The 72,089-nt window shown below is 35.8% G+C and overlaps 1 long non-coding RNA gene across 1 annotated transcript; it reads left to right on the forward strand.

Moving 5' to 3' along the window:
* Positions 1–15,717: 15,717 nt before the first annotated feature.
* Positions 15,718–22,629, forward strand: LOC125124339 (uncharacterized). Its single transcript, XR_007134272.1, has 4 exons — positions 15,718–15,761; positions 17,237–17,322; positions 21,019–21,158; positions 22,090–22,629. It is a non-coding gene; the product is annotated as an uncharacterized LOC125124339 (long non-coding RNA).
* The last annotated feature ends 49,460 nt before the right edge of the window (positions 22,630–72,089 follow it).

Here is a 72,089-nt window from a genome sequence, read left to right on the forward strand (position 1 = left end):
AATCTGATGTCAAGTGGTATAAAATCAAGCCAACAATCCATTACCAGGCTAGGTGCTGATCTCATGCAAATTGACTTTACATAGAACTTATTAAATCATTTCTGTGTTCTAGCTATGAAACATTTTTCTACAGTGACTGAACTTCAATGAATTTCACTTCACATCTTTAATGAAAGTTTATCAAAAAGATGAACATTTGTCATTTCAAAACAAAAGACTTTTTACAATTTTTGTATGCTTCAGGTTATTAGCTAATTATATAAAATACATATTATTTTAGGTTTTTATGAAAACAAACCAAAGAGTTTGGTTATGATACTGGACCTGAATTATTTTCCTTTCATTTTCTCTTATTTCACTATTGCAAATGTCATTGTACAAGTTAGTCTATTTTTATATTTCTGAGGCAAATTGCAATGCCTATCTGAATTTGTATAAAATTTAGATTTCCCTATAATTTAGGAGAAATAATTCATGTTTTATCAGTGCTATGCATGTTCCTAGTTTTGAGCTTATTTTCTGTAAAACAAGTCTATATTTTATATTGTAGACAGGAGATCAGAATATTTTTAATAATATGTCTCATAAAGTAGATTTATATGAGTTCCACCATTTGGGAATTAATTATTATTGAAATTATAAGTATCTTAAATATAGGTAACCTAAGTGATGAATGGTTTTTGTGGGGATTTTTTGATGAATGTCTTAATCTAGTGTATCTACTCTTTGCTTGGGTGATAAAGATTTAGAGTGATTACTGCACCTCCCCCCAACAAAAAAATGTGGCGATCTTTTGAAGTATTAGAAGAAGTTAGTGATCTTTCATTAAACATAATAAAAAATAGCTAGCAAACCTGTCAAAGATAGCATTTTTTCAAAGGCAACTGTGCTTATTGTTAGAATTGGGGCCACTTTTAAGTGTGAGGAAAATCATTACCACATGTTTGAAAATATTGGTGATATTTTGCAGATTGTATTACTCTGCAGCCTGGTGCTACTTCAAAACATTTCAGAATTTTGGTAGTACCAAGGGAAATTGAATTTGACACTATTTTTATTATAAAAGCTAAGTTTAGTTTACCACCCTTGCTTTGATGGAAACTTTTAACTTTTTATTTGTTTGGAAGCAGAAGTCTGCCCATTCTGTATACAAGACATACACTTAAGGCTTATTATTTAAACTCTTATTTACAAAGTTAAATCAATACCTTGTTAAATTAGTCATATATTTGGATTTTTACAAATACTGAGTTGTGAATTTTATCGCAATGGCTCCCATTATTATCTTTCTCAAATACTGTGATTTTAACTGAAAAGCTAATACAATATGTTAGGTAGAGTTATTCACATTCAGACTGTGAGTTCTAAACCTGGATTTTCTCCAGTATGTGGATTTTATCAGGATTTTTCATGAGCCCTACTTTATTGTCTCATTTGTATTAATAAAATAAGGCACAAACACTTGCTCATTTCTCCTGTGCATAAACTGTATTTGCAATTCTGCTTCTCACTTTAGAGCCAACAAACAAACAAACAAAAAACCTTTAAAGCTTTAAATAAGTAAAAAGCAATTAAATACCAAAAAAAAGTAAGTGAGCCTCTGGAAAACAAAAAACAAAGCAAAAATAAATAAAACTCTTTTCTTTTCATTTTTACTCATGAAAGCTTAGCTTGCGTTAGGGGATCTAGATAACACGAAATCATTTCACAACCAGAAATGATGAAGATGTGAAATCTAGGCTAACAGTAATGGCAAAAATAATTTCAAACTGAAGGCAAAACCACTTCATTTTGTGCACAATGTCTGAATGCCTTCCACTGGACTTTAAATAAAAAATGGAAAACATTTTAGCAAATATAGGGAAGCACTGAGTATATGGCACTGAGAGGCATTTTTGATGTTTTTGCATTTTTGTGCAAGGAGAGCCATAAAAGGTTGCCAATGGGGTATTGTAAAACCACAGTTAACAGTGAATTTTAGATAGATATAACCAGTTAAAGGTGATTGAATATCAAGGGTTGAGTAGTGCTTATTATACCTGCTGTTGGGAGACTTCAATTCATTATTGTAACAGAATGAAAACAGCATTACTGCTGTCCAGGACATGCTTGTAGTATTGATTGAGTTTCTCCAAAGTCTTCTCTTAGGATGCAGAGTGCAGTCAAACATGCACAAACATCACTCAGTTCCCCTGATTCTGTCATGTGCTTCTTGTACCTCAAACGAAAGCAGCCTTGAGACACAGCAAAAGGCTTTTTTATTTGAAGGCAGACAGGGCTCTAAGCCTGACTCCAGGGGCTATGCAGATATGGTGACCTTTCTTCCAGAGACCAGATTTTACACTCAAATTGTCATTAAAGCTCAATTTTCCCTAGAGGTTCCCAGTCAACTTGTGTACTCTCTCCATTAGGGTTAAAAGTCAGAGTGGCACCATGCCCACCATGCATACTAAATGAAAGGGAACACAAATAAAAGGGGGGATGACCTGCCCTCCTAGAGAAATGGCATCCTCCACAGTCTAAGCAGATGGACTCAGGGCCGGTCAAAATCGCACAAATCCAGGATTAACACTGCGGCCTCGGTTTCATAGGGTCCCATCTCTAGAAATGTATCTCTGAACTACGATATTATTTCCTCTTTTTAATTTCAGAACCAGTAATCACTACCAACTCAGTCTGTGTAGGTCTAGAAACCCTACATCTTTCTCACACCCTCTGAGTGTATATATGAGCTTAATTGATCAGATAGTTTAGAAACAAAAAATCAACAAGAAAAGGAAGAAAAGAAAAAAAAGACATTAGTTTATAACAAAAAAATGAACTGCTTTGGGGGTCTTTATCAAAATGCCAGAGTAAGTGTATCCATCAATAGAATTAAATAGAAAAATAGATTTTTTTTCTTGCCTGTGTATGTTGCCTGAAGACAGCATGACCTTAAAAAAAAAAAAAAAAAAAAGCCATAATCTCTCATTCTCATAAGGCAGCTCATTTTAAGGTTGTCTCATAAATGAAATTTTCAAAGAAGAAATTTCTCTAATGTCCCAAATGAATCAGCCTAACATTTCAGGGATGGGAGATATCCTTGATCTATTGATATGTTGTGTTGGCCCCCACAGACCTACACCAAGAATATGCTTCTCCTAAGTGGAAGCCTTTCTACTTAATTAAGTACCTTATGATTTGAACTGCCAATGCAAACAGCTCCATTTTCTCCTTAAAATAGGGAGAGGTGACAAGAATTGAAATTGTTCACAAAGACATTTCTTAGGACTTGAAAAATTCCGTTATAGGGAACCTAATATTGGGTAAACCCCATTGATATCATACCTATAGATTAAAGTAGGAAACTGTAAATCTGAAACTATGATATATACCACACTATCTAAATATGAGATCTAGTATCTGCATTTGGCCTACTGGGTTTTTTTTTTTTTTTAATCTATAGGTTTGGGGCAATTCTTTCATTTAAAATGGTGTTTTGATTATGCCACAGTGTATATTGTAGCAAGACTTTGATTGTTTATCCAAAAGATATGAGTTCTAGCCCTGATTCTATTATTTATAGTGAAGTCTTAAACAAGTCACTTGCTCTCTTTGGACCTATTTTTAATCGCAGGCAAAGGCTAATGACATATGCTTTGACTACTTCTGATATTAAATGGTCTAATTCAAATAAAAGTTATGGCAAATTGTGAAGATGATAGATTGATAAATCCTACTGTTATCAATCTGCTTCCCAAAGCTTAAACTACCTAAGAGGAACAAAATTCCTCCTGCTAAACTTTGAGGCCCATTGCTTTATAGATTTGCTTTGCCTTTTCCTCTACTCCAAGTTTCCCCGAAAACAGATTTTTTTTAACAAGATGCCAAAGTCATGTTAATTAGATGAATCCCAAAGTCAAAGTCATCCCTTTGGTCTTTTGTTTCAAGTCTCACCTCCATAGAGGCTTTATCCTAAACCAGCAGGGAGATACCACATTCTTCCCTTGAAGTAATGACTCTGATTAAAATACATACAGCTTTTAGTGACGTCATGATCTCTAATTTGTCCCAAACTACATATTAACTTGTTTTCAGTCTGATCCATGCCTTTTACTTCATAGCAATGAAACCATTTTTTTTTCCTAATAATGTTCAGAATCACTTAAGCATTTTGGCCTGCCTCACTAAATTGTAAGTAAAAGGGGAGCAGTGTGGGTCCTGTTCAGGTCCTGAGCTTGATACCAAAGATACCACAATGAACTAGTCCTTGTCTTATCATGAAACACATGTGTCTTTGTATTTATAGTCAATTAAAGATAGCTCCAAACTTCCCACATGCTTTTCCAGGGTCCATGGAGGGAAGCTAATTCAATCTCCTTCTTCCCCGTAATGATTCTTGTGACTTTTCCTGTCCTCTGGAGGAAACTGCATAGATTGTACACAGTGTCCAATCAATGAACATGACAATCTTGTATATGACTTTGTTCTCATTCCTAATGTCTCCTACATTCTCATCCACCCCCACTGCCCTGCAATGTCTTGGTAAAGGATACTAGTTCATACCATTTGAGAGCAAATTAAAATAACTATTATTTGTTGGTGAAGGCCTGCTGTGTCCAAGGCCCTTGCATCACATGACTTACATCCCTCACCACAAACTAATTTTTCAGATGAAAAAGTTTGGATTCAAAAATGTAAAATTAACTTTATTCATGCCACAAAGATAGTAAATATCTGCTCTAAGAATTCGTGAATTCCTTATCAGGTCATTCTGACTTGGAGGACTGTAATATATTCCCTCCCAACTCAGTATATTGACTTCCTTCACTATATATTGATGTTCATAACCCCATTTGGGGGCACTTATTTTGGTATAAATCTGCATTGCATGATGCTTCTCAAATTCATCATTGCTCATGTTCTAAGTCAAAAAAATTCCCTGTGATCACATTACACTTTATAGATTCTCAGAGCACTTTTACATAAATAATCCCATTTGATGCTCATGGAAAACCTGAGGAATGCTGGACAGGTGTTATAACCCATGTTTTGTCATGAAAACAAAAATGTCTTTAGGTTATGAGATTGCTCAAGTTACCACCATTATAAGCCACAAAATTGTTACTTGGCTTCTTGCCTCCCGATCACACTCCAGAGCTCCAAAGTTTACAGTGTCATGTATCATTATGTGCACCTATACAGTTTCAAAGTTATTGGTACAAATCTAACAGTCAGGAAATTCAGAGGTTCAAAACTCCCAACTTTCATTTTTCATAACTGGACTTAATTGCATCCTTGTAACTATTTCTGCCTGAGATTAGAAACAACATAGGCACATCCAGGAAGATGCAGTCCAATTCCTAATGATCCAAGAAACACTTCAGGAATAAAGATGTTCTGATTGTTTTGTGCTTTTTTTTTTCCTGGACTTTTCCTCTTTGGCCTGTTGGCCTGCCTGTTCTCACAAAATGAAGTGAAGGTGACTGGCCCAGGGTCACTGGTGCCTGGTCACATTGACATTGGAGAGAGGCGGCTTAGCCAGCCTAGGCTTTAGACTCTGCCCTTGGCCTTCACTGCACCCACTGCTTACTCCTGAGGCTCTTCCACAACCCCAAAGTCCATACTGAAGTTATTATCTTCCTTTGGTCTCAAACCAGTTTTTAGTCACTTGTGTGGATTTCTTTGGAGCAAAATATTTGTAGGATATTCTCTAGGGCTGCTGGGCTGCAGGAGATTGCAGAGCCATCTCTGACCCTCTTAACATCCTGGCCCCTCTGCTCTAGGACACACCCCACTTGTGTCCTACATTGATTTCAAGGACCTCCTTGACCTTAGGCTTGTTGCCACCCCAGACTTCCTCTTAGAAGAAAAATATGAGTTCCCTCTGCTACTGAATGCCAGAAAATCCACCAAGTGTTATCATTATCAGATGCTCCTCTTCCACCAAGCCTCTTCCAGTATCAGTTGCATTTATTAATTATTTCTTTAATAAAAGTTTTATACAGCACTTATTATTTGTCAGGCACTATTCTAAGTACTACTAATATTAATTCTATTCTACAAATGAGGATATGAGCCAAAGAGAGGCCAGAGTGTGCCCAGAATTATGCACGTAGGAAGCAGCAGAGCTAGAATATGAGCCTTGGCAGTTAAAAATGATGGATTGTGAGAGTGATTCTGATGAAGTATATTAACCACACCAGAGTAATGAGGACCTTAACAAGATGCCATTTATAAAATTTATCCAAATGGTCTCAGAGACATAAAGTGCCTCATATAGACTAGTGCATTATGCTTGTCTGGACTAGTTGACGATCCTAAGGAACTATTCTTACAGGCATGGTTCTATTTATGTGTCAAGAGATACAGATGGCTCTTTCAGAGCGGGAAATAATGAATCTGTTATATCATATTCTATCCAGGCCAGGTGTGCATTCCAATAATAAATGTTTTATATTTAAATTCAACATGGTCACATAGGTGATTATAGTATAGATAGTTTTTACTTAAATATATTTTACTCATAGTCCTGGCAGAGCTTTTGAAAAGAATAAATAGTCTATATCAGAGAATATATCTGAAATTTTCATTAAAGTAGTGATCTCCAATATCTTAGAAAAATAAATGTTTTATCACATCTAACATTTTGTGAAATTAGGCTTACAGTCATAGACACTCCTTACAATTGAATTCTTTTTTCCTGATGCATAAAATATTTTTTCCAAAAACTAAAATGTTTGCTATACACTTAAATAGGGAAAATCATCCATTATAATAGATAGTTTCGTCTTCCGGGCAAGATAAAAATCACAGGGCCAGATTTACCCCCTCCCCCCAATGAAATAACCAAAAAAATGAACAATAGTTTTGAAGATATTGGACATCAGGCAAACAAAGGACAGGAAACAAATGATGCAAGCCCTTTGATTTTTTCCAGTCCCAGTTGTGAGAGGGTTTCTGGTCTGTGGTACAGGAATGAGGAGCCCAGGAGAAGAACTTGGCAGAATTTGTGAGTTGAGGAGATGAAGCAGAGAGTCCAGGGAGATGATAGCAGCTGAAGTTCACAGGACAGAGCTCCAGAAAAGAGAGAACTGGACAGAGACAGAACCCTGGAGATCTGCAAGGAGGTCTGCTTTGACTACCGGGTGTTTGGGTGCCAAGCATTTCATGCTCTGAGGAAACTATGAGGCCACGGAAAGAGGCATCCTAGAAGAGAAGAGGTAAAGGGACTCCCATGGGACCAGACTGGCACTCCCATGGGACCAGACTGGGAAAAATTAATTAGAAAGATCTTGCCTGCACAGGTGGGGTTCTATAGACTGAGCATTATTTGGGCTAATAAATCTTATAAACCTTAAAAGAGAGATCACCAAGGGAAAAAAAAAAAAACGAAACAGTTGCTAACTCAGCTGCATCTCAAAACAAGGCACAAGAATACTTATAGGAACATGAAAATATCCAATAACCTACAAGGTAAATTTAATAATGTTTGGCATCTGGGAGTTCCCATCATGGCACAGCGGAAATGAATCTGACTAGGAACCAAGGGGTTGTGGTTTCGATCCTGCCTTGCTCAGTGGGTTGAGGATATGGCGTTGCCATGAGCTGTGGTGTAGGTCGAAGACTCAGCTTGGATCTGGCATTTCTGTGCTGTGGCGTAGGCTGGCGGCTATAGCTCCAATTACACCCCGAGCCTGAGAACCTCCATATGTCACAGATGCGGCCCTAAAAAAGACAAAAAGACAAAAAAAAATTTTTTAAATGTTTGGCATCTAATTAAAAAAATACCAATCATGCAAAAAAGGAAGACTCATAAAGAAGAAAATAATCAATTGAAATCAACCCAGAGCTGACACAGATGTTAAAATTAGCAGGCAAGGACATTAAGACAGTTTATTATATGTTCAAAAGGTTAAGTGAAGATGTGAAGGAGATGTGAAGATATAAAAACACCTGAATCAAATTTATAGAGATGAAAAAAAGCTGAAAAATAATGAGCAGAGCCTCAGTAGGCCAAGGGACAACTTCAACTCATCTCGAAGTTCCCAGAGAAGAGGAAGGGGATTGATTACTTCAGTTGCTGATGATAATGTGTAGAAACTGAAGTATTCATACACAGTTGGTACAAACTTCAATAATATGATCATTTTGGAAAACAAATTGATTAACAGAAAGTTTAAAAAAAATATTGACCATATGACCCAGGCATTCCACTCCTGGGGGTTCATCTGTGAGAAATGAAAGCATATGTCCAAAGACTTGTACACAAATATTCATAGAAGTTTCATCTGTAATGGCTCCAAAATGGAGACGATCCACATTTCCATCAACATGTGAAAGTATAAGGAAAACTTAGTACAATCAATACGAAATACTACTCACTTATAAAAAGGAATGAAATAGTCCTTCACACTGTAACATGGGTGAATCTCAATTATACTACGTAAAGAAGCTAGACCAAAAAAACCCTATATGATTCTGTTTATATTAAATTCTAGGAAATGTACACTCATCTATGGTGACAGAACATCATCAGTGGTTTCCTGGGGGCAATATGTCAGTCCGAGAAGGTTGAGAGAAAGGGATTACCAGGAGGCAAGAGGAATAGGGCGATAGATATGTTCATCGTCTTGATTATAATGGTAGTTTCATGAGTGTATGCATGTTGAAAACCGTTCAAGTTAACTTAAAATTATTAAATTTATTGTATATCAATTATATGTTAATAAAGCTGCTTTGTGAAACCACATACACAAAGAATGAAAGAAATAGTTTCACATGAGAAAAGAGGTTTATAATGTAATTTTATAGTACATGATGGGACCAATTAAATTTTGTTTCACCTTTCACTTCTTTCTCTAATGTGCATTTGAGTCATTAATCATATGTCAGATCCTTTTAAGGAAATTTTTTGACAGTAAATATGATATTTTCCATTATATTGAAAATAAATTTATAGGAAATCCTCACATTTATTTTATGTATTTTTATTGAAGTATAGTTGATTTACAATATTGTTGTTAGTTTCAGGTGTACAGAAAAGTGATTCAGTTATATTTTTTTAGATTATATTCCATCATAGGTTTCATAAGCTATTGAATATAATTTTCTGTGCTATACAGTAAATCTTTGCTGCTTATCTATTTTATATATAGCAGTTTGTATATGTTAATCCTATATTCCTAAATTGTCCCTCCTCCCTCCCTCTCTCTTTTGACTATTATTAATTTGTTTTCTACATCTGTGAGTCTATTTCTGTTTTGTATAGATTCACTTGTATTATTTTCGTGTTTCACATTTAAGTGACATTGTATAGTATTTGTCTGTCTTTGTCTGACTTAATTCACAAAGTATAATATTCCCTAGGTCCATCTGTGTTGCTTCAAATGACAATATTTCATCCTTTATGGCTGAGTAATACTCCATTGTGTATATATCACACCTTCTGAAGCTAATCATATGTTGATGGGTATCAGGGTTGTTTTCATGTCCTGAATATTGCAAATGGTGTTCCTATGAACACTGGGGAGTATGTGTATTTTCAAATTAGAGTTTTTGTTTTTTCTGGATATATACCCAAGAGTGAGACTCCTGGATCATATGGTGTTCGAGTTTTAGTTTTTTGAGGGACCTCCATACTGTTTTCCATAGTGACCACACAAATTTACATCCACACCAAGTGTCAGGGTTAACTTTTCTGCATACCTTCTCTAATATTTATTATTTGCACACTTTTTTGATGATAGCCAATTATTTTTAGGTAAATAATTAAATGTGCTCAGGAATAACTCATGCTTAATATTTAAATTCAAGAGTTTTCAGAATATAATGATCTAAATTCATATAATGTGTGTTTAATATCTATGCCAAAATTATTGGGAAAATAAGTAGCTTGATTTAATAATATATGTTTCAGAAAAAAATTAAGAAAAAAAATTAAAATTGGATTAAATGTATCATTAGTGGATTGCCAAGAAAATTTTGAGATTTGAGTATTATTTTATGACATTTTTCTCAGTAATGGAACATTAAAGGAATTTAGAGTTTAAATTAATCTCAGGCAAATATACCTAGACAATCATAAAATCTTAGGTGAGAATTATCACTAGGGATTTTCAGACTCTTTACCAGAAGATAATATTGCAGAAAATGATCCCTTTCAGAGAATATTTCCAATGGATAACAGAATTACTTCTACAAGATCAGAGAGAATCCTATCATGTGAGAAGTTTCTAATAAGTTTTTTCTTCTTTTTGTCTCTTCTTTTCAGAGTTCATCTTTCATATTCCTTCCAGGATTTCTGAAATAAAGATTGGATTATGACAATCCTCTATTCTAAAGCCTTCCCTAATTTTGCAGTGTTGAAGTAAATATTTAGAGTGCATGCATCATTGTTCTCACTGCTATCACCACCACCTCCTATACTTTCTAAGTTTAAGATAAATAGAATTTTTAAAAAATTTGTAAACACGTATATATTGACATTCTCTTATGTCTTACAAAGATCACTTTTCAGCTGTGTGGGGACTGGATTGGAAAAGAAGAAAGAATGCTCTGTAGACTGTTCCTCCCCTGCTTTTCCACCTAAAGATTCCTAAATAATATGTGGGACCCTAAGGCAGTATCAACTCACTTACAAATTTTGCCCACTTGCCAAGACAGATGCCTTGTTTCCCTCCGCTAAGCTTTTTTATCATTGTGTACATACTTCTATCATAATACCGATCTCAATTCAGCATAATTATTTTTTATCTTGCTTTATTTTCCAAGAGTTCCTTAGAAGTTGACATAATACTTCTTACTCTGTCATCAGGGTCCCTCAGGGAAAGCATGTCACACTCAAGAGGAGGAACCGAACAGATCATAACCTCACAATGTTTACAAGATATAGGTAGAGTTGCATGAAATCATCAGGAGATAGTGAAGCACCCTGGGTTGGACAGTCTAAAGAAGCTGTTAGTCTTCTAAGCCCCCAGGGACCAAAAGACAGGGGCTGTTCCCAGAGCTGTAGCTATGGCATCTCCTACCAAGTGCCTTAAGAGAGGAATTCAGCCACTGACAAACTGGAACTCAGCCACTGACAAAAAGTTATCTTTAAGAAAGCACAGGAAAATAAATACCCTGACTTTACTCTGCACTGGCCTTCTGAAGGCAAGGGCACTGGATGATGTGATTCTTAGAAGCTAGCCTCTGGACACAGGCAGGCTGTAGAGTGGGAGACGGCTCTGTAGGACAAATGCAAATCCTCTGGCATTCAATCCATGGAAACTAAATGAGTGATTGAATCAATAGATGGAAACATGAATGAGAATCTTGACATGGAAAGAGAATAGTAAACTTGGACAGAGTTTATATGGTTCTTATTATCTGACTACAACAGAATTAAGATAGTGGCCAAAGATTAAATTTCAAGTCTCTAGAAACTCAATGTCAGTGCTTCATGAAGTGTTTTCCAAAGACCACTCACATCAGAACTAACTAGATTCCTTGTTAACTACACAGATTTCTAGGCACTATATCAGGCCTAGTGAATCAGAATCTCTAGGGATAATGCCCAGAATTAGAGTTATTAACAAGTATACTCAAGTACCCTGAGTGATTTTGATGTTTTCCTTCCTTCCCTCATTTCTTTCCTTCCCTTCTTTCTTTCTCTTCCTTCCCTCCTTCCCTTCCTTCCCTTTCTTCTTTCCTTCCTTTTGTTCTCTCTTGCTCTCTTTATTTTAGAATCACTAATCTGAAGATTTTTAGAACTATAAACTACAGAAAAAGTTTTGGGCAATTTTCTCCAATTAATCACTTTCCACAGGTTTTAACCTTCCTGATAAACCCTACTCATTATTTAAGGTATTATTTTTAATCTGGAGATTACATGAGACAAGCAAAATAGTTATTGCAAAAAAATTGCCAGGCTATGAGCCCCTTGAGGCTAAATTGTCACTCAATCAGAAGGAATCTTTTTTGGAGTGGCATATCCCTTTCCTTCTTCTTTTCCTGTGCAGAATGCATCTCAGGGATGTTTCAACTCCCCAGCCCTTTGTCATAGACAGGTGGTCTGGAACCAAACTTAGTCATTACTATGCACCCTAATCCCAGAGGTTCCACAGCCCTTAGATTAGCAAAGCAAGCTCATTTTCAAGAAGCTTAATGTTGGTGATACTTCATCAGGTATTAGCAAACAGCCCCCCTAACAAACACATCATCAGAAGCAATGCTGCTGAAAGCAGTAAGTGCCAACTTGAGGATGACAGCCTAGTTCCTAACAAAGCCCCACCAGGGACTCATTATGAGGTGGGGGGAGGCAAGGATGAAAGCACTTATGGTGGGCCACATGTGTGAGCTGCAGCAGCCAACCTCTGAACCATGGCTCTGCATATCGGTTCACTGAGGAAATATCCAGGATGGGAATTGGAGCTGTGTGATGTTGTTATTAGAATTTTAGAATTTTCTTCTTTTTCCTTTTTGCCACCTAGTCCGAAGGAAATAATATGTAGGGGATATTTTTTTTAGCTTCAAGAAAATAGAATCTATGCTATCCAAGACATAACTTCCCTTACTGATAACTGATACACTAATAAAATACATTGTATTTTATGGCACATATTCTAAGCAGGCGTGTCCTACTGTGTTATCTCAGCGGGGCATTCTGGGGGACTTTAGAATTAACTAGTGCTCAGAAATATATAAAATCCCTTTGAAAAGAGATTAGCAGGGTACAATAATAGTTATAACAGTAGAAATATTGTTACCTGGTACATATTGAGTAGTCTGTTAAACAGATGTGCTAAGTACTTTGCATATATCATTTGTTTTTAACAGCAATCTGATGTTATATTGTGATCTCATTTTTTTCCTGTCTTGTAGATGAGGAAACTGACACTTGGAAAAACTTTGGCTTAAATTCCAGGCTCCCATAGCTGGTAAGTGGCAGAGTTGGAATTCTAGCTGAACAACTACATGTCCTTTGTTTTTGGTAAAAAAATAACCTTGCTATCCCTTTGATATATAACAACTTTAAGTCTACAAAGGTCACGAAAATTCTAGAAACATTTACATTGTCTTTTAAATACCCTTTCAAAGTAATATGTGCAATGTTAGATATACATGAACTGTGAGGTAAAATCCTAGATTTTAGAGTCTGACCATGGTTTAAATAACAGCTGTGGTAATAATTAGCCAAAGGATATAGGATTTCAAAAATGTTCCTATGAGGAGTTGACAGAATGTGTATCAATTACCTGTACCAGTAGATATTCATTAAATGGTGCCCATTAAGTTAATGGATGATGTGGTCTTTATACTAAAACTCAAGGGGTCATTTTAAAAGGTGGTTGCATTCAGGGACCCAAGTCTTTCTGATCAGAGCACCCCACCCCCATAAAGTGAATACATTCATTTATATTCACTGATTGTCCTTCTGAGAATAAGAGCACATAAGAATTTTGGAGGCAGAGATTCGGTTTTGCATAATAATAATTATTTTTTAGCTTAAAACATATACACTTTTACCTTCAAATTAAAGTATATTTTTATTCCCTGATTGAGATTCTTAAATCTGAAGCCACAGCTCAAGATCACAGTGGAAAAGCAGCTTAGAAAAATAACTACAGTGAAATATAGGTATGTTCATAAGTTGTTTAGGTGGAATAAGATATAGTTAAATAGAGCTGAGGAAGTCAAGGGACTCTGAAACAATGATGTTGTCAATGTGGACTGAGGAACAATGGGAGGGCGATGTCAAGATATCAGGAGAGATAGATGATGACCCCAGGACTGATATCACAGAGGAGATAAGGGTCTTGCATTTGGTAGATAAGAGTGATAAAGATAAAGATAAAGAAAAATAGTTCTAAATTCGGGAAAAGAAGTTTGGAAGCAGCACTAGGAAACAGGGAGTGTGCTAATTCCCTAATCCAGGTAAACGCCCAAAGCCAGTTTTTTTATGCTCTTGGATTCTCAAATTATTCTAGAGAAAACGCTATAATAAAACAAATGGATCCATGATAAACTCAGCCGAAATCAGCTACTCATTGCTAACTAAGCAATACTTTAATTGGTCTCTAAGTTGACTACTTTTGCGTAAAGTTGTTTCATTCCTTTAAGAACAAACCCAGCTCACGCTTACCATCTGCAAATAGACCCAGTGAATTTCCTCCATGCCTCTTTGTTTCTCATCAAGACCCTCAGCTTCTCTTTCCATCTTCTCCTCCTTTCCTCCCATCACAGACAAAAAAGTAATTTAATGGCTCATTCAGTTATGACCTCATTCCATTCCTTCCACATGCTCTGAGAGCTTGTCCTCATAATCACATCCTCTTCTCTTCTCTCACACACCTCTTTCCTTTGCCCTCTCTCCCCTACATCCTTCCCCTCAGAGAGTAAGACTATAAACATGCCCACATTCCTGCTCCCATCACTCCCCTTTCTTGCCCACCAACTCGCTTTTTACTGCTAGATTACTCCAAATATCAGGAAAAAGAGGAACCTTCACCTCTTCACATTTAATTTTCCCATTTGGTCCATTGATCAAGTGAATCACTTTCCCAGAGGTATAACAATTACCTGCCAAATCTAAGATATTTTTTGTTCTTCTGTCCTTGACTTTAACTGCTCTGGAGCATCTTTATCATCACCCTCCTCCAGTGCCTTCCATGCTGCTGCTCTCTCAAAATTCTCCTTCTAGGACTTCCTTTTGGGCTATTTCTCATTCTTCTCCCTAAGCAAAGGCTTCCAAAGTTTCTATCCTTGGTCCCTGTAACTGCCTGACTTTAACTATTATTTCTAAGCACATATATATCTACATCACAAGTTTTACCTCAATTCAAATCTCCCTTCTGATCCTCTCCACCTTGAACTGAACCCAACACCCTTCTCAGATCTTCCAGTTTCACAACCCTCTCTGATTATAACATCCCCTCTTTTCCTTAAATTCCAACAGAGGCGTCAAATCACAATATCTCAGTCATTTCTTCTATCAGCATTTTCCTCACCCTATTTCTTCTCATGGCAACAATTTCTTTTAAATAACATCTTTAAAAGTTGGAATATAAATCTACAAGTTTGGAATCTAATGAGTATAAAGATGGCAAACAAATCTACAAAGCTGGGATTTCCTCATTCCACTTTGAACCCATTTCCAGTCTCTCACTCCAGCCTTCCATAAACATCAGGTTTTCAGAAAAAGAGCGAAGGAAAGAACATTTTTGAGATTCCAGGAATCTCTTAATTCTTCACCCTATTGTCAACATTCAGAGACTCTTAAATTTTGGGTTATGCGCTGGCTTCCCAGAATCTCCTAGCCATGCCTGCTGGGATTGTCCCTTTTTCAGCTTCTTCAGTCCTTCTTTGAAATTCATCTTTTTTTTTTTTTCATAATGGTATTATGAAAAAACAGATTTGGAGTCAGAATGGAAAAATTATCAAATCCTAACTCATTGCCACCTGCTGACTATGAGACAAGATTTTGGAGAAATATTATGGAATCTTGGTTTGTTTATTTGATATCTGGCACTATTTAATGGTGCCCAGTCAGGTGTAACAATATGGTTATGCAGACAATACCTAAATGAAGGTGCATTTCTGGTGAACATGGTGGCAGGAAAGGAGGCTCTTCCTTTTACCCTTGCAAATAATTTCTACTTTTCTTTGTTCTATATCATTCCTTTGACAATAAATATAATTATAGTTATGTTCTAATCTGTTTATTAAAATGCTTTAAAGTATCCTTTTTTTATCCCAGTGAAATCAGAAGTGGAAGAGGCTTTAAAAGAATGGCCATGCTGGTGAGGTTGCTGGAAAGCTGTAGGGGGTGGGTTTTGGGGGAGAGGTGGCAATGCTGTTGGACAGATGGCAGGGGACAAACTGAGAGGCACAAAGGGTCGGCTGGCAGCCTCAGGTACCCCTTTTTCTTAGCCAAGATTCAGAGAGATTTAGGGGTGTGAAGAGGAGTGAAAACCCAGGTGGACAGTCTTTCTTAACTAGCACTAATTAATTAATCTTGGCTGAAAAAAAAAAAAAACTCCTACATAAAAGAACCCTGCAGATCCTACAGAGCTGTTTGTTCAGAGCTTTTGGATTAGGTTTAGCCATTCCAGATTGCAATGGGCATCCCATGTGCCACCTTTTCACCTCAAACTTATTTTTTAGGGTGTGAGCATACGATTCAGAATTTAGGAATTTACTGCCATCAATAAAATTCCCTCAGTCTAATGTTGATGGAATTCAGGTAGCTTACAATGCTGTAATTCTATCTTTACTACTTGTTATTTTTCCATCCTCTGTGATCTAAAATAGTCTTCAGCATAGTGGTGAGGAGCATAGTCTGTGAAGCCAGAGGATCTAATTTGTAGTATTATCTCTACCACTAACCAGCTGCATAATCTTGGACACTTTATTGAAATTCTCCTTCAATTTTCTCATATATATAATGGGAATTATAATACCAACTTCATAGTACTATCAAGAGAAATAAACAAATTAATATATGTGGAGTCCTTAAATCATGCCTGGCAAGTGTTTTAACTTAGCTACTAGCCTGGCACATAGTAAATTCTATGTAAGTGTTAGCTGTTGCTGCTGCTAGAAGCTGTCAGAGTAAATTCCACATGCTATATTATTACTTTAAAAAGAGTACACTGATCTATCAGCTCAGAAGAACTTATTCAAATGTGCCAGATAAATGTCTAAATACACTTACTCATCAAACCAAACATGAATTTACTCTGTTAAGTTGAAGAGATGCACAGTGAAAACAACCATTTCTTTAACAGAATATTGTTTAAGTTTTAGTAACTCAATATAGAATTAAAATAGTTTATAAAAGCATTTGGCAGACTCCAATGTTGATCAATTTCAAAAGTAATGTGAGAACAAAATAAAATGATCATTCAATGGATTATTGATTCATTCAATAAGCAATTACCATATGCCTTGCCAGTACAGGGGATTGAAGAAAGATGCAAAGAAAAATTAGACTCATTTTCTACATTTTTGGAGTTATAGTTCAGTAAATAGAAATCAAATAAATAAATTTAAATAATGGAATTGAGCACAGTGAGAGTCAAGTATGAAATAATTTGGTAACATAAAGAAGGAAGTGAATTGTATATGGAAGGAAGGGGATATGGTGATGATTTGGGGGTGTCTATTATTAGGCAAGCATCCATCCCTGCCTTTAAGTGGGATCTCTCTGTACAGGGAGAAAATAAATTTGTGTTATCAATATTCTTTTGTTCTCATACTGAAACTTTTTTTTCAGCCAAACCTGTGAAAAAATATAACAAGCATGTAGGCTTCACCCCAAAACACAAAGCATTCAAAGTCTTCACACTTTGTAGGAAAAGGGTAAGTATTGTGAGGAATATCAGTGAATTATACTAATGTAATATTATAGTTAATATGTGGAATGCCTAGGAGGAAAAAAATCCCAAAAATGTACCTGCAAAGAACCCATAGGTAGAGATTTAGATGAATCATATGAGAAAGTTTTTCCTTGATGCTTATGTTCTCCTGAACTAATGAGATCTGTGAGGGCCCTCATGCATTAATTAGTGCCATGGAAAAATGCAGGTAGACCCTCAGCACATCTGTAAATGAAGACAGATCATTCCTGAGAATTGTTCCCACCATGACAGTCATTCAGTCCCCTTCCCACAGTCATTTGTATTCTCTCCAGTCAAGTGTGAAGTCAAGAAGCAGAGAGGGCATCTCAGTCTCATTCAACATTATCTAGTAATGATAGTCAACTTTCTCTCCTTCTTCAAATGCAATTCTGTAAGAAAATAAGTTCAAAAACTGTGGTACAACTTGGGAAATATTAAGTGAGACTGTAGGATGAATAAATAGTTGTAAAGCTTTTTAAAACTTGACTACATGCAATACACACAAATTAAGGTGTTTGATAAATAGCAAATTTCATACCATAACTTAAAGACATAAACTACCAATAGACATACTTTTTTAAAGGCTAAGGTTTTTGGTTATCATTAGATTCTCTAAGTCTGACACTGAGTGTGAGCTCAGGAAGTTAGTGGGATAGAATACTGGGGGGCTCAAGCCACAAGAAACTTTGAATAGCATCCATGGTAACCAGCTCACTCTGATGCTAACATTGGCATCATAGCTCAAATTACAGACATCATAATTAAAACAGTGACCTGCTGTAGTCCATTTAGAAACATTATGGATTCAGTCTCTTTTTGTGTTAATAACAGCAGAAATATAAAATACAAAGGAGGAAATTTGACAAGAAATCAACAAGACCTAAATAAGGAAAACTTTAAAATGATATGTGTGTTTAAAATAAAGATTTGAGAAACTGGAGAACTTTATCATCTGAACTCATTATCTAAGGTACTACTCTTCTCTCCTTCACTACTCATAATACTATCTAAGAGGTCAAATGCAAATAATTTCCTTGTCTATTTATTTTCTGTCTTGGAATTCAAAAATAATCTTATGAAAGTAAGTCCTTTGTTTTTCATCTTTACTCACAGCTGGCACACATTGTAAAAATTATTAATATGTAAAGTGTCACTATAACTTGCTATAGAAAAATAGTGGGCATTAAAATATAAATAATAAATACAAATTGATAATAAATTTTAAAAGAAAAAGTTCAGTGAGTTCCCATCGTGGCACAGTGGTTAATGAATCCGACTAGGAACCATGAGGTTGCAGGTTCAATCCCTGGCCTTGCTCAGTGAATTGAGAATCTGGTGTTGCCGTGAACTGTGGAGTAGGTCACAGACACTGCTCAGATCCTGCCTTGCTGTGGCTCTGGTGTAGGCTGGCGGCTATAGCCCCGATTAGAGCCCTAGCCTGGGAATCTCTATAGGCCATGAGAGTGGCCCTAGAAAAGGCAAAAAGATGGGAAAAAAAAAAGGTAAACTTCAATGAGTAGTCAAAAACAAATGAAATACATGGGGTAGAATTTTGACCTCTGGTATTTGTAAATTTGATAATAAGCATAAAAAAATTTTAATTGTGTGTGCCCTTTGACCCAGTAATTCTACTTCTTAGGAAGGAATAGGAGATTTGCTAAAAAAAAAAAAAAAAAGAGTATGGATCCTCAGTACAGAGTTCTCTCTCATAGAAAAATGGATAAGAACCACCTAAATATTTACAATTGGGCTTATGAGAAAATTAAGTATGCTATAGCCATATGAAGTAATGACATGAAGCCTCTAGAAATTGTTTTCAAAGAATGTGAAAAAATTTGGAAAAATATACAGAAAATTGAAGACAAAAAATGGAAATTTGATGGCAATGCAGTATTGCCTACACAGCATTATCTTAATTTGGCAGTATATATTTGTGTAAATATATATTCAAAAATTGGGACACCAACACACCCAAATTAGCAATGATTCTCCCTGGTGTTACCAATTGTTTCCCTTAATATGCTTTTCTTTATACTTATAATGTCTACAGTGAACATTAATTTTATAATTTTCAAAGTGAATTACAGTTATTATTTTTAATCACCAATTATTTTCAAAATAATCCAGAACTTAGCTTTTAAGGCTACAGAGGACCTGTTATGAAAAGGAATGTTTTCTGATACATGTAATCTAATTGTTTCATTGGAGAAAATTCACCCTCATATATATTTCTACTTAATTTAGTTTAGATCATATAATTTATATTGTTGGTGGTCCTTCTTTTTTGGCACATTTGGTAGTTAATTTTTTCATAGATTAACATGAATTTTATTAGTGTGATTGAATACCAGGGGCCCAATGCCTGCTTTAGAAAGAAACAATAATCTATGATCCATGAATATGGATGGTAACTGAATGCTCAGTTACTCACTTTAGAGCTGTTACACCTCCTCAGGATAGAATCCAGATATCATTGTTGTTTTAGATCTTTCTGGATGTCAAAATACATTTCCTCTCGGGTTACTGATGATAACAAAACATAATTCTTAAACATTTAGAACACAAGAAAGGCTCAGAAGAATTTTCTCTCTGTGTCATATACCTTTCACTCTCATTGATACTAGATGAACCTGGATATTGTTTCAAATGTGGATTCAATTAAATAAGCCATACTTATATCAGTGTCAAAGTTTACATATCATTTCTGTTTTAATACCTCATTGGCAGTTTTATTCACCAAATTATAGACTTTCTTCCAAATCTCATTGTCAATATTCAGTCTCATGTTTGAATTCAGTATAAAAGTTCTTGCCATGTTCACTTCACTCTACCATAGTCTTCTCAAATCCATCTGTGGCAGCTGCAGGGATGAATGCCAAGATTTTCAGACATGAAATATCCCAATCTAGTAGACTCCAGATTAAACCCATTTCTAATAAAAAGCTTGGGTTTTTCGCTGAGTCTCACATAACGTATGTAAAATCATCCTCTGTGTTAGAAATTTTGATCCAATCTGGACTGTGCTATACAGTCTTAAATGTAATGAATTTCAAGCCAATAATTTTTCTCTGGACCACTTGGAGGTAACTCTCTCTTCCTGACAGGGTTCTTGGATTACCACCACAACTTTACAATTGGTTTTAACAGTCATCTTTTCTGTCACAATTTTAGGTGTCTGAAGAAACAAGCACCTAGTCTGCGGATACTTATATTTTACCTTTTAGTTTATCATAGCAACAGTGAGGGCCGGTTCATTACCAAAACTTTTTCCCAGAATGCTGATGGCCCAAGCCATACCAAGTCTAAATATGTTGAAAGAAGTCATCCCAAATGGAAAATGTCTTTACTGACTCTTCTAGAAAGCAAGAAATGAGACAAAGATTGAGGTGTTAACACTCTGGGGGAGGTGCTAGGCCTGGTGGTGAAGATGAGAGAAAAAGCTATGCAAAGCAAAAAGAAAGGTAAAACCAATGCATGAGGTATTAACACGCTGGTTGCTCTTAACAATGAGACACAAAGACACATGGTGAGCTGCCTTGTCCTTGTGTTTCCTGGTAAGTTTTATAAAAAGGAACCATGTCTTGAGGAGACAATGGAGGAAGAGAAAGAAAAGAGAAGAAATGTGTGTGCCTGACTCCTTCCCTTTCTGTTGGTCCAGATGCCCCTCGCAGAGAACCAAGTCCTCAAACTTCCAAGATGTCCATAAAAAGTCACAAAGTTGAGGGCAAACGGCACAGGCAACACGTTGCTCAAGAAAGAAAAAGGAGGAACATGTGGGAATCTGAAAACTGATCTGAGGTTGGTGTCTCCACAAAGACATGGACACTGTCCTCTATATAGTTTTTTCACATGCACAACATGTGAAATTTCAGGCTCAAGTATTTGCATTCCAAACTCTGAATTATTCTTCATGTTAAGCATATTATAAAGATAGGAATTTAAGATTTATGGGAAATGGAATGAGTCAAATATCTTAAGTAAAATCTCATATATAAAAAATATAGATTATATCAGTAAAAAGTATTTTAATTTTTGAATAGAAAAGATGCAAAAGTGTTCAAAAATACTTTTAAAGAATCTATAGCCAATCTATAATTTTGTCTATTTAATTCTTCATCTAAAATTGTATTTTCATATCAAAAGAGTTTTAAAATAAGATTTGGAATGTGTGGAATGAAATACATTGAATTTGGAATTTTTGATCTATTCTGACAGTTATAGCACCATTAATAATACCATGAGTGATAATCAGGAAAAATGATGAGATGAGCAATAGGCTAAAGCTTACAGAAACAGTTTGGCATGTGCTACAGAGATAGTATAGCAACTTGCTTGGGGAGGTCAAACACTCTAGTGTGTATCAAATTGAGACTTCTGCTTAAACTCCAGGACAACAGGAAGGGTAATATTTAACATCTCAGACAAAGGCATAGTATTTATAGATACAGATACCCCTATACCTCTACATTGACATATGAATGTATTAGAACTTGGTTTATCTAGTTTTCATAATATAGAGATACATTTGGAGAAAAAAAGGAAGAGTCCAGGACAGAGAAAAGCTATCTAAATTCATACAATAATTAAAGCCAAGGATATGACTGGGGGCAGCATTCAACCATCAACAAGTGCTAACTTACTTTTAACTTTTATACCTATTAATTGTAAGGTTTTGAAAGTTTATTCCTAACATCTCTGTCAGTAACTACAACTCTTATTTGTCTTCTAGGACCTCCTTGAACAGGTCACTTCCTCTGGTCTCACTTCTGAGGACAAGCAAAATCATCCTCTATTTCATGAGATATTGGTTAAAGCTTTGAAACTTGTATGGGATATATTGAGGAAGCATAATCTACTAAACTGTCCCTCAAGCTCTGGGTAAATCTATTTCAAATATTTAATTTTTACAAATCTATGTATCAAGAGAAGTCTCTCCATGAGGGTCTAGTGTCTGTGAGAAAATTTCAGTGTAGGGACATTCTGAAGGTTTTTATCTGACCTTTCTTTGGTTTTAATCACTGAAGTTCTCGACAGCTTAATAAGTTGAAGGTGCTGGGTCACAGTCTAACTTAATAAGGCCTGCCACAGAGACTTGGTCACCTCTGATTGCTCCCATAAGTCTCAGCACATCTGGTATACTGTCCTTGGGTGAGAAATGTTTTCCATAACTTTCTTCTTGTTCACTAGCCTGCATATAAATTGTTTTTATTAACCCGAGAATGATACAGCACTGTATATTTGTGTGAGCTTTTGCCATTTGCAGCTTTATACTACAGAAAGAGAGTTGATTGTTTTCTCCAAAAATGGAATTAAACACTGTTTATCACCAATGCCTTCCTTTCTATTTTTCTACTATTATTTAATAGGAGCCAAACTAACCTTCCACTTGACAAGAGAGTAAAGAACTAAACATTGTAACAAGACTTCTTGAGACAATTTATAACATATCACATTTGTGGGAAGTGAAGAGCCAGATAACCACCATAGATAAATTTTAAAGGTTATTCCATTGGATAACATACCTATTTGTAAATATCTTAGCAGTATTCAATTGTATATGGAAATATATGTAGTTGGATGATTGACATATTTCTTTGTCCAGAATGATAAAGTGATAGACAATTTATTCTGTTTTATTTTAGTATATTTTACAAATCTAACGAAAGTCATAGTTCTGCTTTCTCTGCAATTTCCCATATGGATAATAGTAGTATGGAAGTTGATCCAGATGGATAAAACTACAATTTTATCGTCTGGCATTACATCTGTATCCTCCACGTTAACCTTAGTCATGGAGAATGTGTCTTAGGGCCATTATAGTGAAGTAAAGAAAATTGAGTGTCTTTATAAAGAAAGCAGACCAAAGACAACATGACCATATTTTTAATAAGAAAAGTCTTCAGGTGGAAGTAGTTTGTGCTGGAATCCATCCTTTTTTTGTTTGTTTGTTTGTTTTTTGCCTTTTCTAGGGCCGCTCCTGCGGCATTTGGAGGTTCCCAGGCCAGGGGTGTAATCGGAGCTGTAGCCGCCGGCCTATGACAGAGCCACAGCAACACCAGATCTGAGCCGTGTCTGCAACCTACACCACAGCTCATGGCAACACCGAATCCTTAACCCACTGAGCAATGCCAGGGATCGAACCTGCAACCTCATGGTTCTTAGTCAGATTCGTTAACCACTGTGCCACAACGGGAACTCCTGGAATCCATCTTATCTTCAAAAAAGCCCAAATATTTGCATACTGAAGTCATCTACCAACCCATCATTGACGTTTATCTTTGAACAAAACAATGCTTAAATCGTTCTCTAACTTAATCCTATCTAACCTGGATTCATACACAAATACCATATTGTTCACAGAAGTATAGAAAAGAAAGCAGAAGAAGCTAGATAATGTCAGAGGATGGCTAGTTGTCCCATTAAACACAAGGTAAAAACCAGTTCTGGTCCTAATTAGGTCAGTTCCATGATAGAATACTTAGAATTTCTCCTGCATCAAGCTATTAGCAGTTTTAGGAAGAGTCAAAGCAACATTCTAGTCATGCTAATTTTAATTTCCATGTTGGAATGTTCAAACACTGATTAAATTTTTCCTGTGTCATACTGTATGTCACTAATATAAATTTCTTTGTAAAGCAATGATTTTTGCTATTACCACATAAGGAAGGGTAACTACTACTACTTCTCTTCTGTGCTCCTTCTCTCTTACATAGTATCCTTCCCTCACTCACCCAAAAGCTTGGAAGTTTTGTTACTGTTTACATTTTATTACTCAGCCACCTTTTCAGAATTTCCTTTAACTTCACACCAAATAAATGTTAATGAGTTGTAAGTTTCATGCAACTCCAATCTGATGCTTAGATTCAAATTTTAAATAGTTTTATGGACTCACATGAAACTAGCTACCAGATACCTCTACACCATATATAACCAAAACCTACCTGCTGTTCCTCACCTGTGGTCTCATTCTTGTCCAATGGGATGCCTCATTGACATCCTTCTCTAGACAATATTAAAATGCAGTTTCTTAGAGTTCTCCTTGTACCCTCTAGGAACATCTCCATCACATTGTTGCTAGCTAGTCAGTTAACTATGAATGTCTAATGGTTTTGTTTTATGTTTTTTTTAAACACTGCCCACTCCTCCACACCTTGTGAAAGTATCTTTTAGTCAGGCTCTGCAAATGCTTCCCTTGGATAGTCACAGAATCTTAGGGTTTTAATTTGCAATCATCACTGTACAGTGTTTGAGCCTGAAAGAGGCTCAGAGACTTTGTATTCCATCTCTCACATTTGTAGCTAAGGGAAAATGCTGTAGGCGGCAAAGAAAGGACTAAAACACCAATCACTAGATTTCAAGTTCACAGCTCATACTGCAACAGCTTGCACTTACAATCTATAAGAATGGCTGCAAATTAGTCCTCTGCAAATTGGCAGTCTTAAAAATGTCAGTACTCTCCGCACTCCTGTATTTTTCAAGGTTCTCCAGAGAAACAGAATCAATAGGCTATTCATATAGATACATATGAGGGAGTATTTATTGTAGCAATTGGCTCATATGGTTATGGAAGCCAAGAAGCCCCTTGGTCACCACCTGTCTGGAAGCTGGACCACTAGGAAAAGCTGGCGGTATTATTTAGTCCAAATTGGAAGTCCTGAGAACCAGGGAAGCCGATGGTGTTACTCCCAGTCTAAAGATGGTGCATTCTTACAAGTCCCAGAGTCAGAAGACCTGAGAATCAGGAGCTCCAATGTCCAGGGGCAGGAGACAACAGAAATTCCAGGTAAATTAGAGACAGAGAACTTGCCCTTCCTCTATTTTTAGTTCTATTTGAGCCCTTAACCAGTTGGAGGATACTCAACTGCAGTGGGGAAACACTCCACAGACACACCCAGAAATAGTGTTTGACTGGCTACCCGGGTATCCCTTAGCCTAGTCAAGTTGACAAACAAAATTAACCAGCCCAACAGCATACGTCTTCCAGAGAACCCCAAACTATGAAGCTATTTATACCGGGCTTCATATTTGTCAGTTCCCTGCCTCCTTTTTTACCCCATTTTCCCTCTTTATTTTCTCAGACATACTTGCTCACTTTTACATCTCTTAAGTCTGCTTTTATCTGAAAATCACCCTTTAAGCATTCTCTTCCCAAACTAGAGCCATTTTAATTTCATCTGCTTCCATATAAATGGCTCATAAGATTCACCTTCCCTAACTTCTCATCAGTGTTGAGGTTTCATGGTAATGATGATAAAAACCAAAAGTATTTTTAGCCCTCCTATGAGTCGGTCACTGTGGTAGCACTGGGTATATTTATCAGGCACCTCAGATGCACCATTTCAGGTCCTCCCTGCCTCACCTCTCTCTTGTCCCAGTGCCCATTATATGACTGCCTCTGAGTGGGCTGTGGCCAATTTTATGCCTGGACAGTTTCTTGCATGTTCATACCATCACTTCTCCCTCAACTACATGGTCCATCATGGGTAGAAGGGAGGTCCTTACAACCACATAATGAAAAAAGAACTTGAGTCTTTTCACATATGTTGGTAGTAGTCAAAAAAGTGGACTACCATTCCATAGTATCCCCACTTTTAATTTTTCTAAAGGACAGAGTTAAGGAAACTCTTACCAGCAGGCAGAGAAGAGAAATACTCTGCATCATTCACTTAATCTGGAGGGAGAAGTGATCTGAAGTACGGTCACACAACTCATGGATAGTGGGAACTGCTTTGGTTCTTCAGTCATGGGCAGAAGGATGAAGTTGGAGGATTAGAGGTAAGGAAGTGTTGAGTTGAGATCTATAGAAGGGTTTGTGGGGTACGTGTAAAGCGCACGAGTCTCTGTGTGTCCCGTTAATCCTCACAAACAAATGTTCCCCACAGAGTAAGCACTCAAAAACAAGATGGGTAGGATATTTTGTCTTATAGATATCAATCAGCTTGTTTCTTCTGCTACCCCAGGGCCAAAATGAGCATGTACAAATGGGACTAGGAAGAGTGGACATGGTGGAAGCAATGGAAGCTATGCATGTGCTCCTCACAAAGGCCAGTCTAGGTATTGCCTCTTCTTAAGGTCTACCAGCAGCAAGACTGAACCGGAGCCCCTTGGCAGAGTACCATTCCTTGAATTTGGTGGCAAATGGATTATATCAGAACTCTTATCTCCTTAGGGAATTAGCCAAGTGAGGATGAAAGAAATATCCCAGATTGTATTACCAATATGAGAAAAGGTCTAAAAGGTAAGAGATATCCAGGAACTGAATACATTTCGGGTAAAAGTTTAGAGAGGTGATAACAGATGAGGCTAAAGAAAGAAACAAGGGAGTTCCCGTCGTGGCGCAGTGGTTAACGAATCCGACTAGGAACCATGAGCTTGCGGGTTCGGTCCCTGCCCTTGCTCAGTGGGTTAATGGTCCGGCGTTGCCGTGAGCTGTGGTGTAGGTTGCAGAGGCGGCTCGGATCCCGCGTTGCTGTGGCTCTGGTGTGGGCCGGGGGCTACAGCTCCGATTCAACCCCTAGCCTGGAACCTCCATATGCCGCGGGAGCGGCCCAAGAAATAGCAACAACAACAATAACAACAACAACAAAAGACAAAAAAAAAAAAAAAAAGAAAGAAAAGAAAGAAACAAGGTCAGATGAAGAAGCCTTAAACATGCTTTCAACCCACAAAGGATATTTCAGTCAATTATCCCATGTAATCTGAACAAGGTTAATCTCAGTTTTCAATGTGCCTTAAAATAAAAAAAAAAAAAAATTTTAAGAGAGCTGGAGAGATTCTAGCATTTGAAAGCAGATCTGTTTCCAATGCTCAAGGCCCAAACCTTTTCTTTGCTTGTGTCTTCTGCAGGCCTCTCTCCATAAAAGAAAGCATAGACATCTGGGAACTGTACTAAATGCCTGAGACTTTCATTATGAGTGTCCTCATAGAATCTCAGTTGGGAGGTAGTTTAAAGGACTAGTTTCTTCTTGGTTCCCTTATTTTTAATTTAAAAAATGCACTTTGTTTCTTATGAGAAATATAAGAATAATATAAGGAAAAATAAATATCACATTGAAGCTTTCATATAAATTGAGAATCTGCCAAAGCTGAGTTACAAGCATCTACAATTCAGGAATTGGAAAGCCAAATGCCTTCAGTTGTCAGACAGGTAAAGAAAAGAAGTGAAATGGAAGTAGTGTGCAATGGTAGAGAAGAGCATAGAAATTTTAGTTAACCAGATTAAATATACTTCTTTCAAAGACATTCAATTTTTTTTAAATTGAACTCATGTCTGTAGGCTCACTTTTCAGTTTCTAATACATGGTACCAAGATGTATAGAGTTGGTGGTTATCAAAATTTGATAATAATCAAAATCACAGGGCAATCTACTAAAACATTCAAATTTCTGGGTTTTACCTAAGATTCGTTTTTTTGTGTGATTTGTTTCAGTTTATTTTGTTTTTATTATTTGTCTTCTTTTGATCAGGAAACTCACTGATTTAAGTGCATTTATTCAGCAAGTAGTTTATCTAATATTTAATATTTGTCAGCAACTGTTGTAGGTACTAGGAATATAGTAGTAAATAAGCCTGTTTTCCAAATCTCATGAAGCTTACATTCTAAGTAACATAATTGAAATAGGCATGTCTCTATTATCAACGACACCCTAATAAGCTATATTATGTTTACACTATTAGCCAAGGATTGATTAACATTTAAATCAGTCATTTAAAGAAAAACTACTGATTCATATGTGAGTAAAACAGAACCATAAGATTATAATATTTTTCTGATCCTTTATAACTTCTAATATTTAGAAATAGTAATTCTATGTGATAAACTCAGTTCTATAAATACAGTTTTATAAAATTATTAGGATATGATTGCTTACATAAGGTTTACCCAATTAATATTAAATTATTCATTGAACTTTTACTAGTATTCAAAGTAAGATATAAAAAATTAAAATAACTTAGAGATTAAATTTGCCTATTTTCTTTATTCTATGAAAATGACTTTACTCCGTATCTTCTTCTTCCTACAGCATCTCAGTGAGCTCTTTCATTTTTGTCCCAATTTTTAAGGGCTGTTTATAGGAGGGAGGTTAATCAAAATAAGATAAGTTGTTTAAGACAAATATTTTATAGCCTCCTGCAGGATAAAATTTTCCCGAAGAATCTTGCATTTTTTTCTTTTGAGTCACATCAAATTGTTTTTTCCACTTCCACCCATCCCGGGCTCTTCCACTGGGTGGTCAACATACTGTCTACTTAAAAGCAGCTGGGGTAAAAACCACCCTGCATAACCTCCATTTTGATATAAAAATTACAACTCCCAAGAGTCTCAAAGCACTGTGGTCCTGACTTGCTGCCCTTGGCCAACTGTTGTGGCCGCTCAAAAATTAGCCCACCAGTAAGGAAATTAGAAAAACTCTGGAATGTATTTTTTGGCCAGAATAAACTCAGTCTAGAGGGAGGGAAAGAGACTCTCCATTTTATTTTTCAGGGTAATGTCTATCACATGGAAATCTTGATGAACACTCACACCAAGATTTCTTTCTTTTTTTTAAACATTTTTGGCTGCATACTCATTTCAGGTGGACATTCCTTTTGCCAAGGTTCTTTGTGAGCAAGCAGCTGCTGTGGAATCACTTTGATAGTTAAACAAGAACAAAATATTTTTCCTTTTGAAGTGGTTAAAACAAGATTCTTTAGCTATCAAAGTAGGAACCATGTAACATTTGCTAAAAATATCTTATTAGACTGGTTCTTTCTTCACATTTTGTTCATTCAGTCATTTTATTCAGTACTTACTAGGTGAAGGGCAACAAGGAAAGTGCTTCATTTTTTTTTTGTTTTGATGTAGAAAAATGAAATATTTTGCTAGCTAAGTAATTCACAGTGATTGCATTATTACCAAGCCTCCTCCAGATTACTGATTTTTTACTAAGGGAAGAGAACTTGTTGGATAAATTCAAATGCATATTATACTTGAAAACAGGATGCTCTATCATTACATATGAGAGAGAAAAAGCTCTAGTGTTGCCAGAGTTAATAACTCATATATTTCATAGGAACAAGTTCGTTTTTAGGTAGCTAAAACATAATAATTCCTAGTGATTTTTCTTCAGATCTTTCTTGTAAGCATACATCTGCTTCTTTTGAGATTTAATTGTAGATACTGCTTACATTGGCCAAAAAGAAAAATGTCTGCACTCCCTTCAAAACACCACTCATTTTGCATTTAATTAAAGGCCTGACTTCAGTTGATTTAGGTTCCACATTTCTGTTTTCCACATTTTAATTTAGAAGCAACGGGCTTACTAAATAAAAGCACTCAAGGTTTGGGGTGATAGTGAGGGCCAAATTTCATTGCAATGTCAAGCATAGCATTGGACTGGTGTGCTCACAGTACTTACTGATTTTTTTGCCAAGGAAATCCAATCCATGATAAATAAGCAAATGTCTGAGATCACTGTGGCTCACTTTCTGATGAGGCAGCTGCCTCCATGCTGTGTTTGTTGTTCCGGGATATTGTAAATACTAATATTTTATAAGCTCTGGAGCAGTTCAGAAATGAATCTCATAAACATAATTCAGTATTTCCAAGTTTTCAAAAACACACAGCCTGAATCTTCCTCTTGGTCAGCCTATGAGTTTGGCCCTCAGCTCCAGTAGCTGTGATGGGCAGAGGAAACTTAGGAGGTACAAAGTCTCAACTACAGCCTTTCAGAAAGATAGGAAGTTTGAGTTCATGTGACCGTATATAATTTCTAGTGACTTAAAATGATAGAAAAGAACATCTGCATTTAAAATTTATAAAAAGTGTTGTAGCAAAAATTAATAAAACCAGTTTCAAAGGATAGATTTCCATAAAAAAACAAATAAAAACAAACAAAAAAACAAAAACACAGTGTTGGTTATTAAAAAGGCACCAAAATTATGTATTTTCTTTTCTAGCAGAAACAAGGAATGTTATATCGTATTTCCATGCAAAGCATCAGTTGAGGATATTCTGCTAAAACACTGATTAAGTCACATTCTTTTTGAATCCTCACTTTCCTTTGGCCAGTTTTTGGATCTAACCTATATCTGGGGTCTTTCTCCTTATGTGGTTATTTCTGTATTCACAGAACCCAGCCTCCTTGCTCTTTCCCCATTCTTCCCTTCCCATTCATAACTGACTCAGGTCTTCTTTGAAGGCGGTGACTCTTCTGCCCATTGACCACTTAAGTTTGATTTGCAAAGAAGTGCCTCTACACGGAGTCTGTTTATCATTCCTAGAAGTACAACCAAAAATAAAGATGCCAACTCCCTTTTATATACTGGAGAATGACTTAGTTAATATTATTATACAGCTTAGTGGATATGCAGGCAAATGCAGTAAGGACTAAAATAACATCTAAATCTTACATCATGACAACCAATAAAAACATATCGATTAATACATGGCTAAAACAGATACTATGTGCAAGTAATAAAGTAAATGAAAATATTTTGTAAATTCTATAGCACTACACACACATCACACTGTGATTGTTTTTCCTTTAAGACATAGCACTGAGAGTGAATTAAATAAGATGCCAATTGCCTATTAAAAATGTAGCCTTAATGAGAGTTGGGAACCCCCCTTTTTGTATTAAAGGGCAATAATGATGGAAAGACCTGCTACATGTGGGATCTTTCTTTTCTTTATCCTAGGTCAGCGATGCTATTTGGGTAATAACTGATGAAAGGACTAGGGTGCCAACCAATTTGCAGTTAAGTGGCTAATTAAGACCAAAAGCAAAACTGCCAGGAGGTTGGGTCTCCTAGCTTTAAAGTGACACATAAAAGCAATTAGAATGGGGCTGGCTTTGGTAGGACATATTTAAATTTGGACAAAATTTTAGACCAGTTATTATTTTATGTTAATATATTCTTCCATAAGACAGCATCAGAAGAAAAGGGAATCGTTTAGGACATAAGAAATAAATTACTTGGATTTGCTGAACTTTGTGAATAAAAATCAAAACTATAAAACCATTTCTATGTTTGCAGTCATAATAGGGGTAGTGGAGTCATTATATTTCCTAGTCTCAGAGGAAAAGAGACTAGTGCATGGAGCACACTGTTACCCAAGAGGACAAAACCTCTTTTAATTCTTGGGTATGTTGTCACCTGTCTGTCATATGGCATGAGTGTGACACCTAGCCCAGAATGGCAAGTTTTTTAGAACTGTTATATTTCAACTTGGGACAATCCAGTGTTACATTTAAATATAGCTGCTCTAATAGCAGAGGAAGGGAAACAGATTCTTTCTGGGTTTAGAGAGAAGGTTTGACGTTGATGAGGAAAAGTAGAGAGAATTGGAAAAGATGGAGATGATAAGGGAAATTATCCATATATAAGGGAAGAGTGGGGTGGTGGAGAGCAGACAATTTTTAAAATCACTGTGCCAGCGGCATCATAGAGTTGTGGGGAAGCACAGTCCATTTATACCTTGCTCTTGTGATTTATGATGTCACCATTAAACCCCTCGATGGCATTATATCCTTGTAATTTGCAGTTGCCTAGCATTTTTCCTATATACAACTCAATAACTCATTGTGTAGCTATTTCACACACACATAAACACACACATTAGTGTGAATATGTGTGTGCTGAATCTGTCGTCAGTGGAAACCATGGTTTTTGATATAATAATAAGTTGGGTTAATAAAAGGCAAGAAATCATGGGCCAAGTATGTAGTCACCGTAGCACCGGCTTTGTCGTGAGGCATCATAAGGAGGCCCAGTATCGCATGTCAATATAAACAGACATCATTTAGACCGTGTTGCTAGTCTTTGTAAGAAATAGAGAAGCAAACTGTTTGCAGGGTCAGCCAAAAGTCACCATGCAAGAAAATACATGAGATTGCACAGTGATAAAGAAGGAAATATATTCACTTCACCTCAACATTAGAGTAATAGGATTAGAAATATTAAACCTTCAGGGCTAAATTCTGCTGTCCCCTGAAATGGGCGCTAGGATCTCCTCACTGTCCAAGGATCTCTCTTGGTAGGGCCAGTAATTGTGACACCCTAAAGCTCGGAGAGAGAAGGTTTTGGAACAAGATGATAACACAACTAGTCATTAGCATTTCTGTGGGTGTGAGAGGTAGTGTTTCGACATCTCTTATGATAGCTTTTAAACTGACTTCTGTAATTATTCTCCAACGGAAATATGAATGCCAGCGACTTTCTGGGGAGTTATTTTTATTTCTATTTGAATATTTTAGCTGCAATGCTGGATATGCACTGCTGGATCTCTGAGAATGCTGTTCTAAAATGTTATATTTATAAAATGACCAAAGAGCACATGCTGCCTAGATTAAATTTATCCCAAGATGAGAGGTTTTATCTCCAATCATCTGCTTGTTGACTAATCTGGGCCCGGCTTGTGCAGGTTTCTTGTTGAAATGTAACAGGCTGAAGTGATCCCGGTCCTAAAGGGGTATGCCTTTGTCTTTGCCTTTGCTTTCCTGAAACATGGAGATAATGAACACTGCTGCTTTAAATTCATCACGCCTTAGAGTGACATCCTCATTGAATGAGTCTGCTAGTTTGATGTGAGAAAAAGTGGGGTGCTCTCTTTAAAGGAGTGTAATAGATAAGACCACAAAATTACTTCGCTTCTCAGGAATTGCCTTTTAAATACATAGGACAGCTTTTCCACAATGCGTTTGAAGCCCACATAAAGTATAATTCTGGAGTATTTGTTTCTGTGGATTTGTAGTCTCAGCTATTCCGTGGTCTATGTCACATTATAATGTCATTATTTTCACGTGAGGCTCATACATTAGACTGTGAGCTCCTTGAGAAAAGTTAACTTTACTTGCCATGTTTATGTTCTTACCAGCATTTCACACAATTCCAGGCACACTGTAAGCATTCACAAAATATACCTTAAGAAAGAGTGTCTACTCTGTGTTTAAGATATTTAATGATAAACAATGCATCCCAGTTATGGGCAGTAACTTCTTCCATGGGCCTTTCTTGCTTTAGCATTTAGTTATAAAAATCTAAATTGGGATTAGATCCTGTGTCTTGCAGATCTACCTTTCATGAAGAAGGAAATCAGTAAGAAGGATATTCATAACAAGCTCAATATCCCAGCCTCTCTCTTTAGAATCTTTTAATGCCAGCAAAGAAAAACTTAATGAATGAGAAACTCTTAAGAAATAGAGTTTTGGAGTGAGCAAAGAATCATTTGCCTTTCTCCTATACTATACCAGGGCTTATCAAAATTTCTAAGCAGCTTTACTGCTGGCAACATTTTCTCCCATGGGTTATTTCCTTTTCTATTAAGTAATTCCTTAATGCCCAGGGAGTTAAACATTCTGTTGAAAAGAGAGTTCTTAGCATCTTCTAAGATTCAAAGCCTCACTGCAATGTTTTTCTTGATCTTTTATTTTTAAAATGCTACCTGTATAGTTAAAAGTCCCTCTCATGATATATTTATTATAATGATATTTTTAAGATTATACACATTTGAAGACAGATGTTGTAATAAGAGTCTTACTCTGAAGCACTTTCTACCTCATTTTTTTCTGTTATTTAAAACTTTTCTGAAGCTAGCTAAATATCTGGTCTTTTATAATTCTCATCCCAATACAAAATCAGAGTAGTGGCTAAAGAAAAAGGAAAAATCAAAGATTTGTTGAATTCTGTTTTGTTTTCCCTTAGGGCTGATGTAAGCATCACCTTTCCAACTTTCAGGCAACATTTAAGAAGTGCATGAGAATGTCCACCAAAAAAATGAGATCCTTTTAAACACATTTTGTGAATGCATTTGATATTTCTACACTAAGGAATAGCACACATTACAATTATTGTCAAAAGCAGAAATTTTTAAGTATACATTATTCAAGCATAAATTATTGAGATTAATAATCAGAAAGAACTTATTTATTTACCAATTTTTCCGCTCTCCTGCTTTTGATTAAAATCATAGACTAAAGTCTTTGAACTAATTCCAGTTGTTTGATGCATTATTGACCTTGTTCAGGGTAGGAGCAGTTTTTGGAAATATGTTGCTCTTCAATATCAGAGTGATGGATTATCTGAAAGCATACATGGTTTTGGCATTTTAAAGAGAATCGCAGAATGGATACATCATACAGAGGTGTGAGTGTGTGTGTGCATGCACACATGTGTGTAATCCTCAAATGAAGAGACATCTATTCTGGTAATAGCTGTGTACTTGGACCCCTCTACAATTTGATTGTACATCAGTTATGATGTGTCTCTGTCTAACAGGAAGCATACTGATCTTGATGAATAGCTAAAAGGTAAGATCATTCTTAAAGGTGTGAGTGATTAATAATGGCTATGCATAGATTTTTTTCTAAGAGTGTAAATAACATATATCATTCACATGAAGGGCAGGAGTTTGGCAGAATGATTCATAGTGCATTTAAAAGCATAAAAAGTCAAACCTGAGGTCTCTCCTAAGCATGTCAAAGAGGAAGCTGGTTTAGTCATTTGAAATATCTGAGTGAATGTTGAAATATTTGAGTGGATGTATAAAAATCATATGCCTCATGGGACACTGAAGATGGAGCTAATATTATTAATTACCTCCAATTAAACACAATCAAAATTTTCTCCCTTAGTAACCTCAAAGTAATAGTATTATAGAAATCAGTAAATGAAAAACAAAGGTAGTACCTGTGTACTTGGACCATATATTTCAATCCAACCAAGACTTAGTCTATGATTTTAGATTGGATATGCCTATGGGAAGCTACTGTATTAGCATAAACCATGGTTGTAACGTGGTCAGCATTCATACTGAAGTACATTGGGGCCTATTAAATTGTTAACCAGTGCAACAAGAGTGACAAAACTTGAAGACTGAAGAATTATTCTAGTGGTTTTATTGAAGGACAATTACAAGTAATTTGTATGGTTGGTGATTGTTAATCCCTTACTGATGGTCTAGAGGTCATGATATTTTCACAATGCACGAGAAAAGAAACTTCCTAGTGATACACTGCTTGTCATGCTCTTCTATGGCCTTGTACCACAGAGAATGCGCATGTCACAGAATCAAAATCTCAACTCTGGAATCAGGGTGGGGTTCACCTTTGCTTCCACGAATCCCAGGTGAATGGAGGAGCATGAGAATGGTGTCTCTTTAGTGTGAAGTGAAGTTGGGAAAGCACATGATTATCAGAATAAACTGTACAGAGGAAATATTGATGGCTAGATAGGATCAAATGTCTATATCAATTGGGGACACAAACGAGAATCATCATTTATATGCTGAAGAATTAATTTGTAAGCTTCTGAATTTTGAAAAGACTTTATTAACTTAACATACTAGAAAAGATTTCCTGAATGTTGTTTCCCTCATTTGATACCTCTCCCTGTGAGGACAGAGGTTAGCACCGTGAGCATGAGAGCAAGCCCAGAGATATTCTCTCCCTCAAGTTATCATGGTCTTTTCCTGTGTTCTTTAGCTACCAATGTTCCCTGCAAGTCAGGGCTTGTGTAAACAAGCCAAACAGGAGGACTACTGATGGATGGAGATCTGACAAATACACTGACACCATCAGAAGCACCACTATTGAATGGGAAGGGCAAAAACATAGCAAATACCAAAGGATCATGTCACTGGTGAGACTTCTCTATGTCAATGGTCTTCATAGTATTTTCAGAAACTAAACTACCTTTGAGAAAATCTAAGATAATGATATGCTTTACTGACTTGAATACAGCAGAGTATACAGCCCTGGCCACTCCTCTAATACTTACTCTCCCAAAATACATATTTTGAGGATCTTTTTACCTCTGGGTGTAGGGGTGCTGCCAATATGTGTGTACATTACAGGTGTAATCTTATGAGTATCTTATGCTTCTTTGGCTAGCAAGATTTTAAATTTGTTCCATTCCACTATATAATACATTTTAGGATTTGGGAATCTTTTAATAAATACAGAATGTGTTGCTTATAATACATAATCAAACACAGAAACAAAGTGCATCTCTAGAATAGAAATATCTAAATGATTGTCTGCATCTGGTAAGCACTCTGGTGAAACATTGTCATGTATTATACTGTAAGTTCTAACTCCAAGTTATATGTCTCAGGATAAGTAAAAATGAAAGCACCAAATGGCTCAGAGAAATCAGGACTGGAAAGCTGATGGTTAGGCAGGTAGATAATAGTAGATTTACTAAAAGTTTACAGTAAAAGGCTCTCCTCCAAATTTCTTTTTAGGTTATGTCTATTTGGGGATTTAAAACAAGTGCTTTAAACCTTTCTCAACAAATACGTTTTTTTTTTCCCCCCTTAATTTTGCCTCTAGAAGGTGAGGGTGAGCAAGTCAATCCTCTGTTCTTTTTGTCTCCTGTCTTCTGGTAGTGAACAGATACCTGATTGTTTTCCCCATCCCATGTGGCTTGAGTCATTAGGGACTCTGCTATTTCTCCAGACTGTTGCCTATCATGATCTTTCCCAAGTGTCCCTTTCTCCTGTCCTTTAAAGGAATTGTTAGGGAGCAAGTGGATGCTGCTAACCACACAATAAGTTCAAAGATGATCTTGCCTTATTCTCATGCTAGTTGTTGTCATGGCTGAGAGGCAAAATAACACATAGAATAAGAATGAGATGACAACTACATCGTATGTATATTTGAAGCATGAAGGGGGAATCAAATCATTGAAGTGGTAACACACACAGTCATACTCACTTTGGATTTCCCCAAAGGGCACAGTCTCCAAAATCCATATCTGATTTTATTCCTTCTGTGATGACACAGATTCTTCCTTTCTTTCTTTCTTTCTTTCTTTCTCTTTCTTTCTCTAATGATCATCACCTGGTCCTATGCAACTTCTCAACTCTTCAAGACCTGGAAAGATCCCAGGTTTGCTTGGGCAAAAGACTTCCTATGAAGAGGTTTCTGACTATGGAGTTACTAAAGATTTCCAGCCTTAGAAAATGGTTATTACCCTCTTATTTTATTTTCTTTGACTTCCTCATTCTTCCTTAATCACCATAGAATCATCTGCAGATTAGCTCTCATTTAAGAGCCAGATAACTTTGTAACTTAGCGAATTAACAGTTTCTTACCAAACGACCAGCAAAGAAACAATTTGATAGAACAGTAATAAAAGGAATCTGTCTTTTTCCACTAGAATCTTTCCAGTTTTAGTCATCAATAAATTGTACAAAGGGGAGAAAGTATTATTTTTTGGGGATGCATTTAGATCCTTCATTCAGAATGTAGTCATACTTTAATTTTAATTATTTGTTTTAAATGTATTTTGTTCGATTCATTTGAAGCAAAATATACATGATTAGACCAAACAGGTGTTTGAGTGAGAGTGGTTACATAAAAATTAAGGTGAAGTATTCCCAGATTGTCTGGATACAAATTTAATGACATAATAATTCTCAAGTATGTTCTAACTCCTATTAGACTCCATTGATTTATTTATTAACATCACAGAGTACAGGAGTATTTTTCTCTCTCACTTTGAATACTTTGTAGTGGCTATTTGAAATTACTAAAATAAAGAAGGACGAGGAGGAAGAAAAACAAAGAAACTCCTCCAGTGGAAAAAAAAAAAAAATCCCAGGAATACATTCGAATGATGCTAAACTCTGCCTCAGTTATGTCTAGTCCCTTCTATTTCAAACTTACAAGCCCTTTTGGTGTCATCATTCTTTAATACACTTTTAGGTAAGTTCCAAAGAATCCATTAGGTATTAAAATTCCAGAAAAAGTATCTGTTGGAGACCAAATGTACATGTATATATGTTCAGCATCAGAATGTTAGAGAAAACTTCTCTAAAGTGGCCCATATGTTCTTCTAGGAAAAGCAGCAGTCCTGACAGTGAACCATGAAATATTCTGGAGGCAAATGGCAGAGTGCCAGTATCTTAAGGGACAGCATTTTCCACTTTAAATAACAGACAAAATAATGCTTTAAAATGTCTTTGGTGATGTATGATTCAGTAAACCCTTCAAGGCAATGTAAGGAAAATCTTCTCTTCATAAGACTGAATTGGGAAGAAACAGTCAAAAATTAAGAATTGCCCTGCCAGACAGGATAAAGAATCAATTGGCGTCTTTCTGAAATTCAGGAAATTCAATAATCAGTGGATTATTAGGAACAAGACCCCACATGCTGAAAGTGATTCTTTACAAGTACTAGATACAGAGATAACACAGGACTCTTCAGAAAGCCCTGAGCACAGGCATGCATCAAAAGAAGCTAATTTGGAACTACCAGATAATGAAAAAAGCTTTTTTTTTTTTTTTTTTTTTTTTAGTAGGCCTCTGCAAATGGGGACTTTTGGCAAGGGGAAACCAATGCTTAATTGAAAGATAAGCAATTTACAGGTAAATATCAAACTTTATTTTTTCATTTCTCATTTGATTTTAGTCATTTCTAGTTCACTTACCATGTCTAAAAATGGCAAAATCTCTGTCATAAAATAATTTGGATTTAATTGACATTCCCCAAGGCAAGCAAGCTGGAAGTACAATAATTCTTTTGAAAGCAAACACTCTTTGATGACTACAACATCAAGTATGATCAGAGAACTTTTCTTGGTCATTTTATAAGAGTCTATCCATCTTTGTGTGACCTAAAACACCAAAATTAAAATGTATAAAACAATCCCTTAAAAATTATAAATAATTAGTGGGGCATCTGGGTGCCTACAAAAAATTATTTTCATTATAATGGAGGAAACGTTAGACTAAATCATTTACTTTATACATGATTTTACTTTAAATTGTTGAATTTATCATTAAGATGTGAAATTTACCCCACTTAAATTCATTACAAGTTCTTTTCTTTTTTCAAAACAGAAAAGTTAGAAAAAAAGAAAGTAAAAGAAGGCAAGGAAACTTTTAAAAATTTAACTGAAAAATGATTTCTCCAAGTAATTGATTTTAACTTTAGAGTTATTACTAATTTTTTTAGTTTCTTGGCATTATCATAGTGTTCATTGACTACTAAACCAGGATCATAAAACATGCAGAAAATACATAGTTCAAATTTCTTAGGTAACAATATTCTAGATTATGGCTTTTCCTTGTGGTGGGAGGTTGTAATTGTGTCTAAATAATTTGGAGAAAAGGATATTCTTAAAGTATTTAGGACATATAAAAATTTAAATCTAACATTTGTAGTTAAATAAATATTAAGGTAGTAATCACGACAGTTACTTAAAAAGGTTTGCACTTTCTATAGTGGATGGTGGCACAGGAATAAGATCAATGCATGTATGTACTCCATTCATTTGAACATTTTTAAAGTATGTCTAAATATTTAGCATGGAGCACCCAGTGGGTGATCAATGACTATTGCGAGTGTCTGAATTATGTCTAATTGATTAACTATATTTAAATATAATACAAAATTCAGGGCCCAAACGAGGTAGAAATGAAGACTTAGAATAATGGGTAATAAAGTAGTTGCATACTTGTCTAGTGTCCAATAAATGCATATGAAGATTCTTAGTAACCAGGCAATACCTTCCTGTTCAGATTCAGGAACAATCCCTTCATGTTATTTATTGTCAATGTGTTATTTCCTAAGTAATGTCATACCTCACAATACATGGAAAAGTCAGTAATACCATTTTTATTCATAAATCCGTAGCTCTTCATAATGGATTTGTATTGAAACAAATATAGATCTTCTTGCTACTACAGTTCCTTAATGCCACCTGTTTAGTTACATTGTTACTCATGATGCTCCATCACCCAACCGTTTCATTGTGCTATCAAAGGTTATAACTGTTTCATTATATCTAACTACATCCTTATCCTTATTATTATCCTTCATGATGAGGACCACAAATAAGTGAAAATCCTACCCAGAACATGTAGGAAAGTGTGAGTTGTTATTCATTTTCTGTTATTTAAAGAATTTTATAACTTAAAACATAGAATAGCACATCTTCCAAATATATCTTCCCTCAAAATCTTTAGTTAAAATCATTGCATTCCTAGAATGTAATACCTTTTACTGTTGACCACACCCCTGTCTTCCATATACAGCCACCAGTGAGGAGATTTAGCGAGGGTGCTATGAGCTGTGCAAGAATGGTCCTATGGACACAGGGAATATCCATCCCATTTCTAGCAAGGCTTAAGACTAACCCAGGGAAGTAGGTTACCACATCAATCATTGGCAAAAAAGAATTTTGATCATAAGGGCTGATGGGCATCAAGGAGCAACATTCTAGAAAGCCCTCAGAGAAGATAGTCACAGCCACTCCCAGAGATCTACCTGGCATTCAGTGAAAAGCCTGTAGGAGGAATAATGTAACCATCCTGGGTTACAATCTCTGGGTGCAGAGGAGGGCACAAAGCAAAGTCTTTGTCTGCTACTGTTTCTGCCACATCTGCTGCTATAGATCACAGAAGCCATATGACCTAGACATGAAGAGCTGACAAATGACACTATGTCTGACATACAGGTTTCAAACCCAAAGGTTAGAGGTAGACTGTCAATAGCCTAGGGCCCTTAATTTGTCCTGTGTTCAGTGAGATTTATTCAAAATCAACATGTTAGGACTATTGAGGAAGCTCAATTTCATGTGATACCATGAAAGAAATACTGTGCTCTGATCTCAGAGTGCCTGACCTGGATGGCAGTCTTGGATCCTGTAGGTCCTAGCCCTAAAAATTTAGTGGGAGGCATTTCACAGTGCAGAGCTCCCTAAGATACAGGCCAGAAGCAGTGCCTCCGCTTGCTGGAATTATGTTTTCCTCCAGTTTCTAAAAAGCCCTTTGAAGCCCTGTCTTCTTATAGCAACAATTCTTGTCCCTTTCCATATTACCAGTAATTGCATTTTCAAATGTATTGCTAGAGAGTAGGCTTCCCAATAATATTAGAAGAGCCTTGCGGGAAAAGATCATGTCTTCCATTTTTGCTCCACTTTCTAAAACCTAGCCCAAGGCTAGTCACATAAACGTCAACAAATACTTCTTGGTTAATGAGAGCTAGTTACTAAATACACTTAGCAGGTAAAATATAGAACTGCTAAACAAGAGAAGTCAAGAGTCATTGATATTGTGAAGGTAATTGTTACTGGAAAAAAAGTTCCTAGTTAGTCATACTTCATTATTAAGTTTTCAACCTAAAGAAAACATTGCTGTATGCCAGTTCTTTGGCTGCAGTTAAAGTGCTAGGTGGATATTCCATTTCTTAAAAATATTCACCAAATTAAGTCTTTGATATTGTTTCTTTTCCCTCTCTCTACTTTTATTAATGAGAACATTAGTAAAATGTTCTTCTTTCTTTTTTATTAAAATAAGTTCAACATTCATTTTCTGTAAAATTTAATAAAGACCTTTCTCTATGGCTAATCCTCACTCCACAACAATGTGTTAAGTGAAGTATCACTTTTTATATATAGTCTTTACCATATTTATTCATAGTTCTAATTATATGAATGTACAAGAGCATGACACAATTTGTGTACACATATGTATTGTACATTATTTAGTTATCTATATACCTGCATGTCCCATCTTTGTAAGTAACTAACATTTTTAGGCTAATGAGTGTATTTCTTATAGAACATGAAGTACTTTCTCAGACAGAGAAGGAGTTGAGAAAATATTCCTATATTTGATTAAAGTTTAATCCCATCATTGGATGTCTGCTTTTGAAATTTTTTGAGAACCTTGACATTCATTAAAATACAAATGAGATTTAAGTGTTATATAGGCATCAATAATTAAGAAATACCACATTTAAGCAATTCTGGGGTAATAGATTAAATAAGTTAAAAGTGAAACTGGTGTGGCTTTCCCAGGGAACATATAGGTACAAGTCCCAGGGGATATATTTGCTTCCCAACAATTCCTCCCCAAAGCAACCCAAAATCATCACCCTTCAGCACTACTATCTACCCCTACTACTACCAGTACAACCAAACACACTAGATTAGTCCTTTGAAACGGAAGCCACACATTATCCATAATCCTGTCCTCAAGTAAATAGCACCTAGTAGTAGTCTATTAAGTATTTATTGGGGGAATAAATGAAGATCTACATTGATTTGCTTTCTTAAACTGATCCAGTCATATCTGAGTCAACACATGAAAGCTAATGTTATTTCCTTTCTTCCACAAATTTTAGCACAAGTTACATAGCAATAATAATCACTTTGCCAAAGTTGTGAACATTATACAGGAAATGTGTTTCATGGTTACTAGGCCACACAGCTCACTTTGCTCATTCTTCTCAAGGGAAACTAAGAAAGAGGATGTAGGTGACTTTTCTTTTCCATTATCACAGTGAGGGAAAAAATAATACAATCATGTGTATCTTCATTTGTGAAAATATTATATTAATCCAAAGAATAGATGGTCTTATTATTTTATAAAAAGAGAAACAAACATGGCACACTGGAAAATGTATGGGTGAGGAGAAAAAATAAAGTGAAGATGAAAAATGTATGCTTTGTGGTAAAACATTGTGTCAATGAAAAGTCATTTTATCATTAAGTGCTTAGAAACTGGCTACAAGATAGTTCAGATAATAAGACATTGTCATATGCTTTTTAAATTTAGAGTATCTTTTGAAATATGACAATGTTTATCTCCTTAAAATTTAAGATACATATACTTGTGGAATATGGAATACTAGGGCTTGCAAGCATGTTCTGATTATACTAAAATTAAAAGTCATTGAAATTAAAAGAGTTTTTTTAGTCCTACTTCTAGTTCAAAATAAGATAATCTGCCATGGCATCACCATCAGGTGGATTCAGGAAGGTAATTATTTTGCATGCTCAATTTGGGTTCTTAATTCAAATTCAGGAAGTTACTACATGTTTTAGAGTAGAAGAGAGCCAAGATACATAAACTTTATTGTTATTGCTGTCCATTTGACAAGATAGTGTCCCAAATGCGTGGATATTGGCCATTCATATGGAAAACAAAAGCCTGTTTATCAGCTGATTAGTTGTGCTCAAACATGAAGCCTGGTTCCCAGCAGTGAAGCTCCCTCATATTTCTATTTCTCACCTAAATTATAAATTATGTGTGAACAGAACCATTTTCAGCATCCAAATGTTCATCATAACAAAGCATATCTTCCACAGATGACTGCTGACCTTTCAACTTTGGTCAGCACTTTGGCAGCTGGCATACTCATAGGAAAGTGGGATGGAGGAAAGTTTCCTGGCACTGTCACCTTCCTTTATTTGTATGGCTTAACTCTGAAATGAGGAAACAAATAAGTAAAGCCAGAACACTGCAAATATTCCTTACATGAAATGAGTCTGGTGAATGCATTTATCTCCCATCAAATTTTCAGGATTTGGGGGAGACTGAGTTTTTGTTGTTAACTCATTTTATTAGTTTTTTCTTCCCCAAAATTTATCAGTTGGAAATGATTATTATTCATTGTATGATTTCTAACAAGTGGTTACTAACACTCAATTTAGCCAATTTGGTATCTGTTTGACCTGCTAGATCACCCAAGAACCATCGAAGATTCTTACTCTACCAATGAGAAGAGATTTAATTATAGGGCTTCATCTTTCCTCTTTGGAGCTTGTGGACAAGGTCAGTGATCAGTAAAGAGCAAATTAAAAAAGGCAAAATAGATCCTGGTATTCATGCAAATGGAGAATCTTAAATCTAATAGTAAACCACGACTAAAAATAATTATAATTTACTGAATACCTTTACTAGAGACTGCACTAAGAGTGGTATTAAATATATTCTTTATTAATGTATGCAGCTTGTAGACAACTTCAGGGCTCACACAGCACAATTCTCACAAGGCAACCTTCTGGATGGGTGCTGCATACCTGGTTTTGACTCATGCAAGCAACAGAGTAATGACTGCAGTCATGAATATGTATAGCACATATTAAATATTAAATCTCTTTCCATCTCCATTTTGCTTCCTCTCAGCACACATCTGACCATCTACTTGTCCAAGGCATTTGTGGGCCCTTTTTACAAGTGAAGCAGTATAAAGGCTATTCCCTGTACTTTAGGAACTAATCATCTAATTTGATTGGGTAAATGGATGGGCACTTGGCATTCATGCTTCTTTCTAATGACTCCCAAGTTCCTTTTTGGAAATCCTCTTCTTCCCCTGGTGTGTGAATTCATGTCACTCCTTGTTCCTTTCCTTCTAGAAACAGGCAGGAGGTCAAATTATTCTTTTTCCTGGACCACTAGCAGAGTAGCAAGTTGTATCTATGACCTAAATATGTCAATTGGATCTTTGCTTCTAAGATGTTAAGGGGACTCCTGTGACTCTAGAACAGCTATTGCCATGATGGTATTCTGACCACTCTGTTTCAGCTGTTATAAAGTTACTTCCTACTTCCTAAACCTTGTTCTTCTTGAATTTTCTAGAATTATGATCTGAGTCCTAGTCTACCAGCTTCCTGTTAACTGTGTGAACCCCCACCCTGACCATGGTATTCTTCTAGTAATTTCCCTTTAACTTTTATTAGGCAGAGTTTGTGTCTGTTGCTTACAAGAGAGAATCATTACTGATATATGTTGCATGTAATTATGAAATATAGTTTATAATACAAAATAAAATAGGTGACACTGGGAGAAGAATGAATAAAAACCTCAATGTAGTTAAAAAAGGGGGAAATGGTAGTGGCCTCAGCTAATCAGGAAAGGATAATAGAGAGAGTGACACTGTGGGAGAGCAGAATTTCAGTGGGTACAGTAGGATGGGTGATAAATTTTCAGAGAGGGAGAAGGGGTAAAATGTCCTCAGGAGTCAATGAATAGGTCCACTTAGATGGAGTGAGGATTGCTTCAGAGTGTTCTTCCTGCCACAGACATTTGTTTAGCATCGTCTAGTTGTAGGCTCTGCTGGAACACAGGGTTCAGGTTGGGTACCTGCCCCTGGGGAGCGCAAGGGCCTTTCCTCTCAAGGAGAGAGGAAAACTCTTAGAATGGTTAATGCAAATTTTTGATTACTGCTCCAAAGTTATTTTGTGAGAAAAATAGCCATCTTCTCCAAAATAAATTTTTGATGTTACCAATGCATTATTTACAGGTAGAAAAAGCAAAGTAAATGCTAGATTTAAATAAATGCATTTAAAATGATAATGAACACACTTGAAACCTTCAAAGGTAGCACTCCATGAAAATTGTGAGAATTCCTAGCTTCATTGGTTCTCACTTTAACACTTGCAGTTAAGTGTAAAAGCATTCATAAAAATACATATATAACCTATATGTGAAGGAAAATTTAATTTTATAATCATGATATTGTGATTACATTATGTAATTCTCAGAAAAATCCTTACTCACACCTCTGCTTTTTTTCTGATTAATGTTAGCTAGTTTCTTTTTTTTCTAATCATTTTTTTTTAACCTTTAGGGCACAGGTAAAGCAAAGATTATTTCTACAGGTTATCTTATTGTGAACACAGTTTATATCTTCTTGGTATACCTCACTATACTATTGGTGTTTGAAACTCCCTTAAGTATAAAGAGTAACTTCTTACTTGATAACCAAACCAAACCCTCCCAGTGGAGGAACACTGGGGCAAACAGCCACATGTAACATAGTGGAAACATTTCTCAGGTGCAGTATGAAGTATAGAATGCCCACAGAGATACCTGTGCATAGCCCCAAGGGGGCCCGACCCAGAACGACTGTTCCATTTCAGCTTAACTTAGAATAATTATCAATAGCAGTGATTTCTCATGGTTGGAATTAAGCAGTGTTGGACATCTGGATATAACATAGTCTATTTAATCAATCTTTTACAGTTCAAATTTAGGTGGATTCCATTTTAATTACCTGGATTATCTGATTATTTATTTTGGATATATTCCAAGCAGTAGAATTGTTAGTATACATACATTTTCAAGGATTTTGGCATTTGCTTGTTTTTTTTTTTTTTTCAGAAAAATTACACCAATTTATACTCAAAAGTACTGTATAACTCACTGCTCCATAGGCTCTTGAACTTAAGTCCTTAAGCCCAGAGGGAGTAAGAATATGTGCATCGAGGGGCGGGGGCACAGCACGGGATGGTGGTGATGGGGAGTCAATCCTGCTGTTGCAGGAATGTCTAAACAAAATAAAAACAAAAAATAAAATTACAAAATAAAGTTTAAGTTGCCAGGTTTTCATATCCTTGTTTCCCTGTTTCTCTGTATTTGCTGTATTTCTAAGATACAACTTCTTTCTAAATTTAAATTTTTTTTTTTTCTTCTTAGGGCCAAATCTCTGGCGCATGGAAGTTCCCAGGCTAGAGGTCGAATTGGAGCTGCAGCTGGAACCTATGACACAGCCATAGTAATGCCAGAACTGAGCCACAGCTTGTGGCAACGCTAGATACTTAACCCCCTGAGCAAGGCCAGGGATTGAACCCACATCCTCAGGAACACTATGTCAGACTCTTAATCCACTAAGCCACAATGGGAGCTCCTAAATTGTAAATTATTTTGATAGAAAGTAATAACTTTCCTAAAACATCATCACATAATTTCGCTTCCCAGCATGAGGTTCTGCATTCAGCCACCATATACCCATCTCTCTTATCTATCTATCTACTATTTATCTCTCTTAACTATGCAAATGGAATCAGGGTGTGGACATTTTCCACCTACATTCCTCATCACATTTGTGTCTTTCTTCATACTCTTTGTAGAGCAAGGCTCTTTCTCCTCGTAAGACCTCTTCTAAATCTCCCTTCCTTCAATTTAGAGTACAAGCCCCACCTCTGCCATGCTGCCTCCCTGGCCACCACCTCGCAGTGACCATTTGTTCCACTCCCCAGCCCTGGCACTGCATCTTTGCCCCCTAGAGGATCCCTGTATTGGCTTAAATGTAGTTACTCGAGTATTTCGGCTGAATAGATTCCAGAAGGAAAGCATTTATCACCTAGTTTTTTGTTGTTATTGTTGTTGTTTTTAGGGACCCATGGCATATGGAAGTTCCCAGGCTAGGGGGTCAAAGAGGAGCTACAGCTGCTGGCCTACACCATAGCCACAGCAATGCAGGATACAAGTGGAGTCTGTGACCTACACCACAGCTCAGGGGCCGGATCCTTAACCCATTGAGCCAGGCCAGGGATCAAAACCGCAACCTCATGGTTCCTAGGCATCGTTTCCACTGTGCCACAACAGGAGCTCCTAAGACCTACTTTTAAAAAATAACTGCCGGCTGGGTATTTCATCCCTTCTCTTGACCACCTTACTCTTTGTCATTAGAGAGAGAAATTAAGTCTAAATAGAAATAAAAAAAACTCAGAAAACTTTTTTTTTATTTTAAAATATGAGACTTTCTGCTATTCTTGATGATGGTGACCCACATGGATTTCTACACTTTGAACATCAAGAACTTTTTCTTGAACTCTCACCAGGAATTGTCAAGATATGATTGATCCATAGGTCATTACTTTTCAAAGTAATTGGGATTCCTCAACTATATAGTAGAAATCTTATTAAATATAATGAAGAGTTAAATAGCCTCATTTTGAAAAGGCTCTAGTATGAAGCAGTTGTTATTCCCAACACAATTCTTCCTACTTTCTCACTAACATTGCATAGACATACATACACAAAAGAACCTTTGGTTTAAAATAACAATTATTCTAATATCATTAAGAAAAATTTTTCAAGCAAATACTGAGTAGTAATCTTTAACTTTGGCTCACTCGAATCTTCCTCCCCCATACAAAAAGATAAATTGGTTCTTTAAATGTGCATATATTTAATTTCTTTTGTTGAAAGTTGCAATGTGGCCTCCTCTTTCCTTTCAAATTAAGTCTTCATCTCATATCACTGGCCTATATAACTGCCATGCCCAGGTTTTTCTAATAACCAGAAGCAATATTAGACTAATCCTGAATTTTAAAACAATTTTATCTGTGACTTTCAAGTTTAATAGCTCTAAATGTGTTAATCTCAATTAGGATAGGAAGATTTTTTAAATTATTGTTTCCTTCATGAGGAACATCATAAAAAGGTAGTAGAAGTATTACTACAAACAAGGACTATGTGAAAACATGTTCAAGTGTTGAATATAATCATTTCTGCTTGAACTTCTCAAATATTCAAATGTTGCACCTTCAGTAGTGGCCACTTTGAGGAAAACAGTAACAACAGAATCCAATCCTGTTCACTTATCTGGGCAAAGGCATATTTCATAGGCAATTAAGGAAACTTTGGTGGTTAAATATTTCACAGATTAACTTCCTGAAACTCAGATGAAGTCTGTGTAAGATGACTTTCCTCTCAAATACTTTCAACTTCCAAACTATGAAAGCAAAACAAATCACTGTCCATATTTAATAGTGAAATACACAGCATTCTGTCCTGTTTCTCCTTTTAAACATTTTCTCTTCTTTTATAGCAGGCAAAGGAGAAAAGCATAACCAGGAAATTAACTCCCTCCTGTTTTTCTCCTTTTAACCCACTCACACTCTCTCTTCTTCCTCTATGTCTCTCTGAAAATTTTGCATGTGTCCTAAAAATTGCCAGGTCATAGCTGTGGTTGAGCTTTGCCTTCATGGTTCTCTGTGGAGTATTTAGATTGACACAGAATGCCATCTCTGTACTAGGTAAACTGTTGCCCGGTTATGCCTGGCATCAGAAGGTTGGCCACAATGGACCGAATTCATGCCCATCAAGGCAAGATCTAGAAGCTTTGGCTCTGGGCAGCTGGGTCTCTTCCTCACCTCAGTGGAAGTGAGAGTAGAAGCCCTGTCCTTGCACTGCGGATGGTCAGCAGAATGGAGTGGCTCAGTCATCTGAGAAGAAGCCAGGCTTATTTTCATTACGAATTACTCCATAACTTCATGTTTGTTATCTCTCTGTACCTGTAGTTCACGCAGCAGACAACTTAATACACGTTATTTAAATAATCATCAAAACCTTTCCTGCTTCAGCACTTTCCACCTTTCTCTGGAAAAGCCTGCACGTTTGTAGGATTTATAACGGCAAGTGCCTGAAGTCAAGTTTTAGTTCCAGCAAATGGGGGGTAGAGGCGACTTTAAAACAAACTGATCAGACATTGAAACAACAAAGACGGGAAGATTAAGGCAGTCTGTGAAGATGAAAGTGTAGAGATCTGGGGGGAAAAATAGCTTGAGAGGAGCCTTTTAAAAATCAAACAGAAAAACTCTCATCAGTTGGCTCTTACTCCTTTTTTTTAAACTTTAGCAACATGTGCAAGGGGTTTTATTTATCAAGTCAGGTCTCTCATTTTAAATTTTTAAAGAGAAGAGGAAATTAGGCTCATAACTCTTTGGTAGTTTCTCCAAAGTTACTTAGCATTGTTGTCACTAGAAAAACAATCATTTGAGAACATTTACCATCTAGAATACATGGAACTCAAGGAAACCCATGTGCTCACGTGAAAATGCTTAGTTGCTTCTCCAGTACTGATTTTGTCTGTACATACAAACAGAAAACTTATAATACATTCCCTTGTTATGTGTACATTTTTTGGTTCAATAATGCCAAAAAGTGAACTTAGAGACTGAGAATTATGCTGACAGTCACCTGTCATTCACTGTCCTTTATTCTGACAACCTCAGGCATTCAGGCATGGATTTATGGGTTTTTTCCCCCCTTTTGCTTGATTTTTAAAGGAGTTGGGGGATGGGGGAGAATATCAGAGGATTCAGTCTTGAATAGACTTTTGTTTTGCTCTTTCTTTTACCTCTTGACTGTGTCAAATGCAGTATGTCTCTCATGCAGTTTCTCTCTTTAGAGAGCTTCGGCTGGGCCAGCTAGTTAGTATTCAGAGACAAGGCAAAGAGGATATTTTATTTTCTCCTCTCTGCTTGCTGAGACTGCAAATAAGCAATTAGACTAAAAGCAATGTATTGGAGAAAGAAGGCCATCGCAGACATCATTGTTGACTGGAACCTGCCAATATAACTTTAAAATTGCAAAAACTTCATAGCAGGGAGAAATAGTCACTTAGAGGCACATAAGTTGGTTAAGACACTAAGTCAGTATTTGTTACAGACATTTCTGCTGTGTAATGTACTCTGTGAACTGTAAGGTTTTCCATTTAATCTTGTTTACTTATTGTAATGAGAAGCAAATGGGTGAAATTAGCAATGGTGATAGAAAAATCCAACCTTTTATTGTATTGCATGTTATGAGAATGTTTTCTGGGATTGGCATGTTACTCCCATTTTCATTTGAGCTCACTTAAAGGATTGTAATGGAGGGCTGAAGGTTACAAACTGTTTTATGTCTGACCAAGCAGTATCATATAGCTCTGCTGAATGAGAGGTTTACACAATTTATGCCAGCCATTTGCTGGGTATCAATGATGGTATGTGAAGTAACTCTTAAGACTCTTCTTCCTCCCTTTAACGTGGAGATTTTACACTGGGATCTAGCAACTGATGCATTTCTTGTGCAAATGTTCACATGCAGTTACTCTGTTATTAAACTGAGATTACCTATTTCCATTTTGCTATAGACCAATCTCTAGAGAGCCTTCAAGATTGTCCAATTTCTGGGAAGTAGCAAGTAGACTCTCTTGATTTGATATATTTAATCTATCCCTTTTCCTCTTTCCACCCCCATCTTTCCAAACCACGTTTCTCCAAAGTTTAGAAATGCTAGCCTGATGAATTTATTTTTACATATTCTAAGCCAGGAAAAAAGAAAGGAATCTGGATTATTGACATTCTTTACCGGAACTACAGTAGACTAGAGTTAGCAGAAAAAACTGCTAATCATCACAGTTTTCGTGTTGGAAGCAATTTGCCTATAATTAGTAAGTTGATAAATACCAACAAAATGGGTGCTAAAACGAACAACTCTTGTGCTGAGAGACATTTGACTCTACATTACACTTTGCATTTTTATATATGCAGCATTACATTTTGTTACAAAGAACGACAACTTTCGTGGCAGCTGAAGCACTCTAATCTGTCTTCTGAAGGAAAGCAGACATACATCTTAACATAACAACTTCTTTTATAAAACAGATCTGTTTTTGCAAGGAGTAAGCAATGCAAGGATAAGAAAAGAAGTCTTTTATTTGTTTTATATTAAATGGTAGCAAAAGATGGAAGGCTTATTTTGCTAGATAATGAAATGCCATAGCATGTATAATTAAATGGTACCAGTGTCTTAGAGTGTATTCTTCATTGATAATACCAAATTCACATTTGTTTATAGATGTCTTTTTTTCTATATTTCATGTGACATGACTTCTGTATTAAATGCTTCCGCTAGAAATAGAATCAAACTCAGGGCCATTTTTGTTCAATTCGAACAATGAAATGTGTATGGTATACTAAAACACAAGAAATGCATAATTCAAATAAATAAGATATGGTATATTGTATCTTTGAAATTAATTATATGTGTGAAAAGGTTTAATAAAACACTAGCTTTTGCAAAAGCCTAAATCAAAATAGGTGGCATTATACATAATAAATAATGGTATGTGATAGCTTTATCAATGCTATGCTGAAATTCTGATTCTCATAGTTATCAGAAAACATACCACTATAAATTCAATCTGTATGATCTGATAGAACAGAAGAGATTATCCTAAGAAAGAAATTTTGAGGATATAAGTAAAGAAATTTCTTTATGTGAACATGCTTTGGGAAACATATACATTTTCCTAGTCCTTTTTAAAATCACAACTGGCATTTATAGACATTTGAGGAGGATCTTTGTCTATAACCACTTTATAGGTAGCTTGATTAGCACCTGTCGTTATGAGAGATCTTACAATGTCTTCATACTGCAGACAATTTGGTAAGTGGATTAACTGCTAGTTATCAAGTAACTTCTAACATAACCTTTAAGCATGATAATGTGAAAAAATAGAATGTGTATATGTATGTGTAACTGGGTCACCATGCTGCACAGTAGGAAAAAAAATGTCTTGGGGAAGTAACTATTAAAAAAAATAAAGTTACTCAATTTATTTAAAAAAACAAAATATATTCTTGCATTTTAATACATTTGACTAAGTTCACTTTTCCTTTCCCTTTAAACAGAATACATTTGGTGTTCCTAGATACTGAATGAGATGGGGAAAAAAATGACCCCCAGCAAAAAAAAAAAAAAAAAAAATGTGTTTTTCTTCCGCTTTTCAGAACATTCTATAGTGGGTGGTGAAATATTTAAGCCATTTCAAAATCATGTAAACCATCCCAAATATGTCATGAGAAGAAGAAGAGACTGTAATTCATTAGTTTTTTGCAATGAATCAACATGAAAGAGAATATTTTCAAGGCTCAATAGCTTTGTTTTCACTTACAGTTCTTATCAATAATTTTATACAATGAGCACTTTGCTTTTTTGAGATATAGCATATCTTTGATCATAACATATTATTATGAAAAAAAAAGGAAAAGATTTTAAGAAAGTATATGTTCAGTTATTTCTAAAGTATATGCTCATCCCATTTATTTTTTTATTATTACTGTTCATCTTCATATCAATCCTGGTTGAAATTTGGACTTTCATTCAGCATGCATGTTTTTAATGATAATTTATAAGATCAGATGAAAATTCATTTTGTATATGTAAATTTTTCACAGTGTTTTATTTGATGAAAACAAAGTAAATATTTTCATATTTAAAGTTAATTTTGTAACTCCTTTTGAAAAGCCTTCTCTTGCTTATTTGCCAAATTCAAGAACGATACATTCAATGAGACTCTGAAATTAAAGAATGAAGCTATGCAACTTGGATCTGGTCAAATTTGCTGCCATTTTTTTCCACTATTTTTTAATTTAAGCTTTTTTTTTTTCTTTCAACACATGACTTGATTTAAGATACAGCCATCTTTTGCAAGTGGAATAAACCTATCTTTATGGAATACTTATTCCTTTCTAGAATAAAATTTCATACAGTGAGCTACAAAAGTCTGTCTTTATGCTTGGTTTATTCCCAACCTTTTCTGCCATTCAAAAACAATGCTGACACATGCATGAAATGACAAATAACATTAGTGTAATAAAGGAGTTAAACCAAACCCAAAGCACAGTCATATATTAAATTGTTCTTAAAAATACTGACCTAAGCACCTTTATGAGATGTTATTAGTAAAATATGAAGAAGAAGAAAAAAGACATTTGGAAGTGAGATGTGCTCTCCTTTGTAGCCTCTATAATTGTTAATTTACCATCATGTTTGCTTGCAATGCCTTTGTCAGATATTATTTGTCTCTTTATCAAAGGAGAGATTTTGAAGCCTTTTTTCTGCCTCTGGTGACTACTGGCAAGTCTCAGACCAAGCTTCCCAGAGCTTCAGCAATACATTCAAAAAGCTTTTGGTAAAAAACAAAAACAAAACAAAACAAAAACCTTTTAAGCCGACCTTCATATCCACTCATCAGGTCAACACTTATGTTTTACCAAAAGAAAAATTCTAACATTTCAACATCAGCTTCAACTGTCACTCAGTGATGATTTTTCATTAAGACCTGCTGTTGAATAGCTCTGGCCCACTCCCCTACAGAATCAAACTGTTATGTCATCATCTCTCGTAAGTGGTGATTTTCTAGAATATGATAATTTATAAGGCTTTGTTGAAAACGGTTGGCATTTCCAAGTAGATGCTTTGCAACACAAAGTAAGTCCATACAGAGTAAGATGTGGGGGGAGTTTATTTTTCATTCATTTACTTCTTCCTGAGCAGTTAAGTAAAAAGGTTTATGGTAAAACTTTTCCTATTGGCAACCAAAAATGGGAAAAGAAATAATTGTAAAACATACAGCATTAGAACCATTCTCTACTCAGATCCAACTATGTGGAGAACTATTCAATTAGGCCTCACAGTTACTTTTGATGAGGGCTGTTGAGGAATAAGTGGAAACATCTGTTACCCATGAACCACCACAGTGGCTACACAAGAAAAACAATTTTCTATTGATTGGGACTGGCCTTCACAGAACATTCTTATTAGTATGCTTAGAACAACCATGCAAATGTCTAAGCCAAATTAATTATTCTTGGCATTCCCAAGAGATAATCCTACAGTCATTTTTTACCAAAGGCAGGGAGCAGGGGAACCCTTCCTCTATACGTGTTTTATTATGGTGAGTAATGCCTAATTGTCCTACTCTATGTTGCCCTATTTTACCAGCTCCAGTCTGAATTCATTCTCATCCTCTCCTTAAAAGTTTGAAACCCCCTAGTGACAGGAATATTAATGTGCCAACACTGTCATATCTATTTCAGCTCATACATATGCAATGTCTTTGTTTTCAAAGATTTATGTCAGACTTTGCTGAAGAGAGGTATTCTACCATTTTAGATAATAGCATGCCAAAGTGATGTTACAGCCACATTCAGCACTCGCTCAAGCAAACGGGAGGGGCATCCATTCCTTCATGGCTTAAACTCATAGAAACTGTTATTTATCCTTATTTGATGAGAAAATCTTTCAGGGGGAAATGGTGTATTTTTTGAAGAAGATTATGGCCATCCTGTGGATTATCTTTTAATTAAGAATGGATGATTTGTGCCCACTCTGCTGTAGCAAACATCTTGCTGCTAATGAAGTTTAAAAAGACTTACTTTATTTAATTACAGCTAATCACCAGGGTAAAATGTGGAATTTTCTTTGATCCTACATGCATTGCGGTAATCCCTTTGGCAGATAGCTTCTCCTCAAAATATTTTGGGTCTTTCAGTCGGTCACATCTTAGCAAAGGTGGAACCATCTTATACTAAAGAAATGTCTTTCATTCCTTCTGTAGTCGCTTATCCTGACATAAAAATTGCAGGATGTTTTCTACAAGTTTTAGATGGTCCTTTAGACACCAAGTGTGGAAGTCCTCAAATATCTGAGTATTTTATTTCATCCGATATTCAGAATCGGATTCTTTGGTCTTGTTCAATGATTCAATTAAACCAACGTTATTGCATAATGTCAAAGTACTAGGAACTGTGCTGGATACTAGAAAAGAACTATGAAGAGAATTCAGGCCCACAATAAGCCAATGTTTAAAGATGAATTGTGTTCACTTTCCATTACATTCAGTCCATGTGGATGTAAATAGGTAAATGTGCTTTAAACCCAGAGATTGCTTTGTCTTTGGTTTAAAACCAGAAATAGGTTTAGGCTTTGACTTGGTTTATTTCTAATCATCAGATTAGAATTACTTTGCTTACTTGAACTTTCTAAGATAAAGCAGAGTTATCCTTTTTATCTTGTTCCTCTCTTGCGTCTTCCTTTTGGAATCAAGTACAGTAACCCCATTTTCTTGCTTTATTCTTTCATGAATCTCAAGGAAACTTATTTTAAGAACACATCATGTTATGTCAACCCTTATTCCAGTTGATATCTGCTTTTGAGTTTTCATTTTTATAAATACCAGTCAATCCTTCCCACTAAATGTAATAAATAGAATGTAATTCTTTGGTATGATTCCTAATATTTACCCTTTTGAATGTAAATTACACTTACTTCTGAAGTACAAGCCCCTCCCCAAAGTTAGTGTGGTATATGTTTTTAAACGCCAAGAGGTCATCTTATTTTTTTTTTTAATTCCTTTTTCCCCCCTTTTCTATGGTTTGCTCTCTTCTTTTTATAATTTGTTCATGTGGTCCAGAGATGTAGGCTTATCACATTGAAGGGCCCTGAAAGGCCAGGGCCTACTGGCTCCCTGAGAGAGAAGAGAAAAGAGGGGTGGAGAGCAAAGGGGATGCAAGCAGCAGAGACCTGCACCGAGCGGGAGATGGGACCAGGCCCCTGACCTCTTACTCCATCCCAACTTCTGACACATGCTTAGAGATGGATCTGAACAGAGCTTAGATAGCCTGCTTTTATTTGAAAACAGAAAACAAAACTTTCTTGGAAAATGACTGCATCTTAACTAGTCAAAATGAAAGAAATGACTTTACAATTGGCTGGTTTCAAGAACATAAAAATCAAAACCCATCAGTTCCCCAAAAAAGAATTCTTATCTAGGCAAATAAATTCCTTTTGAAGCTATATAGATAATCTATTAAATCATTACTCTGTCATTTTTTTTAACTTTAAAAGAAAAAAAGAATCTTCTGGGCAGAACCATTTGCTTCACATAACCAAATCTTTTGCACTTTAACAATCTGAGTTTCTATGAACTCTTGGCTTGTTTGGATTTGAGCGATTTTGAGCAGATTTGCTATCAAATCAGTGCACAGGTCTCTCTCTGGCACTAGGGTTCCTATCACGCAACAGTGAGAACGCTCTTCACATCATCTGCATGTGACTGCACACCCCACACAGTCCCACATACCAGGAGTAATTGATCTGCCACTTAACCCAGAATTCTCAGCATCTCAGTAATAAGCAATTAAGACTTCCAAAGTGATTAAGTTTGGAGGAAGCTCTTCAAAAATGCAATTCCTATCTTTAAGAAAAATTAAACATTATAAAGTAGGAGAAGCAAAACAGAATTTGCAGTTAGTTCCTGTAATACATTAAACATCTGCAGTTTTGTCTCTCCACTGGGATGTGGGGTTGTGCTGAAGTCACATCCTGATAACATCTGCACATCGCTGATAGTTTTTGCTTTATTCTTTATGGTCCGCTGATGAGAGATTCTTCAACAGCCCTTCATCAAGACCCCAGTTGGATTTCTTTGCTGGTGACAGCCTTAAAGGTGGTCTCATTTACATTTGAGAAAATGTCACAATATAGAAAGATATTTTCAGTTTGATGTTTCATCCCTTCCTTTTTTTATCCGGATGCTAGTTTTAGCTTTTCAAATGAATGTCGATCTCAAAATAGATTTTCCATGAAATATATTTTGTCTGATTTTTGAAACACCATGTCTACAGCAGAAGATTTTTTTTCCCAAAAAGTTTTCAGCAAGGACTGGCACCTCTGCTTCTACTTGCACTACAACAACAACGCCAGGTAGGAGCTAGCTAGCTGCTTTGACATCCAGGAGCAAAGAATGTACGACTGTTTTAAAGGTCAGGTGACTATAGGATCTGAGCTGGTTTTGCTGTGCTAATGACCCCAATTACACTGAACATAAATAGTCAATAAACAATGGCATTAAAATGTATACAAAAAATGTTTATTTTATACTTCCAAGAAAATTAGCAAGTTCCTCTCCTGCTCCAGAAATGCTTCAAGATCCTAGAAGTCTTAAAAGATGGGATCATAAAAAGTAATATAATGTATTTTCGTAAATAATCTTAGGATTTATGAAAGGATTATTTATGTTGCTGAATACAACTTTATGGATGCAACTAGCTGGTGATTAATGGCAGTATGTAAGATAATTTTCAGAAGCCCAATGACCTATAAACTTCAAAAGGATTATTTGATTTTGAGTATTTATTTTCTTAACCAATGGAATTTTTCTTTACCCACTGTGAATTCACAGAGTTGACTAAGTTGTTTAACTGACATCCTTTTTAAGAGTTGGGATCATAAAGCATCTCTTTTTTAACATTTTTATATAACTCTGATTTCTGATGTAATTTTGTTGTGGTTAGATATTATATACCCTATAAGATTTCCTCTTGTTTTTTATTCATTGAGACTTATTTTTTGGTCTGTCCTGTTGTCTATCTTGGAGAATTTCCCATATATACTTGAAAAAAATGTGTATTCTGTAGTGTGGGGTGATGTGTTCTATAAATTTTAGTCCAAAAGTGTTGATACCACTGTCCAAATTCTTTATATTCTTAGGACACTCTTGTCTCTAAGCTCTATCAATTATTGAAGAGTAGAGCATTAAAAATACCCAATTATAATTGTGGATTTGACTATATCTTCTTCCCTTAACAGACTTTAGGGCTTTTGTATGAGGTGAATACACATTTAAGATAGGTCTTCTTGATGAACTGACTCTTTTATCATTATAAATTGACTCTTATCGTTATGAAATTCCCTCCTTATTTCTGGCAGTACTCCTTGTCTTGAGGTCGACTTTGTCTGATATTTATATAACCACATAGCGAGGAAACACAGATTTTATTTTTAAGTGTCTGGCTACATTTGTGGGTCAGATATTTAGAAAGAGTGCATTAGCTCACCTGTCACCTTGCATTCCCATAAAGATCAAGCACAGGGCAGAGCTACCCTCTCTGATGGGTAAGCCACAGCCTTCTGAAACATGAGCAACACAGGATGGAGACAAACCATGTGAAAAATGAGTGAGGATATAATAGAGATAAATCAGTATAATTATGATTTATTACTTAGAAAAATCGTATCTGTAATTTTAGTTATTTTGATATTGTCTGTGATTTTGAACTCAGTCATGAGCTGTTGTGGATTGAAAAGTATCTCCCCAAATCCATATCCACTCAGAACCTCAGAATGTGATCTTATTTGGAAATAATGTGTTTCCATGTTTTTTGTTGCTAGCATTGACCAAAAACACAATAGTACGTGATGTTTTTCCCACCTCTTTAGATAACACTCACCTTGCCTCTGAAGGCAGAGAAATATTTTTATGGATTTTTAAAAAATAAAGTATGTGTACATTCTTATAGAAACTCCACTTCAAGTTTGCCTAGAGAAATGTATTACTTTATATATCAATTTACCTGATAAATGCAGAGGAGAAAAGCATAAAGTTATGAGAAAAAATACTAATGAAGTACAAGTCATTTCCAATTTTGTGGGGGAAAGTCTCTTTATCATAGATTATCAAGGTAGTATCTCCAGAATATGTCAAACACAAGTTCCCAAATTGTGGGATGGACCCCCTTTGGCCCATTTCCACAGTCTCTAGAAAATGTTGGTTCTTCATGTATAATTGAGGGATGTAGCAGACTTCCATTGATAACTTTGTCTTACAAATTTTTAGTTGTATCTGGAGGGATTCAAAAGGCAAGTGTTGCTCTATTAAACTGCTGCAGTGTTGATTCCCACTGTTGGGCATGGTCCAGCCCCCTGAATGATGAGGCAGCTGGCATAGCATACTGTCCAGTTTTCTTCCAAATGCACTTTCTGTCACGCTTAGCAAATAAAGCTTACACTTCAGTATTAGGTCTATACTATGTATGCAGTCCATAAGTCTCTCATCTTGTGACCACTTGGATTAACCTCTGGATTTTGCTATCATGTGAATAACAGATTTCCTAATGCCAAAAGGTGCCCACTACTGTAACTATTCCTGGACATGATTTGGGGTATGCGGCATACAAATTCTTTCAAAAAATTCTTTCCTTTGCAGAATCTGTGTATACTTATGATTCTGTCAAGATAGTCTAAATGTGATCATCTATAGTTTGATTGGGGATTAATAGTTGTGGACAAGCCTAAAGATGTTCTCAAAGAGAAGTTACATATGTACTGTTCTTTCTTTTATGAGAACATTTCCATCACGTCCTGTGACCTATAGTGGCCCGTTCAAATCTAAATACCATTTTCCCCCCAATCTAGGTTTCTATTTTCAAACAAAATACAGAGTTTGCTTGCAAATTCTCCATCTCTGTTAATAAGGTTGTATTTGACATTTTCTCTTTAGCTGGTTTCTTCGACCCCATGGTCTCCTGGTTCTCTTCCTACCTCTGTGATCACCCTGATTCCTTCTCTACATTTACTTTTCCTACTTTCCTTCAAGTTTAAGCTTCCTTTCATAGACTTTTGTCCTTTAAAGTTTTTACAATGACTTTGAGGGAACCTCAGTGCAGATGACTCTCAAATCTACACAATAGTTAAAAATTTAACTCTATTCTTCATAAATCTGTTCTTGCGTTTTATATTTCTCTAAACTATATACGTCAACAAGTCTCAAAACGTAAAACATCTCTGAATCACTACTCAACCATCCCCTTACAGCTAATTATTCTTCACATGCTATAGCATCACCTCCAAATATTTTTTGAAGGTATTCTTTCCTCTCCATTTCTGTTGCTAAATCATATTGTCAGTAATGTACAATATGTCACCCTCCCTCAAAAAATGTATATATGTGATCATAAATTTATCAATATAAAGGATGTATAGCATAAAATTTACAAATTATAAAAGGTATAAATTATTCATTGTAAATTCCATAGATCCAATTCATACTGACAGAACGCTTGTGTGGATTTTTGCCAAATTCTTGAACCCATAACCAATATATGGTTGCACCTACTGAATAAATGCAGCTGAAAAAAACTTAGTGGAACTTCATTCATTAAATAATAACTTGAGCAGTTTCAGAATAATATTTTTATTAGAAGACTATTTCTTGATTTTTTGTGCCATTCACAATGAATGACTATAGCCATGACACACTTTTAAGTTTACTTTGCATTATTATACTTTTCTCCATTATGCTCATAAAATCTAAACAATTAACAAAACAGTAAATCAAGTCATGATTGTAGTGTTTTACCTGTAGTGAAAATACTCCCACAGTGACTGATTTCAAGCTATAATCATAATGTCCCTAAACACCGAGTAGGGAGGAGATGTTGAATAACACATAATTTTATCTTACTTCAACTGATATAGATATGTGTGGCCTCAAATGTACAGAGAATTTAGTTCAAAGTGAAGAGTTCTGAGTATTTTTAATACAAATTATTTAATTCTAAATTTATCTAATTTGATTTTTAATTATGATTGTATACAAAAACTGACTTACAAAAAAACCTGAAAACTTAGCAATTGGCTGTCTTGAGCCAGTGCAATCTGGCTTAAGTCCCTTTCAGTTTTCATTTTTAAGAGAATAAAGTCTGAACTTTAGACAGTCTGCTATTCAAAAATCTCCATTGGACCTTCCATATATTTCTCACCATTCAACTTCATGTTGTAATTTATCCTACCCATGCTTAAATTCTCACTCTTTCCAGGATACTTTCTATACTCTTACACTGTACTTTTTGTCTGGGATTTATTACTCCCCATCCTTAAGTTTCCAAATAGTATCCACACAACAAGATAATTAATGAAATTCTGTGTGAATTTTCCCCTTTCTCTCTAGGTAGCAATTATTCTTCCTTTTGTTTCCTTTCATATAACACTTCATCTGTGCCTCATGCCTCCTTATAGCATGTATTTTCTAACTTTATGCAGTATACTTTCATTGCATGTCTATGATATATGTAAGGGAATATTTTTATTACTGTGAATAAAGAAATAGAGACTATGTTCTAATGACACAGTTTAGAGAGAAGATGGCAAATCCACAATTGTGGTAAACTACGTTAAGTGCTATAGTAAAGGGATGTAACTTTTGCTAGGAAAGCCAAGCAGAAAGAAAGAGGGGAAAATTATGAGGCTGACAAAAATTATCTGTATCATGTCCTGAAGGAAGATAATATATTTGAACCATAGGTATAGCAGGAGTGAAGGGTACATGAAAGGAAGAGACAGAAAAGAAGATGTGAAGGCTAGGCACAAACCTTCTGTGACAAGAAGCTTGAACTTCATTCAGTGGGAAATTAAAAATTTTTAAAGGATTTTAAGCAACTATCAGTTTGACAGCAGTGTGGAGGATGGATTGAAAGGATCAAAGATTGGGAATGGAAAACCAGACAGAGTCTTTTAAAAAATTTTTGGAGAGACATGCTAAAACACTGAATTCAAATAGTGACAGAGAAATGGAAACTCAGTTAAAATCATGAATACTTGGTGACGCGATCTTTGAGTAAGAAGGAAGAGTCAAATGACATCTAGGACTAAGTCTTAATTCAATAGATGAGTCCTGATACCTTATATTTAAATAGGCAAAATAACCATATGATTGATCATTGAAACCAAGACAAATTTAAGGGCTAAAGAGGATGCCTAAAATAATGGAAATTGTGGAATTTTAAAATTAGTTTGTATTTACTATTTTTTAATATAATGATTTTTTTCCCATTATAGCTGGTTTACAGGGTTCTGTCAATTTTCTACTGTACGGCATGGTAACCCAGTTACATAAAAAATGAACGAAATAATGCCATTTGCAGCAACATGGATGGAACTAGAGACTCTTATGCTGAGTGAAGTAATTCAGAAAGAGAAAGACAAATACCATATGATATCACTTATATCTGGAGTCTAATATACCAATTGTTTTTATTTCATTTTAGAACTATATAACAGCCATACTCAAAAGTCAATTTCAAAATTAAAATTATTTCTGAAAAACTACCACTTCTATTTTAATGAATGGACTGTATCAGCTTGTTTGGATGTGGCTATGAATTATGTGTACTATGCCCAATCCCAGATATATTTCTGCTCAATAACTTTCATGGTTTGTTAAGAACATTATTTTATCTGTTGCTACAATGTTCCAAAATCTGTTTTCTTGCCTTTATTTTTTTCGGCTGCACTTGAGGCATATGGAAGTTCCCAGGGTAGGAGTCCAATCTGAGCTGCAACTACTGGCTTACCCCATGGCCGCAGCAATGCCAGATCTAAGCTGCATCTGCAACCTATACCACAGTTTACATTAACATCGGATGCCTTAACCACTGAGCAAGGCCAGGGACTGAACTCACATCCTCATGGATACTAGCCAGAGTTTTAATCTACTGAGCCACAATGGCAACTCCAACTTTTTTTTGGCGGGGGTGGGCTCTTTTTTTTCCCAAAATTTGTTTTCTTATGATCGCTGCAAAAACACATATTTTTATCTTCAATGATCCATTAAAAGAAGTAATAACTGCATTTCCAATAATGTCATTTGTTTTGCCTACAGCAAAATAAACTTCCAAAAGCTTTATTTGTATTCTGTAAATTGGATAAAAAACAAAAATTTTAATCATTCTTGGAATTAATATTCTATTTGAAATATCTGATGATGTTGACATAAAATTGACAGCATTTAACTGTTTATGGAGTTTTTCTTCTACTAACTGGTCAAAGATAATAGTTATCACTTTACTTTTTATGTGCAGAAGAAACCTTAAAATAAAAATAAGTGAAATTAGATGGCCAACAAACACATGAAAAAATGCTCAACATCGCTGATTATAAGAGAAATGCAAATCAAAACTACCATGAGATATCACCTCACACCAGTCAGAATGGCCATCATTAATAAATCCACAAATAACAAGTGCTGGAGGGGCTGTGGAGAAAAGGGAACCCTCCTGCACTGTTGGTGGGAATGTAAGCTGGTACAGCCACTATGGAGAACAGTTTGGAGATACCTTAGAAATGTATCCATAGAACTTCCATATGACCCCACAATCCCACTCTTGGGCATCTATCCGGACAAAACTCTACTTAAAAGAGACACGTGCACCCGCATGTTCATTGCAGCACTATTCACAATAGCCAAGACATGGAAACAACCCAAATATCCATCGACAGATGATTGGATTAGGAAGAAGTGGTATATATACACAATGGACTACTACTCAGCCATAAAAACGAATGACATAATGCCATTTGCAGCAACAAGGATGGAGCTAGAGAACCTCATACTGAGTGAAATGAGCCAGAAAGACAAAGACAAATACCATATGATATCACTTATAACTGGAATCTAATATCCAGCACAAATGAACATCTCCTCAGAAAAGAAAATCATGGACTTGGAGAAGGGACTTGTGGCTGCCTGATGGGAGGGGGAGGGAGTGGGAGGGATCGGGAGCTTGGGCTTATCAGACACAACTTAGAATAGATTTACAAGGAGATCCCGCTGAATAGCATTGAGAACTTTGTCTAGATACTCATGTTGCAACAGAACAAAGGCTGGGGGAAAAATGTAATTGTAATGTATACATGTAAGGATAACCTGACCCCCTTGCTGTACAGTGGGAAAAAATAATAATAAATAATTTTAAAAAAAATAAGTGAAATTAATTGAGATGAGCTGTCATCTGATCTAAATGAAAACTCATGTTTCAAAGAATGGTATTGTACGTTAACACATCCACCGTATCTGCAAGTTTTACATAGTTTACTTTAGACCCAGTCTCCAAAAGATATTTCTTCACCTACATAATGTATACTGATGTTACTTGAGCAAATTTGCCCTCTTCTATTTACACGTACGGTTATGTCCCTTCATGACAGTGAATGGTAAATATCAGCCATTTACATGACAGCTACAATGTTAGCCTTTTGTGGCAAGTTGGATAGTCAACAACAAAATATCTTGCACTATCAAAAGCCAGTAGTCTTTTGTTCAACAAAAATGCACTTGTTTTTTTAATTTAATTTTTGCTTAAGATGGAATATATTACAAATTTTAAAATTATTCCCCAAAACAATTGAATAATTATAGATTTTGCACATACACTAAGTACCAAAATTACTGTAGCAAGATATTTAAATTACTCTTGATGTCTTCCAGGGCAAGGCTGCTCAGCCTTTATTACCTGCTATGTTTCATGTATACCCAATTTATAATTTCCCATTGACTCCACTGATTGATAACTTCATGCATCTCACAGAGCCCTGTATGGGCCCTGGCACAACTAATTAGTCTAACAAGTACCATCAGGGCCATCAGCATGTAATACCCCTCCCATTACCATGTGGATACCACATAGAGTTAGCTGTCTTTGGATGAATTGGGAGTTTAGCCACACTGTGTCTGCTAAAAGCTCGGAGAAGAGAAGTGGTGTCTCACCAGTTACTACCACTAGCAGTAGAGTGAAAACTGTTCAGTGTACATACATTTCACACATTACTCTGAGCCCATGTCAGAAACTAGAATAAAAAAGTCGAGTTCTACTGAGCCCATCCAAGACTATTTTAATTCAACTATTAATAATACTTCATATTAATAATACTTAATCAAAAATAAAACATTGGAAACAGATAAAACTAGACAGGATCTTATGCCAATAGGAATAAACTGGAACTGTTTCAGGGAAACTGAGATGTATCGTCACCCGACTACTAAGTCTTACTCTACTGGCCAAATAAATTGATTTGAATTCCCAAATTACATATTGTTTTCAGACTCTGTGTGCACACACATTTTATTAATGTGTGACACTGCTGGCAGTTTTCTGATTTTAATTTTTGGTTCAAAATTCCAAGATGTCTTTTTTGTATCTTTATATTTTTGCCTCTAATGAGAGTGACTTGCCAACATTCACCAAAGTCTTTATATTCTGCCTGCCTCCATTTGCACATGTTAAAGAATACTGGAGGAGGTGCAAACTTTTAGAGGGAAGATAATTTCAGTTTGGAGTATATCAAAAGTCAAGTGTCTGAGAGACATGCATGGGAAATTAAGAAGTTGAATTATGGATCTAGAGCTCAAATAGAACTCTGTGCTGAAAATACAGATTTGGTATCATAAGCTTCTAAGAGGTTATTTGAAAACATGGGTGTGAGTAGCACATTTGCACGGAGAATGAATAGAGTAAGAGGCTCAAGTATAAAACACTGAAAAACAATGTATATTTGTATTCATATCTAAAGACTCTGGTACTGCAGAACCTACTTTCAGCTTAGCATAAACACTTCTTGTGCCAAGACTACAATAAAAATCACCCTCAGAACTGCTCTCTCTAGGTGTGCCCCCAGCAGCCACATTTTCACACATAATCTCACTTTTAGCCATGAAGGCTAAGCCAGCTCTTATGGGTTGGCATTCACTCTGAGCCAACTGGAATCACACATGGTGAGGAAGTGTAACTGGAATGTAATATATAAACTGTAGGATGATAGGGAAGCCTTCTTCTCCATCAAGTGAGAAGGGAGAGCATGAATGCAAAGACAAAGAGAGGAGACATAGTAATGACCACTTTCTCAGTTTCCTGATACAAACAATTCTGTTGTTGATTCATCCCTTAAGTTATTCTGCAATTGTTAATCAAGTACCTCCCATGTTCCAAGCACTTGCTGGTAGTCATGGCCACAGTGATAAAGGACTTAGTTCCATGACTTCTTGAAACAATCCTTGATATATTCCTTTTCTTAGAATCGTATCTCCTTAAAATAAATCTCCTCTTGACTCAGTCTTAGTTTCAGGTGGTTTTTATTGATACAAACCAAAAAGTCTAAGCTTTTATATGGCTAATATTTCTGTCTTCCGCAGAAATAAAAATGGTACCTTAATACATTATCTTTCATTGATGTTCAATAAATGTATAATAATGGAATAAATTAATTTCTATATTTTTTTCAATAACCTTGTAATTCCTACCAGAACTCTAGTATTAGCTTCTAGGAGCAAGGCACTTTGTGGCAAGAAAAGGTTTATTCCCTTAAACATTCTACCATGCAGTGTGTCCAATCTACTTTAATCAGAGCCTTCTAGCTTGCTTATTTCCAGAAGAAAAAAAAATCTTTAAACAGAAAAGTTATGGAGTACAGATTGAAATCCAACTTATTTGCATGTTTCAAAGTAGCATTTCAAGCATGTGTCTCTACTTAGATTCCTATGGGAAAGCTGTATTTATTGCTAGCTATATTTAAGGATAGCTTTGTGCCACTTATTTTTTATCTCACTTAAGGAACTATTACATGAGTGGAAAACATGTTATCCTGGAACCAGTTAAATCATAGGTTATTATGATGTTTAGTTATCCCTTAATTGTTGCAACACATTCTCTCTAACCCAAAGCCCTGAGGCAAACAGTGACATGAACACAAACTATACGGAAGAAAGCATAAAGTGTAGCTCTGACTGTTACACTCAGCATGGGACAACCAAACTTTCCATGAGCATTCATGGAATGAAATTAGAATCCTGGTACTACCATTCTCTGTCTTTGTAACTTTTGGAAGTTAGTAAAATTCCTACCCCTTGATTTTCAAATTTGTCTCCTATGGTGGCTGTGAGGATTAAACAGTGAAATCCAAATAACTTGTTTAGCCCAGTATTTTGTTTAAAAATGTTAGCTAGTATTATTTGTATTGCTATGACTTTTTTTTTCTGCCCTAAGGAGCAAAGAAAAGAGCAGAAAATTATATAACAAGGTAAGCTATTCAAAGACCCTCAGCCATGGTGACCACTGGCCAGATGCCATTCTCCTATTTGTGACTTATTTTCAGACTCCACATAACATAAAAGGCTGCTTTGTATCTGTGCATTCAGGCTCCAGAATATAAATTGAAGGTGTGTATTGTCTCTTCTCCACAGAATCTGCAGTGTAATAGTCTGTTCTTCAAACATTATCACATAGCTGATTATTTATCTATAGCTTATGTTCCTTGAAACTTATGTCCTAAGAGTAGAATTAAACAGGGCTGAATTCCACATTGAGTCTGGCAATGGGAAGATGAGTGAATCCACAAAGCTTTCAGTGTTGTCTTCTAGGTTCCCAACCTTCCATTTATGTTCCTCTTTCCTCATGTCAATGGTAGTTCCACCCACATATGCAGAAACATTGATTTTTCTAAGTTTCTTTCTACTATCTTTCCCCTACACATGCTCATCAAAAAAAGGAAGAGATCTAATCTCTGCCATTTATAGATGCAAACTGATTGATTGACTGATGACACTTGAGTGTGAATGAGTGTCTGTAAATGCCTCACCATAGTCAGCTTGTGTATTTTAAGTCTTTTGTCTCTAATTATGGAATGAAAGACTGTATCTCCATTAAAGTAATTTCAGGCATCTGTAAGAAGAAAGGCAGGAATGCTTCCAAGAGATAAGCCTACACTAAAGGTAAATCTGCTTGACTCCTTTTAGAATAATTGTACTTACGTATAGAAGGGACATGAGGCCTCTCCTTGAAATGGACTCTTAATCTTTTAAGGGTAGTAGGTTCAAAAGGCTCTGTTAGAAGACTGCCCCTGAGTGCCTAGTTGCTACTTTTTCCTGATATCTCTGTAGGCCTAGATCCATCCTTTCCAGGATAAGCGTTTTTTTTTTTTTTTTTTTTGCTTTTTGGGTTTTTTTGGGGGAGGGGGCAGCTGGAGGGGGTGAATCTCTTCTAAAGTAGCTTCACTCAACTCCAGAACAGGCCACACAATGAAAGCAGAGGGTAAGCACACTAAAGCATAGTAGGTAGTCAGAAGGAGACTGAGGCAGGCTACAGTGAGTTAAGACTAGCAGTCAGCATTATCACATGCTCAAAGATGCTGAGTAGAGATTTCAGCTCTTTGGATTAATGAGATGCTCAATGAGCCTGGAGCAGACATACAGAAATCAAAGTCCTCAGCAAAAGAAAATAGAGATAAGATTTTCAAGATCAGGTCCCAGGCAAAGCTGGGGTCTTTGGGAAGAACATGGCAGAATGAAAGTGTTGGTTTAGGAACCAAGACTAGGTGGATAACCAAAATTCTAGTCCTTGGAAATAGTTACCACCTTGGACTGAGGCAAGAGCGTCCCACGCTCTGTGCTTGCAAGAGCTCTTCTGAGTTCTTCTGATAGCCCTGCAACTTCCCATGCAGCAAGGAGGACACGATGCTAGGAAGACATGCCAACCTGGATGCTGAGCCCACTCTTCTATACCCTGCTTAAATGGCCCTAAGCTTGCTTCTGGGGCCTGAATAGACTCTTTCCTTATCCATTCTCTCAGTAACTGACAGCACCACCTGGTTGGGTTATTCCTAGTCTGCAGCTATGACTATGAGTTGGCTGTTTGGGAAAGGGGAGGGTGGACAGAGCTTCAATGTGGACAGGTGGCTATAATATCCACCCATGTGTACATAACATCTTTCAAAGTACAGAGTAAAACTGGGACTGGGAAGAGAAGAGGCAATGATTAGGGGCCTTTCATTTGTGTTCTCGTCCTGGTGCTTCTTAAATTTCCCTGACCAAAGAAAAAAGGGACCCCCAAACTTGTGATATCTCCTTGAATGTCCAGGTAAGAATTAAGAAGTTACAGGACATAAGGTTACTAGATTTCCAAAGGTAAGGAATTAATCATTTCATTATTCTTCCTTTCATACTTGAAGGATAAATTCCCTATTCTTTTCTAATTATAGCCCTTTCTCAGAAGAATAACCACAAAGTCCCAAATGTATAGGGTTTTGCTTATTTAATTAGCACTTAATGTTTTTGAAAGATTCCAATTTGGGGATTACAAAATCAAATATCTTGGGGCCAAGGAGTACTAAAGGCCTGTGGTAGCTTCAGGGTGTAGGAATCACCCAATAACATTTGCATTGAAGAAAAAAAGTGAATAAGAAAATTTTAGGTATGCTGCTTTGCCACCTCTAAATAAGTTCTTCCGCTTCTTGACTTTCTAGACTATCCCTATGCTTTTTTTGGTATTCCTGGAATGAAGTTTCTTTTTAAAAAGTGTGTTATTAGAACTTACATTTTAATTAATTAGCATAATGTATGATTTCTGTTCTTAGTTTCTTTGCTTCTCATCACCAAATCTAGACAAAGAATATATATTCAATAATATTGTTCATAATTCTATATCTGTGAGATACTTTGATCTATATGTCTTAGAATTAGTCTGGTTAAAACACAAGCTTGCATACACAAAAACACATTTTGCTTTGATATAAATGGTTTTTCATGTAAGTACATGAATATTTTGAAATCACACAAGTGATGTGTAATATGTAACTTTGGGCACTTAGAAAGTTGATTCTTAGAGAAAATACGGAGAGTATAATTGTTAGATAGTGAAAACCAAAATTTAAACAATAAACTAATTAGTATTGTCACTTTTAAATTAGTAATTTTAGGGGGATAGACATTTATTTCATGGCTCAGTGTATTTTGGGAAGTCCTCTTTGGGAAATTTGTGGGTACCACTGGTCCAAATCCTTTGAAATATTCTTAGTGATGGTGAATCTTCATAAATTGAGGTCAGATTTTATTTTTAGAGAAAGCAAAAAGCCAATCAAAGCCACGTCTGCTGAATGAGGTGAGTGATCAAGCTGAGTCATTCTTCTGATCAAAATCAAAGCATGCCTATAAATCCCAGAGTTGTGTGTTTATGTGGCTCTAGAACTTTCTACTGGCATTGAAACCAATCGTAAATCAAAGTTACAAATATGTTCTGAGTATCATTAAAAGGTGCGATTAGCTTCCTAAGATAATGATTTTGAACAAAAGTTAACATTTGTGTATATAGTTTTTAATATACCTTTTTAAAATCAGAAAGACATTAGTTTTTGTTCTCACACTATACATTAAAATGATTTCTAGGTGTATGTAAAATATCCTTTTTAGAGTAAACCATAAAAATCTAGAAGAAATTACGGACAATTTAGCTAACATCCTAACAACAAAGTGAGAACCTTTAAGGATATATTGACATTGACACAATTGATGGTTAAAAAAATGTATATCATATAGGCATTTATAAAATTAAAAGACAATATATGGAATAAAGAGATTCAGTACATTTACACATTTTTGAAATGAAAAAACTTGAATTGTTATACTCAGTAAAAAGACAGAACCACTATTCTGGTCTATGAAAGTATAAACTGGCAAGATTTTCCCCTAGAGCAAATTGGTGATATGTAAGAAAGGCCTGAAAACCATGTATACTCTGACCTACTAAGTTAATTTTTAAGAATATATTTGAAGGGAATTTTGAACGAACACAAGTATTTCTTCATACTGGTGAAGGGAAAGAAAATCTGATGCCCAGCTACAGAGGATTAAATTAGTAAATTTTGGTATTTCCATGTAAGAGAATAATTAAAGACAGGGACATGTTTATAATATACAGGTTGTCAAACAATAATGCAACTGTAGCCATTTTACTTCTTTAGACAGACATTTAATCTATTTTCAAATACTCTTAATTCAATAATTTAATGAGGAACAGACGGTTGCCATTTTGTGTGTGTCTGTGTAGAATTGTTACTTTTGAAGCACTGCTATGCTGCCTGTTATGTAAGCTCTCCTCTTTCTAGATAAAGGGTTGTTTCTGTTCACACATTTTCTCACAGTCACACCGTACACTCAAAGCCACCTCAGAACCAAGAGGCACAGGAGCTTCCTCTGCCACCCGCATAGAGCTGCCTTCTTTGGTGGGCGCATTGTACCGATTTACTTTTTCTTCCTGAGAGATGAGGTTTCTACTTTCTAAGACATTCAGAGTAGGTGATTTAAAGCTTGTGATTATCACTTCAGGATTGAGTCTGGTTTTAATGACAATTTAAATCACAGAGAACAACACTGCTCAATCTCCCGATATCCTTTCCATACCAGATGACCACTTAAATCCTATCTTCCTGCAGATCTTTGCACCTTTTCACATGTGTTTTCTTTTACTTAAAGCTAAGAATATGATTTGGATTAATCATTTATTTGAGTGTGTGAAAATTTGAGCTCCTTCATCATATTTCAGGTTTGTTTAATAGCTTAAAGGGGTTAAAATACCATCAACAAGATGGCCAAGCCTGCATTCAGCTACATAGAAGAGGGCATTTTCTCAGTACTTGGAAAGAAAATCCTAAAAGAAGATTTTTTAGAAATGTTGCTAAGTCCCAAATGGAGCAAATGATTTTTTTTTAAATCTGAAAAGACAATATTAATAAAGGGGTGATGTTGAAAAATAGGTGATTTTTAAAAGTTCTATTAAAAATCACATTTTAATGGATTTTCACAAATAATTTTAATCAACATTAAATATGTTGTGAACTCAAGAAGGTACAATTTATGCCCGGTTGGATTTACTTACTAAAGCTGTAGAAAATTAAGCAATTTATTTTGAATTTTGTTAATAAGAATAAAGTTCTATGTAAGTCATAATACAGTTGAATTTCTCATTTGGCAAATGTGATTTCAGAGGAGCAGTATAGAAATGAGAGTTAAAATCATGGGCTTCGGAGTCAGACATAATCCACTGGAACCACAGTCTTGCTGCACACTATCTGTCTCATGTTGGGCCAACTGGTTTCTATTTCCTCCCAGGTACCAAAGACATAATAACCATGTCTTGCAAGTTCATTAACAGATAAATGAAATCATACATGAAAGGGTTTGGTGGAGTTCTTGCCTCATAATAAGCACTAAATAAACAGTGGTTGTCAT

The sequence above is a fragment of the Phacochoerus africanus genome, chromosome 4 (genome assembly GCF_016906955.1).
Source record: "Phacochoerus africanus isolate WHEZ1 chromosome 4, ROS_Pafr_v1, whole genome shotgun sequence".
Classification (NCBI taxonomy): Eukaryota; Metazoa; Chordata; class Mammalia; order Artiodactyla; family Suidae; genus Phacochoerus; species Phacochoerus africanus.